We start from the raw sequence: 70,234 nt of genomic DNA, 5'->3' as shown, positions 1-70,234 counted from the left end.
AAAGAGCAGGAGGAGCCTAGGCAGGTCCGGGTATAGCTTTTTAGAAATGATGTCACAATCTTTTCTTGTTTAATTCGACTGTATGGCTCTGTTCATAGTAACAAAGTACACCGTTCCAACTAGCCCTGACCTTGTCCCAGACGGGTCCAGTCTGCCTCTCAAAGTGGGGAGTTACTGAATAACCTGACATTTTGGTCTTGATTTTCACCACAGCAAACAGCAGCCAGCATGTGGCATCGAGCGTACATTTAACAGCTTGTTTTCAATTTTCCTCTGACATTGTGTTAAAGCCATACCCACCAAGGCCTGTTTACCAAAACAAACAACTGGCGTCCGTGTGAAGCACCTTTTAATTAAAGCATGTTGTGCAAATTATGAACAGGATTTTGTTTTTTGTTTTTTTGTTTTTTATTTTTTAAGCCATGCTACAGTTTGTGTTTTTTAATGGGAACATGAGTCCTGGCACAGTCACTGTTTATGAGTCAATGTTTGTGTTTTTTCCTTTTTAAAACCCCAATACGACTCTGGGTTTCTCTCTCTCTCTCTCTCTTTCACTCTCTCTCTCCCTCTCTTTATTTTTCACTCTGTCTTACACAAATTCTCTGCTCATGTGTTCAAAGGGCAGAATGAGTAAGTGTCTGCTATGGTATACGCATGGCCTTGGCTTATGCTCTTTCCAAGACTTCACTCCGTAACTGGAAATGAGCGTTGTTTGCGTCTGTATTTTGGAAGAGAAGACAATGAAGCACAGAGGAAGTAGAGTGTGCAAAGTCTCATACGCCCCACACACGTCGTCATTACAAGATCACGAGTGCGGCCTATCAAAGGACACTTGTAACTTTTTTAACTGCATAATATCCCTTTAGGCATAAGCAGATGAGTGGAAAAATGGAAAAAATTGGGATGTATTGTGAATAACAACCCAGAAATACACCCTGAATAACAATAATAATGATAGTTGGCTAACACAGTCTGATTGACATTACGAATGCACATACCATGTATGGTATATTAAATTTGTAAAGACACTCTAGGCTACCATTATACTGATAATATGTCAGAAATATGTTATTTTTGGCATGTAGCACGCTAAGAACACATAGCTCGCATTAAATGTATGCAATTCTTTTTCAGTCTGGGCGACTGCCATGCAATGCAGACAAAAATATAATGTGCACCCCCTGCTTGACCTTATATTCCCTCAGCACAGGCACAAGTTATGTGCAGTCCTGACTGAAATGGCAGTAGATATTTTACATTTTAACAAGTGAAGCATCCACTAAATTCACAGAGAGATAAAGAAGTCACCCCATTATCTTCATCCTTATCGAGACATGTCAGAAATCATGCCCCTAATCTATAGATCTCCAGACTTGGCACCCCGTGTTGCGGCGGGAGATTTTTTTTATGAACGCCACAGCCCGTGGTGAAATTTGCCACATATTGTGCATTGTATAGAGCGTGGAGGTCCAGCTTGCTTCAATTAACCATCAGAGGAGGCTGTTTCTGATTAAGTCTTGGCAAGGCCAAGGTGATTCCTTCCTTAATGAAAAGCACTAGGGAGGCCAAACTCAAAACACTGGTTATCAAAGAATAATAGCCTCACTTGAAAAGGTCTCCTGCTCTCATCACACTTCCCAAGGAGTTTCCTTCCATGCGGCCGAAATAGCCACTGTGCCAAGTATGTGCACATCAAATGGATGAGAGGGGTTCGTTCTGGGATAGGCCAAGGCTGTCGTCTCTGTTTACCTCACGTAGGTTACATGGTTACCAAATACAGGGCCTCTTCTTCTAAACCTCAGCGTCCCCCGTCTGCGGGTTAAAGAGTTCTTCCCCGACTTACGGCCTGCTAATCTCCCTGGCCATCTTCTGCCACGTTCCGCTGTTTCCACGTAACATGAGACTTCAAGATGACGCCGTGCAGGGCAGACAGCACACTTGTTTTTCTCCTCTTGCCGTGTGATCAGGGCAGGATGTGCTGGTGGCTTGCGTGCAGCCGGCAGGACCTCACCCTGCAGATGAGCAGGGAAACAATAGGCTGCAGAGGAAGAGGATGGTGGCCCGTGCCAGAGCTGGGCCTTCGCCTGACCAACCACTTCAGCTGAACCCCAGTCAGGAGCAGAGTTCAACCTCACAAACACATCAGAGGAAAACAGGCCAGATAAGCTGGCTATTAAAGAAGGGGCTCTATTTTTAAAAAGCAGCGGAAACAAAAGAGACATGACAGCAAAATCCAAATCGGGGCAGTTTTTACATATCTGGGCACACCTATGTTTTGTCAGTGACTTTCATGAAAATGGACATTTGTTAGAGCAAACCCATGCATATTAAAGATGTACCGAATTTTAACCATGTTTAAATTCATGGTGAACCGACCAATAGAAATGCTCCAAAATGAATTTGGGCGAATAGTTTCCATTAACTTTGAATCAAAATCTAAAATTAAGGTTTTAATTCCCTCTCTGGGTTAGCACAGCACACGATATTAATAAAAGTCTGCCAAATGTCATGTTGTTGGTCACTAAATTTAAATATTCGCAATCTGCGCAGGTGGCTTGACTTTGGCTTGACAGGGTCCTGGGTTTGTAGGTCCAGTCCCTGCTCTGGTTCCCTTCCACAGTCCAAAACCTCCTTTGCAAAATGTATACAGGTGTGGGTGTGTGGTGCCCTGTGATGGACTGGAGCCCTGACCCGAATGTTTTCTTGCCTTGCCCACGGGGAAAAAGAAAAAATAGAATAAATGGAATAATCAGTGCAGCAGTGTGTTCAGGTTGGATTGATTTTCTTGTGTATGAAGAGCTCAAATCATCAATGTATCAGACCAAAAAGCTGGATGATGGCACTGTGTGATATTAATACAAGTGCAGCGTGTTTATGGGCACACAAGTGCATCATCTAAAAACTATGAGTTGAATCAGAGAGAACACCGAAGCCCTCCAGGCCTAGAGTTCGGCACCTGGCCTTTAAAGTCTGGGGCATGAGATAAACCCTAGGATATTTGGCTTTGAGTATGATTGGAAAGCTAGAACTTCTTGCTCAAATAAAAAAAAAAGAGGTAAGTAAATAGGTACAGATTTTATTTCCAAGTGTAATTCTTTTGAGTCATAAGTACATGTTTTTTTCTGATTAAAGCATTCTTCCAGTCAGTGGACACAACAAATACACTGGGAAGCATTTGCATGCAAATAGCGGGAAAAGCCATTCGCTATAATTAAATGACCATTTGTTTTCCACATCCTCTGCTCCACACATGCGCATGCAATGCAGAGGCAAACTTGAGGACATGAGAACTAAAATGGCCTTTTCGTCCACTAGCACTTCCTAATGAACCCTGTTCTGTCAGAGCTCGGCAGACACAGAGCCAAAACTTTTGAATGGGATGTAATTGCAGTGCTGAAAGCCTCAGATTGCTGTGCAAGAATGGCTGCCCACAAGCTTGCACTGAGTCAAAGGTCTTGGCTTATTGACCCTGCTAGACACCAGGTTTTGTGTACACAGACACTGACATTGCAGAGAACAATTAAAGTGGCAAGCAACAAGGATTTGATGGTCTGCGTGGGGCTGCTAAACCATGCAAAACCTGTAACAACAGACCTACTCTCAGCAACGTTAATTACTTCATTTAGTAAAGAGACAGTTGCAACCAATGATATTCTCCTGCCTCTTCTGGAATAAAATGTTCACTGGGAGCTTTTTCTGAGGCGCCCTCGGACCCTAAAATACTGCAACCTGGCTAATATTTTTGGTCATTTTTGGTCGCTCTAAAGGTAGCCATGTAGCAAACAACTAAAGCTAATAGTATAATAACTAAAGCAACTAAGGCTAATAATATCTGGCTAAGTTTGTTTTTTGCATGTTAAAGGAGGAACAAAGTGACCAGACGTCACTCTTTTTGGGACCTCTTTGCTCTATAATATTTTACAAAAATGAAAGCCATCTTGTCTGTCCCTATAACGATGCAAATACCTGGACACATCTGACCATTACTGGCTTTCTGACGAGTTCATCTGCTCAGCTTTTGGGTTAACTTAACTTTACATAGAAACAGGTGAAATCCATGGATTATTAAAGCCACAGCACCAGAGAGTGAGGGATGAGGCTCTGTTTGTTGCTTATACGTTTTTTCTTTCCTTTTGGCTAATGCCTCCAAACTTTGTAAGTGTACAGGGTTAAAATTCACCTGAAGGACCTCTGAATGAAAAGACATTACTGCTAATTCCTCAGATTGTGAATTCTTTTCTCATGTTTCTCTGTCATTTTCTAATTCAGATAAATGGATGTTTCGCCAAGTAGATTTTTACCCTCATTCAGTGTGACCGCTGCCTAAGTTTCCCTCAACCCCCTCTCCCTTTGAAAATGATCATACTTCTGTAAAGCAAGCTTTCCTCATATCTATTTTGAAGTCTAACCACCACAGGAAAACACCACCAGTTTAACAGCAACAGTGCTGAGGTTTTCCCTTCAGTTCTCACTGGAGCTCAGAATACCCCTGAGGTTAGGATGAATTTGCTCCAGTCACACAAGCGCCGAGCAAAAGAGATTTTAACCTGAATATAAACCCGCTTCCACACACAGCACAGGCCCGACAGCTGGATTTCTTAATACAGTTATGGTAAACAGTGGGCTGGCATTCATGGGAAAAGCCATGGGGCTGTTTTGTTGTGAGAATTTATTTAGTCTCAGAAGACGTCCATAGCCATGTTGTGGAGTGCAGCTGTCCTGTTGTTTTCAGAGCTGCATAAGCGTGTTGCTCTGCTGTCCAACCACAATCAGACCTTCAAGGAAGTGGATAACAACTCCTCCAAACTGAAAGCAATGAACCTAGATGTAATAAGCCATAGTACAAATTACAATCTGAGGCCGCATGGCCGTGGCCTTGTCACCCTCAGCTATTTGATGATAAATAATAGCTGTAGTGCTTCTCAAAACACCATTGTTATTTTCTACACTTTGCACGATTTGTTGCAGTAATGAGAGTTGGCTTTCACTACAAAGCAATAGCAGGAAGTTTTGGCATCTGACAGATTCCCGAGAATAGAGTCATGACCCCAGATGTTGATCAGAATCCTTTCATGAGTTATTAGCCACTGCACTCCACACGGATGCCTGAGGATTTATCATCGCAGGATTCTCTGGAGATTCCTGCACATGTGCAAGTGCTTGTTCTTACTTTGTCCTGTAGGTGGTAATTGCTAACATCCAGTCAGCTAATAATCACCATCCATCACATGGTTCCACTTCACAAAGAATCATCTGTATCAGCTTTAGAAAAATGACAGTGATTTCTGGCAAAAAATGTTTTGGAAGCAACTGAGAATGGAGAAAACGTGAATCAAGGATGAAAAGCTTTCAAATGAACCGTCATGAGGTTGTTTGATCTGCACATGCTGCACAAAGTGATGTCATGGACCAATGCCTGAAGTGATTTCTTTAATCTCACCGAATAACACCAATGATTTCTGATATACACATTAAAATAAGGGCCCAAGAAGAGTCTTAGAGGTCTATCCAAAAGTTAGAGACCACTGGAAATTAATTTCATTTCCAGTCAAAAATATCTGTTACGTTTGTTATACATTTTACAGGCTCTGGAACATATTTGTTTGGTCTTTAATGTGTCCACACTTGTCCATTTTCTGCCTGATCCAAGTCATCCCCAACATATTCAGTGATGTTCTCTGGAGGCCAATCAGGGATTCTGAGATCGATAGTAAATTAGTTGTTTGATTTGAATGTTATCTTTAAGATATCTTTATCCAACGGGGAGAGATTTGGTGGGCTACATTTTCTCCAGTTTTGAAATTCATGTTCTTCCTTCCTCATTCAAATATATTTTTGTATTGGTTTCCACACCAATAAAAGGTTCCAGTTCCAAGCCAAAACCTAGCCCACAAACCTAGGTCAATCCTGTCTGTTTTATATTTATAGCTCCTGAATCGCAAAACAAATTGTTAACAAAATGGACGTCATCCATCTTCACTTGCACATTATATGACCTTAGGTTAATCTGGACCCTTAAACTCAACATGATTTCTAACCTTGACCCTAACGCAATCACTCTTACCTCCAAAGGGTCCATTACACCAGTACAAACGTTCTGCTTCAATCTGTGTCTTTGTTCCTGCCACCTCATTAACTTCACTCCATCACAGAATTTGAAGGGTCTTGCTTGTCTCCCCGATTGACTGTCTCTCAGGGATGCTGGTCTCTATATTCTCTTACTTCATCAAAGGCCCCTTGATACAAACCTGTGCCATATGCCACATTTCATCCTGCTGTTATTTTCTTCATGAACTGGGGCCAGGGCCACAAACAATCGGCTTAAGCCAAGAAAGAGGTTGGAGTGCAGTGTTGTTTTCCTCCCGGCTCAGATCACATTTCTGGGACGGATGCTTCCATTTCCAACTATCCGCTCTAGAGGTGAAGAGGTTTCACTTACCCTCTGGGTGGCTTCCAGTCAGATTGATGTTCTTTTGTAACACTTACAATAGGAGCAATTATCAATACTCATTTATAGGTTATGCACCACGTGCTATTATTATGCATAACTGTCTAAGTGTCGTATGTGTTGTCATGCCTAAAGTGAAGTTATCTTATGAAGCATAGTAGCATAGGAAGCAGGGTATTATGTTTTTACCATCTATAGAGTGGACGTAAGGCAAATGAAAGTGTCAGGTTGGTGAAAACCCAGCAGGTCTTCCCTTTAAGGCAATGGCAATAGAATGGAAAGCAGTTTCCCCCTGCTGTGGCGATGTGGAGGGAGGCAGAGGGGAACACTTTCAACACAATGATGTCATGTATCAAGCATCCAGACAACAAACCTCAAACTGCATCCCCTACTATCGCTCGCTACACCAGCATCTCACTGACCTCATCCAATGCTGTTTTTATGGAAAGAGAGAAAATAGCTCAACTGGGTCAGGCCAGCCGACTTGTTATTGCTCACAGAGCTCAGAGAGAGGTCGGGAGAAGCCTATCTGTTTACTCTGTGCCTCTCTCTCTATCTCGAACTCAGTCTCTGTGGTCACAGAGCTAATATGAATGGCAGAGTGGTTAGATTTGAATTATCATTCTCAAAAGCCTGCAAAGGTACTGTTACGACACAAAGCAAATATTTGCTTTCCATTCAAATGTGTGTTATATGATGTAAGGCCAAGATTTTGTCTTCATGCTTCAAAGACTGAACAAAGAGCATGGAGTGTTAAACTCGTTTACCACAAACTTGTGTCATTCTTGTCATTTTTTGAAACAGAACAAAAATAAAATCAAAAATGAAAACCACTCAAGGCTATTACTTACAGATTTTGTTTTGAATTGTTGCATTTATAAATCCCACTGTGGGATCACTGTAAGAAAAAAAAACCTAATGAAAAATAAAAACCAAATAAAGGTGGGGGGAAACATGAATAGTGGTGAGAAAAATAAACTGAACCATGGGGAAAGAAACCCAAGCCACAGTGGGGAAACAACCCGAAATGCGGTGAGAAAAACATAAATGGCAGTGGGAAACAAATGAAAAGCGTGGTGGGAAATATGTGGGTAAACTGTGTAGAAACATGTAAAAAAATGTGAGCCATGATTGAAAAACAACAGCAAGATGAGTCGAGCGCAGAGAATCCAGTAATATCATGATTATTCATTATCACTATAAAACAATATAATATAAAAATTCAGGGCGGCACTGTGGTGCAGCAGGTAGCGTCGCAGTCACACAGCTCCAGGGTCCTGGAGGTTGTGGGTTCGAGTCCCGCTCCGTGTGACTGTCTGTGAGGACTTGGTGTGTTCTCCTTGTGTCTGCGTGGGTTTCCTCCAGGTGACTGTCTGTGAGGAGTGTGGTGTGTTCTCCCTGTGTCTGCGTGGGTTTCCTCCGGGTGACTGTCTGTGAGGAGAGTGGTGTGTTTTCCCTGTGTCTGCGTGGGTTTCCTCCAGGTGACTATCTGTGAGGAGTGTGGTGTGTTTTCCCTGTGTCTGCGTGGGTTTCCTCCAGGTGACTTTCTGTGAGAAGTGTAGTGTGTTTTCCCTGTGTCTGCGTGGGTTTCCTCCGGGTGACTGTCTGTGAGGAGAGTGGTGTGTTTTCCCTGTGTCTGCGTGGGTTTCCTCCGGGTGACTGTCTGTGAGGAGAGTGGTGTGTTTTCCCTGTGTCTGCGTGGGTTTCCTCCGGGTGACTGTCTGTGAGGAGTGTGGTGTGTTCTCCCTGTGTCTGCGTGGGTTTCCTCCGGGTGACTGTCTGTGAGGACTTGGTGTGTTCTCCTTGTGTCTGCGTGGGTTTCCTCCAGGTGACTGTCTGTGAGGAGTGTGGTGTGTTCTCCCTGTGTCTGCGTGGGTTTCCTCCGGGTGACTGTCTGTGAGGAGAGTGGTGTGTTTTTACTGTGTCTGCGTGGGTTTCCTCCAGGTGACTATCTGTGAGGAGTGTGGTGTGTTTTCCCTGTGTCTGCGTGGGTTTCCTCCAGGTGACTTTCTGTGAGAAGTGTAGTGTGTTTTCCCTGTGTCTGCGTGGGTTTCCTCCGGGTGACTGTCTGTGAGGAGAGTGGTGTGTTTTCCCTGTGTCTGCGTGGGTTTCCTCCGGGTGACTGTCTGTGAGGAGAGTGGTGTGTTTTCCCTGTGTCTGCGTGGGTTTCCTCCGGGTGACTGTCTGTGAGGAGTGTGGTGTGTTCTCCCTGTGTCTGCGTGGGTTTCCTCCGGGTGACTGTCTGTGAGGAGTGTGGTGTGTTCTCCCTGTGTCTGCGTGGGTTTCCTCCGGGTGCTCCGGTTTCAGTCTGTAATTTGTCTGTCACTCTGTAACTTGTGTTCTGTCCCCCTATGTATCCTTTCCTAGTTTTTTGGGTCCTAGGTCACTTGGTCAGTCCCTGGTCCCATATCTGCTCCAGTGATCTGAGAAGCAGGTGATGGCCACACCTCCTCCAGTCTGCATTAAACCTATTTTACTACTGGCCCTGATGCCCCCAATTTATATATAAATATAAACACTCTATAAATTTTGAAAATTGCCTGTGGCACTAGCAACATAGTCCAGATGATGACAACTCCTAGATGCTTGGCTGAGTTGATGGTTGGTTGGGGCCTGTGGGCCATAAACATTCTATTGTGTTTTTATTAGGGACACCTAGGCCTCATTTTCACCTGTCTCAGGCATCCTGTATAGAAACACTATATCTGTGCATGGATGATAAACATTTAAATGCAGATATGAACGCACCCAAAGAGAATTCAAAGCAGATTTATATCTACTTACTCAACCATTCCAGGAGGCGGAACAACCAAAACATTCCTAGTGCATTACATCATAACGTGGCTTACGACCACAATGGTGAAAACAGCCATGCAACTGTAAACATTGACTGCCAACACTGACAGCTTCCTTCAGGCACAGCTTGGTAATGAATTATTTCAAATCAGTTCAATACATTTAATATACCTCCACAAACTGTTGCTTTTCTTTCGGCAGGTAACATTATGTATTTAAAGTATTACGTGTACAAATAAGTTTCAGCGTGTGTGTAATGTATAATTTTAATTTAATTTTTAAACATTCTCCAGCTCTTCTGACGTTGTGTGGTAACTGCTGATGGTGATTTCAATGTTAGCAACTGTGAATATTAGTTCTTAGAAGAAGCCAAATACACTGACTTATATTTTGGTTAAGACAATATCGTTGGATGAAATCACTCAAAATATTTATGCAGCAGGGAGTGTCGCAGTCACAGAGGATCCTGGGGGTCATGGGTTCAAGTCCCGCTCCGGGTGACTGTCTGTGAGGAGTTTGGTGTGTTCTCCCTGTGTTTGTGTGGGTTTCCTCCGGGTGCTCTAGTTTCTTCCCATGGTCCAAAAACACACGTTGGTTAGTGGATTGGCGACTCAAAAAGTGTCTATAGGTGTGAGTGTGTGTGTCACCCTGTAAAGGACTGGTGCCTCCTCCAGGGTGTGTTCCTGTCTTGTGCCAGACAATGAATGAATGAACGAATGAATGAATGAATGAATGAATGAATGAATGAATGCACATGGACCAAATCTGCAAACATATTTAGCACAGAACAGGAAATACAGCAAATGGTATTTGGTAATGAGCAGATATGCGTATAGATATAGCAAAATACTATCGTCGTTGTCCAATTAAAAACATGTATCTCCAAAATAGTAACTCTACAGTAAAAGGAAAAAACGATAACTTCATTCATTCATTCATTCATTATCTGTAAGCGCTTATCCAATTCAGGGTCGCGGTGGGTCCAGAGCCTACCTGGAATCATTGGGCGCAAGGCGGGAACACACCCTGGAGGGGGCGCCAGTCCTTTACAGGGAAAAAACCTTAACTTTCAAAGTAAAAACATTTTATTCCAAGTAAATTTGGAGCATTCATCATGAACATCATGAAAACAGCGGCTGTGTTCAAATAATGTTGTCAACTAAAAATAGACACACATGGAGATACATGGTTTTAATTGGACAACGATGATAGTATTTTACATATATCGTAGAGCCAAAGCCATACAGCTTTTTCTAATTCTATTTAATTGTACTGAAGCAGATACACATTAAGAAGAAGACAGCCAAATACAAGTTAGCAACAGCTCAGGGACCTTGTCACTATCATCAGGTGGCACAGCTGACACTTTATCTTTCTGCAGTTGGACTCAATGTACAATTTCCACCAGTCATTCTGACCGGACGTGAACCTACGACCGAAGCCTCTAGCCGCACTTTTGAAGCTATAGTTACCCTCAGCTACAAATGCAAAACACATCCATTCTCATGTGCCCACAACCAGCAGGACAACATTCATTAATGCCAAAAAATACAAGTGGGTTAGAACGCTTTCAATGCATAAATCATTTCACAGATAGTGACATCACTAAAGTATTGTTTTCCCACGTGACTTCTGTTTCTGCACTGGCCGACAGGTCCCTGCACCACATGATCAAACAGGCCTTTATCTTTTCAAGGGCAGTTTCAGAGCAAAGTTCTTAATGTGCTCTCTCTCTCTCTCTCTCTCTCTCTCTCTCTCTCTCTCTCTCTCTCTCTCTCTCTCTCTCTCTCTCTCTCTCTCTCATATGCATGTTACCCAGAAGCATGTTTCCAGGAATGGCTGAAACACAGCACAAGAATTTGTATGAATGGATGGTGACTCATGAAAGAATCTGTGTACACTGATACAACACTTTCTAAACGGTGTACTTTTGGCCTACGTGCAATAGCCCTACATGGCCCTCTTGAAGGATTGCTATACATTGATATGCTATAGAAGGTTTGGCAATATATTCAGACACTGAAACAGCTGTACAACAGCCCAAGGTCACTATTCCCAATGCAAAGCAATGAGTATTGAGCCGTGAAGAAGAGTAACTGCATTCTGTGGAGAGTTGGAGTGGCATTCCTAATCTAGAATTTGGTCATCACTACACGACCACACTGATATACACCTACCAAGTCTCTCCAGAAGAGCAAAGGCTATCAATACACCAGTAGATCACATTTCTATTAATGATGTTCTTTTAAATAAGCAGGTGTTTGTATCATAAATTCATTTTTGGTAAAAGCTCAGTTTTGGTGTGAAAGATACCAGTACTTTATGCAGTGGAGAAACACAATGTTCCGCAATAACGGTCCTGATTTATGAACTGCACTGTGTCACAGCCTGTTGATGTTAATGTCCTGTGATTCACTACATCACGAAGCAGCCGTTTTATAACAAAACATCACAAAGAAGCAAGTGTAAATTACTCTTCCTTTTTTGGGCAGGACGGAGTACATTTAACCTATTTTTATCTTCAAAATTGACAGCACATTAAACTGGTCCATTTCATAGAAATTCAGTGTTCTGACTGTGGTATTATACTCAGAAATACTCGGGCCTGTGCGGCACTGCTCAGTTCTGTGTACTGCAGTGTTCCCAGAAAGATATCCTGATTAATCTGCCCATTAAAATTGCGAAATTTGTCTTTTTCCACCATGGCCAATCTCTCTAATGTGAACTGGTGTCAAAGTTCTTATGAATGATCAATGCTCTTCAGCTGACTGCTACGACAGGGCTGCTAGCATGTATCCCAGCCATTTACCTAGAAAAGGTCATGATAGTTCTCATTACAGATTTCATTGCTTTATTTGTACAATTCAAGACAATATTCCGTATTATACTTGTCATTCAGTGAGGTACCCAGATAAACCCAGTACCAATCCAAACAAGTACATTTTCACCTTCAGAGTCAACATGACCTGTGTCTGATATGTATTTTTAGCATAAACTGAAAAAAAAACCCAATAGGCAACCCTTATAAGCAGCGATTTCTGCTACTTTAATGTGCATCAATTGCTGAACCTAACATTTCTCTTTGCACACACAGTTTGTTCAATCTCCACAGGAACATATGACATTAAATGCATGTCCTGGAGCCAGAAGCATCTAAAGCACCCAGGCACAGAGCTGCAAAGCAGTGTTCTCTGTAAAAACTGACCAATTTTCAGTTCCTTTGTGATGAGTTGATGTGGTTTATAACTTATCTAATGCTCTCATGGCTGAAAACCATTAGATACCAATAGGAAATAAAAAGCAGAATAGAGGTTCAACTACCTATTAATAGATTTCATTTCAGAAATGCTGGATAAACAAACATTCACAAACTTTGGCCGTAGTATGTTGCATACTATTTTGACTTGAATATATTAAATTACAGAGGATATTTTGTTTAATATAAGAAATTCAGGACCAGGGCGGCACGGTGGCGCAGCAGGTTAGTGTCGCAGTCACACAGCTCCAGGGGCCTGGAGGTTGTGGGTTTGATTCCCACTCCGGGTGACTGTCTGTGAGGAGTTGGTGTGTTCTCCCTGTGTCAGCGTGGGTTTCCTCCGGGTGACTGTCTGTGAGGAGTGTGGTGTGTTCTCCCTGTGTCCACGTGGGTTTCCTCCGGGTGACTGTCTGTGAGGAGTTGGTGTGTTCTCCCTGTGTCCACGTGGGTTTCCTCCGGGTGCTCCGGTTTCCTCCCACAGTCCAAAAACACACGTTGGTAGGTGGATTGGTGACTCAAAAGTGTCCATAGGTGTGAGTGTGTGAGTGAATGTGTGTGTGTGTGTGTTGCTCTGTGAAGGACTGGCGCCCCCTCCAGGGTGTATTCCCGCCTTGCGCCCAATGATTCCAGGTAGGCTCTGGACCCACCGCGACCCTGAACTGGATAAGCGCTTACAGATAATGAATGAATTAATGAATGAATTCAGGACCTAGTCCAATAATACTGCAGTGTGTAAACTGATATAAAGTATTTACGAAACACGACTAACATATAGATGCGTAGGAGTAAAAGTAAAAGTAAAAGTAGAAAATAATGATACCCACTAGATCATTTCTCCAGAAGAGTGTGACCTTCCAGTTCACCGTTGGTGGAGTCTGACAGTTCTGTCTGATTCTGTTGCTATTGGCAGGGATGAAGAACGGCAGATAGTTCTCTAATGTACTATTGATTACTCTGTTTTGTAACTGTTATAAATTTAGCCCTCAGAAGTGAGCCTTCTCAAAGTGGATGCCTGAAATGTTTTGGGTCTATCTGGCCAAAATCTATATTCACTAGATCCGCTTGGGAACAACTTGTCAATTATCTCTGGTGAGTATGGCAGGAGACCAGTGACCTCATACAATTTCCTTCATCAAAGTTCCCAATTCATATAAACGTATGTCAGAAAATGAAGAGTTTCTTGACAAGATTTTGCTTGGTTGAAGACACCTGAAATGAAATAAAGAAACAAAGGAATCCACAGTATGGCAGACAGTTTTGGGTTTAGCTTAATAAGTTGGAAAGTATTTGAGTAATATTAAATGAAAACTGAACTGGTGTCATGAACTGGTTTCGCGCAGCTGACTGAAACACCAGAGAACTCGTTTCTTGCACAAGATAATGAAATCAGGTTTCATATCACCATTAGTGTCATTGGTCTTATACTGTTTAAATTGCGTGTCTTATCTTTGGCTCTAATCGCAGACTATTTAGCCTGAGTTAAACTTTGACTAACGCAGGACAGGGGTTGAGGGACCAACCAAAGAACGTTAGGGTTATTGCTTGGGAAGCCTGCCAAAACGTCGAAGGGGAAATAGCCTGAGAATTGGGATGTTTAAAGTGTCTAGGTCAATATTAGCATTTGTTTTGTTAGCTTATGCTTCAAAACTTGGGAAGATCAAACTGTGAGGAGGACAACTCATATTTCAGCTCTGTTTTTTAAAGACCGGGAGTAAGACTTCCACTAAGGCTTTTCAGACATTCCTCTGCAGATGACTGGGGTTTAATAGACTCCATTTCTTTTCTTCATTGTTCTGTGTACTTCTTATAGACTGCACATTTTGTCATCATTACCTCATATACTACGCACTCAGTGCAAATACAATGAGTTCTTTTCTGCTGGGATTTGGCGATGTCATTTCCTTGATAATATTTGAACAATTCAGTATTTTAGTCAGCATCAGAAATAACGAGTGACAAAGGGTCAAAACACCAGCAGGTATCTACTCATTAAACATGTTCTATGAAATTATGGCTATTAAGGCATTCTCTGTAGTTATAGCCTATACCCCTTTGGAAAGGCTTCAGTGCTCAGGTACTGTTGATGATTAGTTGTTGATCACAGATGAGACTCTAAATCCTTGTTACCATTGGTGGATATGGGAAGGATATCTGACACATTTAATACCTCTTAAAAAGCCGCAATTGGAATAGTGACCATTCATTCGTTCACTGTCTGTAACCACTTATCCAGTTCAAGGTCGGGTGGGTCCAGAGCCTATAGATTCACTGGGCACAAGGCAGGAGCACACCTTGAAAGGGGGTTACACAAACTCACACCTATAGACACTTTTGAGTAGGCAATCCACCAACCAATGTATGTTTTGGAGGAAACATCTGGAGAACACCCACATGAACACAGGGAGAAACACACCAAACTCCTCACAGACAGTCACCTGAAGCAGGGTTCGAACCCACAAAGCCAGAACCCTGGAGCAGTGTGACTGCGATACTACCGGTTGTGCCCCATTGCTTCCCACTAAATAATAATGAAATGAAATAATCTGAGAGGTTTAGCTTAAATGGTACGATTGGAAAAGCACATGCATCTTGCTGTAAGTCCAAGTATTCAGAAATATATTTGTATGACGCTCATCAAATACGTGGGTGGATAATTTTGTATAGTAAATAAAATGGCTGTATATATCATGTAGAGATATAACATACCAAGAGTCAAATACCAATCACTCATGCTTTTGCCGTCTAAAATCACTGACACCATTGTGGATATACAACAATGGGATTACATATTTATTGATTAGAAATGTTTTAACATTTGCCCCCATGCCAAGGGGAAGACAACAGCCATGAGACCTTTCATTAGCATCTCTTGTGGAGGCATTTTTCAGGACCATGGACAGCACGTAAGTTGTTTTCTGAGGAATAAGGAGGGAAATGCCAAACGGGCAACAACACAGTTTAAACAAGGTGTGGGAGAAGGGAACACTCTGTTATTTTAATATAGCACAATTATTGGGAGTTACAAGCTATCCGGAACATTTTTTTTGCCTACTAAATCAGTCATCTTTTTACAAGCAGTTTTTACTGCAAAATACACCCAGTTCCCATTTTGGAGTGTTCATTATGTTTTGTGTGATCATGAAAGTCATAGACATAGAAGTGTGAAGCATGTGTAAAAATGGGGCACAGCATTGGGTTTCACAATCTCTACTGTTCCCCAAAATTGTGAAGAGAAAAAAAACATATTCAGTGCATTAGCACTTTAATTTGGAGATCACTGTAAGATAAAATAACTCAGTTTCTGCCTAAGTCAGAAAACCATAGGATAAAATGAGTCCTTATGATATTGTGCTGCATCTTTCACAGAAGGCACACACTTCAGATTTGTTCCTCCTTCTAATCAAAGTCTCTCCATTCACAGCACTAGAGGTTAGAGGTTAAATAACAAAGAACAACGACAACAAAGAACAAATAAGAAAGATAACCAAACAAAAATACCAAACTAGCATTTCTGCTCCACACAACAGAATGCTAGTTGTCTAGCGATGAAAATAAGAGCATCTAAAAGATAGGATCAGAATGAATGATGTAGAGAAACTTTTAGCCCTCTTAAAGTGCTCATCTTGATTAAGAACCCAGCCAAATGTAAAAAAAAAAGTAAATGCACCAGAATATAGAGTACATACTATGGCTTGTGCTAATGGCAGAGAGCCTAGGGAAACATAACAGAGAGGAAGGATATTTGCGTCTTGGCCAGGCTTTCTCTTTAATTGTTTTTTTAATAACAATTTTCTACCTTTTTCCATGTGTCCTGAACCAATGTTCCCCTGTTACAGCTGTATTTATTAAAGATAGTTTTTATGGAGTACAACCACAATTCCAATAAAAGTGGGATGTTGTGTAAAACATAAGTAAAAACAGAATACGATGATTTGCAAATCCTTTTCAACCTATATTCAATTGAATACACTACAAATACAAGATTATTCATTCATTTTGAATGTGAAGCCTGCAACACGTTCCAAAAGAGTTGTGACAGGGGCAACATAAACACCTGTTTGGAACATTCCACAGGTGAACAGGTTAACTGGAAACAGGTGAGTTCATGCAGGAAGCGGCACTGCATTAAAAGCCGACATCTTTCTGTAACGGATATTACCCCATGGGCTCAGGAACACTTCAGAAAACCATTGTCAGGGAACACGGTTCGTCGCTCCATCTAGTGCAAGTTAAAACTCTAACATGCAAAGCGAAAGCCATATACCAACAACACAAGCTCATCTGAGATGGACTGACATAAAGTGGAAAAGTGTCCTGTGGTCTGACGAGTCCATATTTCACATTGTTTTTGGAAATCATAGAGGCTGTGTCCTCTGGGTCAAAGGTCTGGATTGTTATCAGCGTGAAGTTCAAAAGCCAGCATCTCTGATGTTATGGGGATTTGTTAGTGCCCATGGCATGGGTAAGTTGCACATCTATGAAGGCATCATTAATGCTGAAAAGTACATACAGGTTTTGGAGCAACATATGCTGCCATCCAAGCAACGTCTTTTTTCAGGGACATCCCTGCTTATTCCAGCAAGACAATGCCAAGTCACATTCTGCATGTATTATTACAGCGTGGCTTCGTAGTATAAAAGTGCGGGTACTAGACTGGCCTGCCTGCAGTCCAGACCTGGCTCGCATTGAAAATGTGTGGAGCATTATGAAAAAGCACAAAATACGACAATGGAGACGCCGGGCTGTTAAGCTTCTGAAATTGTACATCAAGCAAGAATGGGAAAGAATTCCACCTACAACCTTCAACAATTAGTGTCCTCTGTTCCCAAACGCTTACTCAGTGTTGTTAAAAGGAAGGGTGCTATAACACAGTGGTAAACCTTCCCCTGTCTCAACTTTTTTGGAACGTGTTGTAGGCCTCAAATTCTAAATGAGTGAATATTTGGGGAAAAAAAACAACAAATAAACAATAAAGTTTATCAGTTTGAACATTAAATGTCTTTGTAGTATATTCAATTGAACATAGGTTGAAAAGGATTTGCAAATCATTCTGTTTTTATTTATGTTTTACACAATGTACCAACTTTATTAGAATTGGGGTTGTACAAGGGTACATTTTAAAATGTCTGCATTGTCAGATTATTCAAATAAATTAATGCAATAAGTCCATTTTAGGTGATCTTACTAAACACAAAAATGTTAAGGACAATATGGCTACAGCTCCACCACTTCCAGCACTATTACTACTTTTTTAGAATTTTTTAAAAAATTGTATGCACTTAAAATATATATATTTATATGATATGTAGTCCCAAGTATTAGAGTTTAACACCCTTGGGGAAGAGACTTTTAATTTCTTTTTATATACCAGCTGGGATTGCCAAATTTTGGGTGCAGGTGGAGTAGTGTGCATGTATTTGGCTTATGTCACTCTTGTTAAAGCCTGCTGTTGGGTACTGTTTTCTAGTAAAGTAATTTACAAGATTGTTCTCATGAAAAAGTCCAGCATTTATGTTGAAATTAACCCAATCTTCTGTGTCTTTATCCCTTCATGTGTACAACAAAGACCTGCAGATATAGCTAATTGCTAGTTAGCTAGCTACCTTCTGTTACTAGGTCATATTTCCTTTAAAAAATGGGTCAGAAGTAGCCTTTCCTTTGTTTGCACTCCCCATCATAGAAAACAAATAATGAATGAATGTAATAAATTAAGACAAATATTTGTATAAATCTTACCTCTGTCCACCGCAACTCTGCCGCTTTCTTCTGATGAGTACTGCTGACCATGCTGACACACGGAATTATGGAAGATATAAGGGAGTGAAGGACACAGACATTGTAAAATATTGAGGACTGAACGACTTTTACTTATTGAGGAGGGTATAAATGAAACAACTGGAAGTAGAATGTATCATGGAAGATGCAACTGCATTTTATTTATTTCTATTAAAGCAGAAATTAGAAACCAAATCCAGTTCATTTCCAGGGAACCCACCCTTGCAGAGAGCTGGTGAATAAGAATCACAACCTGTTAAACAAGCAAACATGATATGGTGCTTACCTACTTACATGCTTTCACTTATATAGCCTAGTGTGTTTCTAGACACATTCTTAGGAACACAGTTAACCATTCCAAACATGGCATTTGGTTTTCCAGGTCAGTCATTATCCTGGATTACTACACAGTTCACAGGGTTATACCACAAAGCAGAACTTGAGGGTTAGCTTAAGCCTAACGCGTGAGTCGTCCAATTGAAAAAAACCTGTCCCTCTCCTACTACTGTTTAAGCTCGACTTCAAGAGAGATTCAGATTTGTGGAAAACCTTTGAGATCCAAATAAACTAGAGCAGTGGTCCTGCACATTTTGCTCCAAAAAAGTGAGAACACATATCTTCACTCTAATAATCCACTTATATTTCAGCTCATGAATTTAACACGTTGCTTGAAAAATAAAACACAAAATGCAGTGTGTGCAACGTTATGGCTTATTATATATTTTACATTTGCTTGTTCCCCAGTATAAAATATTGAACCTCCCAGAGTTAATCTAGCAACATTTTCACAGCCTCACAGGCTGTTTTTATAAATCTCAATCTTCTTAGCTCTCACACACTTTTCGTACTGAAAAGCAACAATGACAGCATGCCTCGCGACCTGCTTGAGTAGCTGGCCCTGTCACAACAAGTGTCCTGCTGCAGAAACGCATGTGCTAAAGCAAATTTGGCCATTTGCGTAATAGGGTTATGCAAGCTGCTGACAGGGGTAAATAAACCTGCCCTGGTGTAGTAATAAAGAGATCTATGTCTCAGCCTGACAATGGCCTTCATTATGGAATCTGGCACCCCCTCTAGGGTGTATTCCTGCCCTGTGCCAAACGATTCCGGGTAGGCTCCGGACCCACTGCGACCCTGCACTGGATAAGCGCTTACAGACACTGACCTGTAAAAGGCAGAACAGAGCCTCTGTCATTACAGCTCTGGGATCAGCATTTCAGAAATGGAAAACCCTTCCCCTCCCCTTGATTTCAGGAGGGTGCAGTGAAAATGAAATACACTCATCAACTGGAGGGGGAGCCCAGAAACGGAATTAACAAATCAGCTGTTCTCAGATTGCTGAGATAATTACACTCATGTTTACCTGAAAGAGAACTAAGAACAAGAATCCATCACTCTATTTGGACTATCACTTCTTTTCTCTACTGTAGTTTCACTTAAGGAATTATGGGAGAATCAGCATAATGAGTCATCAATGTGCCCATTTTGAGCAATGGACTGTCCCTCCAGTTGTACCCTATTGTTCCCATAGCTGAAATGTCACCGGAGACACACATTTTCTTCTTTAGCTTTGTACTGGAGCCACAGGTAGCTAGTTAGCAGTAGTACCTCATAGCTGCCAAGTTAGCATTGTGCAAGCTACATACCTAAATCGTTATGCATTTGCCTCCAGCCGTGTTTGGCTGTTAAGTTATTTCAGATATTTCCATGTGGGCTTTGGCACTGTATGACATACCCTTATCTATAAAAAAACTCAAAACCGATAAAACTCATGTTTTATGAGGACTACTACTACTGCCCATAGACAACAAATATTGCCAGGGCCTGCTTTCATAGAACTTCAAATAAAACAAAAGCCTGACACACACTGTCAATCACTCTGCAATCCATACTTCATGACATTTTCTGTTCAGAAACACGTTTTCTGAGTGGAATCACAAAGTGAACTGGATCGCAGAGAAATAGTACAGTGATGCTAACAGACAACATCTTGTCACGACCCATCACCAGATGGTGAGGAGTGCTGATCCAATCTTTCTGACTAATACTCCTCACTACATTCCTGCACAAGCCTTATTCATGATCTCATCAAACATTTGTGCATGTGCTTTAAGGGTGTAAAGTAATATTTTTGTTCTATATTATTGTAATATTCACTTGTACACTATGAATATGTGCAGTATACAAATGCACACACACACACAAACACACACACACATGAAATTCAATGGTTTTTCTTTGTTTCTTTGTTTTCAATCAGCCTGAGGTCGTCACCTGGAATGGTTTTCAGTGAACAACTGTGGCCTCGTCAAGGGTTAATTTGCGACCATAACTTGTGTTGTGCAGAGGTAGGGGCTGGTACACAGTTCTACACAGTTCTATACATATTCCACCAATGACTAATAAGACTGTACAGAATTGTAACATGTTTGATAATTGATATTAAAATTGTTGGCATTTTCCCTAATGCCTTTGTTGAATGGGCTATGATTCAGGCTTTACCTGATCCAACAGGTTTAAATAACCTCAGGAAAACTAATGAAGGCATGTCTTTCATTTTGTCATCAGCCTTCGTTCCTCTCTAAATGCATCCTTTCCGTTGCTATAGTGGTAAGTAGCTACACTGGGGAGTTGTTTATCAGTGGTACTTTTTGTTGTTTGTAACTACTGCAAAATATGTAAAATATAGCCATCATTATCGTTAAACCATAATGTGCATATTATTTCAAGCCATTACTTGTTGGCTTGTGAGCATGTTTTTAGTCCCAGCCCACATATCGGGTGACAGATATCTTTCTCAGTGGGGCATCAGTAGTTGCGGTCGTCGCTTCTCACAATAGAGTGACTAACAGTTACAGTGTGTCAGTGTGAATCTGTACTTCAGGGCTTGGATTGTTCTTCTTTAACTCTTTCCTGATCAGAAGTGGCATCATTTCAAGTGCAGAAAAGCCAAAGAACAGTAGATTTGAGGTCAGTCAGAATGACTTGTCTCCAGTCAGGAGCTTGGCCTTATGCCACTGAACAGATCCAAGAAGTCACTCCAGACTCGCGAACAGAAGCTATAAAGCAGTTACTTTAATAATTTTCCTAATGTAAACAGGAACATACGTCAACGCCGCAGAACAACTTGCGGGCAAGAAGGAAGCAAAGCCGATGAAAGACGATGCCAACAACAATCTGCAATGAGAGATGCTTCTAACTAAGAAAGACACCCTTGTTTGTCTGTTCCTTTCATCCAGTGCCTTCAGGTATCATTCTGGGGTTTTTTCTTTAGTTTTTTTTTTCCCCACAATGCTGACAGTTCCTAAAGCCTCAGAAATCGGCCTGTCCTTAAATCACATCAAAACATCTCCAAGTCTTATATAAACACCCAGGAGTCAAGAACACAGATAAATTAATATCTGGCATTGGGACTTTTCAAGTATTCATAAGGTATGAAGACAACCAGTGAGTGCAGGTTTGGGCCCGTAGAATTGCCAGAGCCAGGAGGGGTGGGGTAAAACAAGGTAAAGTGGAAATGAACAGGCCACTTTATATTTGTAAACCATTATAACTTAGAGGATAAGCTTTTCTGCATGTTCATTATCCCGTTCACTACAGCTACATACAATTTATATCCACTGATTGCCTCAAATATAGCGATTAACTGATCAATTTCTTGCATGGGCAGGAGTAACAAACATCCACAAGGCACACCGCTAATATGAAGGCTGCATGCCTCTGAGTTGACCTATTGACCCTTTGTTAAAAGTAGTCTGTAAAAGATGAACGGCAACTGTTCTCCATCATTTACCCTTCCCCTGGGGGAGGCCAGGTCCATGCCTGTTTGAAATGATCAGCATTGCAGCGACAAAAATGCACAAAACATCTGCTGCCATCCAAACAACGTCTTTTTCAGGGACATCTCTGCTTATTCCAGCAAGACAATGCTAAGCCACATTACTACAACGTGGCTTCGTAGTAATACATACAGGTACATAAAAGTACATACAGGTTTTGGAGCAACATATGCTGCCATCCAAGCAACGTCTTTTTCAGGGACATCCCTGCTTATTCCAGCAAAACAATGCCAAGCCACATTCATGTATGCACATATTACTACAGCGTGGCTTCGTAGTAAAAGAGTGTGGGTACTAGACTGGCCTGCCTGCAGTCCAGACCTGGCTCAAATTGAAAATGTGTGGAGCATTATGAAAAAGCACAAAATATGACAACGGAGACCCGGGACTGTTGAGCATATGAAGTTGTGCATCAAGCAAGAATGGAAAACAATTCCACCTACAAAGCTTCAACAATTAGTGTGCTCAGTTCCCAAACGCTTACTGAGTGTTGCTAAAAGGAAAGGTGATGTAACACAGTGGTACAGTGGACACAAAACATCACAATGCCTATGCATCGTATTATGCAAAGCAATTTTGGACCTCTTTTAAAAAAAAAAGACCAAGACACTTGTAAGATTCCATTGACTTTACTTACAAAAAGAGAAGACTTTTTGGTACAAAGCATCTACATACATAAGCAGTACAAACAAAACAATAGTGTAACACAAATCTGCCAGTTATGGATGTGTGCTATCATTGGGATCATTTTTCATATGCTTATATCAAAATAAATAATGCCTTTATACAGTGCCATTATTGTATTTGAACCAAGGAAAATGCTTGGCGGCTCATTTTTGCAAGAAAACTGCTCAAACAGACTACTCATAAAGGTCAATGACATGGTGTCCCTGGAGACTACTTATACATATTCAAGTATTTCATTTCAAGCAAAAGCACTGTAATACTACTGTTGTACATTGAAGATATGCAAGAAGACGTTATTGCTGTTCCTGCTGAAATGATTGTTCCTTTTTTGTACTGAATGCATGCGGCAAAGGCAGGGAATAATTGATACAATGAAAAAAATAGATTTAGACTGGAATGTTATGGTACATGTATGTGGCATCTTAAAACTGCTCTCGTTCAAAGTCCAAAACTCGACTCGGTCACAAATGTCATTATCAATGGTACGTATTCCTTGATGTCTTCCTCCTATTTTGAAGCTATCTCATGTGACAGCCCTTCTCTTCACCTTCATTCTCCATGGCCCACATGTTGGAGCACAGCTTGAGTTTAGCTCATTCCTCAATCAAGCTACTCTTACATTGTTTTGTTCATGTTTTCTTTTCCTAAAACGGAAAGTTAAACAAGATGACAAGAGTAAATTGCTTTCAGTCTCTTCTTTGAGTCCATTCCCAAAGGTAGCACCATAAAATTATCATATAGAGCAGTTTGTAGAAAAACAAATAGTGCCAATATCATTGTCCGTGGCATTGTGCAACCTGCCGATGTTTTTTTTTTTCTTCATTATTGCACCGCAAGTGGGGGCTGGCTGAAAAGGTGCATATAAAGAAATCTAATTTTGATTTTAAAAAATGTTCCCTATAGTGTAAGCTTTGAATCACAGGTGCAAACGAGACATAGTCAAGTCTTTGTCTCGGAGTTGGATTTTGTGGAATGAAGAATTGCATACTTGACTCTTCAGTATCAGTTCTGTACGTCCACTCGTTTGTAAGTCATTCATCTCTCCAGTCGCCTGATCCATCGTTCTCACATTCAGCTCTATCATCTCTTCTGTTGGGTTTGGTGGGTGATAACACAGAATGTCCACATCTGGATGCTTGATGGCAGGGTTCATGAAGAATGCCTCTGGTGACCAATTCCAGGGCTTATAATCCCTTTCATTTTTCTGAAGTCTAGGCCTTACTGATCAGTTGTGGCTGACGTGGCTGTGAGAGCGTGGCAGCATTGGTGGGTGTCTGTTGGGCACGGTCATCAGAGGCTGATGTAGGTCAGTTTCCTCCTGGGCTTGGACATTCTCGGCCTGCCACCTGAACTGTCGCGCACGGAGGATGTTAGGGAGCCCTCTCCTCAGCCTTTGAGCCTTCTGTTGCCACACCTCGTATTTGGAGAACCTCACATTAATAGATTTCTTTGGGTTTTCCTGAAAAATTAAACAGATTTATAGATTTAGTGAACATTGTGTATACATGGTCTTCAGACTGGTGCTGTGGCCAACTGGAGGGTCATTTATCCGATACAAAATAGTTGGACTGGTTTAAAAGCCACTGTTCAATAACAAGCTACAACCAGAAAATCCATCTCGTTCTTCAGCTTACTTTCATCCTTTCCTTCGATCTCCATCTCTTAGTCTTGATCTAGACCATTCTAAGACCATTTTCTAGAACATTTCAGCAAGCTCACGTCATTTTAATTGTCCTTCACTTTTTTCAGCCTTAATCACTCCTCCAAACCACTTAAGCTTTCATGGGTCAACAGAATCATGCTCTTACTCATGGAGTAGCTTTAGCTCAAATGTGGCATGTAGCATTTAGCGATGCTAGTGTTTTGACCCATGTCTCAAACATAAGCTGCTTTTTGTTCTGTCCCAACAGGCACCAGTACAGCCAACACATTCCAGTTATTACTGACTATAATGGACCAACAACAATCTCTGAAAATCTGCAAGAATAGCTCTCCTGTGTCTGGGGCACACTGACCTGAAGGTGCACTGAGTGCGTGACTCCGCACGCCCACTCAGTGTGAATGTACTGTTCTGAAGCGTAGCTCGATTGTTTTGCTGTTGAGTTATTTGTTTTTGTTGTTTTGAAATTCAGGGCCTGGCCAGCTGGCCTACAGTCTTGCCAGCGCTTAACATATTTTCATGCCAAGACCACATGGCATAACCACTCACCAGTGTGGCACGGCACTTGTTTTGGTGCTTTGAATAATGACATCATTCCAAATGCTATCCAATAGACTGGCATTGTGTTACCACGGCCATGTGTTTGTTGAGCTGTCTGTCTCTATGCTGTCAGAACACCATCTTTGAAATGCTCAAACATTGTTGGTTTCTGTTGTTTTATACAGTTCTCAGTTGTTTTTTAGCTGGAGTACTTGCTTAGTATAGATCACTTCATATTGTTGTTGTTGTAGCAAAACCATGCATCCCTAGAACAGTACATTTACAGGAAAATGAAAAATAATTCAATATAATTTATAGGAAATATTTTTCTAAGTATTTTGGGATAGTTTTAATTATGCAAAATAAATTATAATAACAACTGTAGTGTTTTGTTGTGACAGTGAAAATACTGTGTGTCCTATTCTCCTGTACTTGTTTAATGTTGTAATGAAATCACAGTGACAGGCAGGGGATCAGAGGGCGAGAAGCTACAGTTCTCACCTTGTGAAGAGTTTGTAACACTGGGATGACCTGCGGTGAATTTGTAGAGAGATCTCGCTGTGACTTAGCCGGCTTCGCACAATACTGCTGCAGCAAACTCAGATCACAGCTCCGAAAGCAGCATTCCTCCACTATCCCTTTGTGAGGTCGGCGGCTGTTTGATCTGTAGGGCCGGCCTGAGGGAAGAGAGAGAGAGGGGAAGAGTGTCAACACTGGGGTGCCCCTGGACTACACACACTCAGCTAAATTCACCTTCTAACCTCTCTGACTGTCACTGAGATTATTTATAGCGGAAAGAAAATGCAAAAACCAAAAACACCTTTTTTTGCTACTGAATATTATTTTTCTCAGTAGTAGTATTAGTAGAGATACTTGAAATAAAAATATTCTTACATTTTAAAAACCTCTTTAAAATGTCCACAGAGAGAGAGAGGGAAAGAGAGCGAGAACATTTCTGGATGTGTAACTAGCTAAGCTAAACGGATCTTTTAACCTTGCCCTTTGCCTGCTGAACAGAGATAAAAGCAAAAGAACAACAGGAGAAGCACAAGAGGGGGAAGTCCATCGTCAATTCATAGAAATGAGAGCAAGAGAGAGAGAGAGAGAGAGAGAGAGAGAGAGAGAGAGAGAGAGAGAGAGAGGTGGGGGGTAGTGGTTAATGGGTGGAAGCTAATCTGATTAGAACTTTGGTGCCAAACGCCATCAAACAACCCAAAACAAACTGAGGAAAACTCTTGCTCCATAAAACATGTCATAGGATCAGAGTGAGTGAGAGAGGGGGGGGGGGGGGGGGATCAATAATAAACCTTGAAATCCTATTTATTATAGTAAGCGCATTTCTATCAGCATTCTCCTAGAATTTTGATAAAGAGGGACCCAGGTAAATGGAAGATGTTTACACTACACTGTGCTGCTAAATACTATGAAATAAGAACCCAGACAAATAAGATCACATGGAAAGACACACAAGATTTGTTTTTTTCCAAATGAACCATAAACATCTACTCTCTAAAACATTTTTGAATGCATATTTACTAAAACTAGCTCTCCACAACTTAGGCACAGGCTCAGTCTAAAGTGCAATGCTGTAAATGACTATAATTTCATGCCCACTGATTTTTATCTCTACCTTTCCCAAGGAATGTAGAAAAATCCTCAAATCAAGCTGTTAGCCTACACTTTACAGTGCCCTTGTAAGCACTTGTTTTAAAATGCAGTAGCCTGTGGGTTAATGCTGTGGAAAACATTGCTTTGTGTGTGGAATGTCCAGTCCCCCATTCAGCACGCAACGCTGCTAACACTTACTGAAATAAAAGCCACTTTCTTCACACACGAACTGCAGAGTGTCCACCAGTTCTCCTCCACACAGCGTCTCCGCAGAGGCTGGTGACGAACTCAGTGCCACTGCCACCGCAAAGAGCCAAACACAGCTCCATGAAGGCATCTGCGAAAAGAAGAACAAGCCAGAACAGGGTTTTGAGGGTCAGAATGTGGTTCACTGCTGTGGAGAAGCTGAACTTGGTGCACTGAAGATCTGTCGTTCACCAAGCATACAGTAACATGCACAACTGATGATGCAGGAAAGGCATTTATCTTTATCCAGTATCGTTCATTAAGTGTTGTCAGACTGCAGTAGGGCATTTGATCTGTTTTGTAATCATTTTTATCACAGTGAAGAACTATATCTTTACTATATAAAGACAACTAAGTGACTACAAGCTTTATTTAGAGAATATAGGTAGGTGCCAAACTTGTTAAGGCAGTTTTTGAAGGTGGCACCTTTACTGGTGCCTCTATATCAGTTTCTGCTTTGTTATTTCAGTTTCAGTCAAGTAAATGCTATTGAAATCATGTACGTTTTTCTGTATGCACTGTGACACTATGTAGGTATAGATAAATGGTACAAACGTCCATATATATATATATATAAGAAAACAAGTAAATTCACATACAATCGGAGAGTTCAAACTTTTGCTTACAACTGCGTAAACAACTAGAACGACCGGAGGGGACAAAGCGACCGCTGCATGCACATTTTTGGCTCGCATAATTAGAATTAATTAAAAGCTAAGCCAATGAAACCACTGCACCCAAGCACGCGGTGTGTAGCTACGGAATGCATGCTCTCTTCTTTTCAGCAAACATTGTTTATTAAACCTGTAAATCTCGTACTGTACGAGCAGTTCACGCGCGCGGCGTGCAATATATCACCGAGTGTAGCAAACTATCTTCAAGCAGCAATGCACAACTTAACTAATGCACGGGAATGCTATTGAAATGATATATAAACGGTCTACTACTCAGTCAGTATCATTAGTTAAAGGCAATGCAGGGTCACGGAAACGAGCCCTTAATTAATCACGCGTGCGAGACGAGCGATGCACCGCGGAACTTGAGGGACGTGTATCTCACTGGAGTGATGCACCCCTGGGGTAAGGCGCTGCGGTGTCAATGCGTGCAGGGTAGACTTCTATCGTTCATTCAATGCCGTACAAGATGACAAACAAACAGAAGTAACGGCACGTGCACGATCATTTCAACGCGTCGTTGAACTTACGCTGAAATGTAAGAAACATTGGTGCTTCAATAAAGCAAACTAAATACTCGCACGTTTGGTTAGTGTCGTCAAAAAAGATGCAAAACACGAAGGAAATGACGACATGACACGAATCAGCTAACTTTTCACGTTGTTTCTATGATTCGTTAAAGTCTATCAGTGGAGCCACCACATCAAAGCCCCCACCAAACTAAAGAGTGCGCGCGGCCGATCTCGGTTACCGTTGCTTTCTGCTTGTTGATCCTCCTGCACGCGCTGCAGAGCGAGAGCTGGGCTCGGGGCTGTTCCTCCATCGCTGGTTCAGTAAGTGAAGAGAGTGAGAGTAACTCCGGGACTGCAGCGCTTTAAGGCTGGGCTTAGTCTCCGCGCTGCTGCTGCATTTGAATGAAGGTGGGATGGAGCTGTAGCGCTGGTAATGATGGTGACGATGATGATGCTGAGGGCTGTCTCAGAGTTCAGAGGACAGTCAGGGGGACTGAAAGAAGAGAGGCACTTTTATACGCCCACCCCCCACACTCATCGCACTGGCCGATGGTTTGCACCCCCCACCACCGCGCATGTCTTTGTGTGTGTGTGTGTTTGTGAGAGAAAGAGAGAGAGAGAGAGAGAGAGAGAGAGAGAGAGAGAGTTGGCTTTGGGAAAAACTTTTCAATCCAGCTGTCAGATTTTCCTAGTATGCGCTCTGAACAGAACAGGGCTTCACATGATTATACTTCACTCTAACTGTACTTTACTTTTACTGCCTTGAAGCCACCCCATCATAAAACAGTGCTGTGAAAAGGAAGAGAACCCCCCCCCTCCCCCATCCACCCCTTTTTTTTTTAAATACATGTTACTTCTTCTTTCACAGAAGATATTAGAAGATACTCAGAACAAGTCCCCAGAAAATATGGAATTGGAAAAAGCAGTGAAACAATAATGGGACTCCTACCAACCCTGTAAGACCACACAGTTAAGATCTAATCAAGCCTTAGATTGAGAAGAAGCAATCCACGGGTGCTTCTGTTCAGATTTATAAGACAACTATGGGTCTGAAAGGACAATGAACTATCAAGAAGCCATGACTGGGAGAAGTAAATACACACAAAACAGTAGCATTTGCAAATCATACAAAGGAACTGCTGGTGTTTTTATAACCGTGGACTTGCCACCTCAGAGCCCACACCTCAACATCACTGAGTGTGTTTGTGTTTACTTGTTTTATAGGAAGCAGAAAATGTCACCACCTTCTAAGACTGAACTTTGGAGTTGTGGGAAAACATTCCTGTTGATACCTTTGAGTACTTTCCTATATACATGCTATAACCATGTTTAAAGGGAAATATGTGTTTAGCATTCTTACTATCGGTTGTTTACAGATAGGAGCAGGACACATTCTTATGTCCTTAAACCCCCAGGGGCTTGTGTTGTAGAGAGAGTAGCCACTGGAAGCGCAGTGGTCAGTGCTAGTTTTAATATGAAAGCACAGGCTGCGTCTCCGTAGGCACAGCATCACTATGAATTCAAAGGATCAATAGCGTAACTGTTCTGGCAACAACAAAAACTACATCACATAAGTGTTCTGCATTCTTAGTCAAACGGCTTCTGCTTTAGACTACCTTTGGGCAAGAGGTCAACAAAAGGAATTTTAATTGAGGGTAAACTGCATTCTTGCTTCTCACCATAACAAAAGGGGGTTGCAGACGCATTCCAACGTATGCAAACACACACAAGACTGAAATTTCACTGTCACAGGCACTGACTGACGATGGCTCTCTGTGTGAGTGATCGTGTTTTTTAGGTCTCTGTGGGAATATCGTGTCCCCAGGATGACAGACGTTCTAGCATTGTTTCTAATAAAAAAAAGGAATATTTGGTTCTTAAAGGTAGCTTAGGGTTAACGTTTTGATTGAGCATTTTTCAGCTACAACATCATTTTTAATAAAAAAAAAGAGCCCCAAAGATAGAAATACTTATTTCGTCTGTGTATGTGTATGACCTGCGTGTATTCGACACGATTCTCGTGTTTTGTAGCCTATGGCTAGCTGGGTCCATTTCAGCCCCCTGCCTCTGGCACGAAATGAATTTTAAAGAACATTTCATGGTATTTGGAAAGTGGGAAAGGTGTAGGTAAAAGAGTGGTACATTGAATTCTATCCTTGTTGGAGATCTTTATTTTGCCTTGTTGGAAAATACCAGTTTCATAATTGACTTTTCTAAACAAACATATGATTGTGTAACTCTCTGTAACCTACATTAACCCCTTAATCTTCACAGACCTGTAATGCCTCATATTCCTAAGGATTATTGCTATTTCCTCAAAATGTTGGTGTAATTCAATTATTAAGGTAAATAAAATAATAAAGAACGGTTTCATGGGAAATGCTTAGTTCTGGAGATACATATCAAATTGTAAACAAAGATGGGGCATTGATTGCCCTTAAAAGCTATGTCAAGGCTAATTATTGTTAAAGATATAGTCATGTGGGCATTGCCTGATTCCTGTGAAAATGTATTATGATACACTTAAGAGACACATTCTAAGGATCAGTCGTCCTGTGTAGCGATCTCTGGTTCCATTGACCATGGCATTAAGTCATTTAGACCTGTGTTGCTGTACTGCACTGTTTTCAGTGCTAAAATAAGGCCAGTGTGTACTGTGCCTAAGAATGCCCATGTCTGTGAAGCCGAAAGGGTTAAAAATCAATGACCTCCAAAGCAAATTCTTCCTGTTAACGAATATGTATTATCTGTGTAATTACATGTAAAGGCTTGACGTGTATATTCGATACCGGGACTGGTTTGATTCTGTGAAATACGATTCAATATGAACACTCCTATAATTAACTGAGCGAGGAACATGTCTCAACATGCTCCTCACTGAAGCTCCAGAGTGAGGCTGTGGGATGCAGCTAAAGCCAGACTCTCCCATTCCACACCACCACTCACTACCCAAGCCCATCCCACTCCCCCTTCCACCACCCACTGTCCACAACCCTGGGCCCTGCCGGTGGCAACCAGACTGCACTGGCCCTTCCTATTTGGCAGAAGTGTTTGCACTGTCAATATCTTAGTGTCGCATGATCGTTCATCATAGAAGAATGCATGTGATTAGGAGTAATGTGATGCAGGTGATATTATACATGCTAAATTAAAATGGCATATTTCTTTGGCATGAGGTTCATCCCTGTGGCAGTTGCACTCTGTCACTCTCTAGTGCTTAAATTGTGAATTGCACTACAATACAATTCCCCATTCGTGTCCATTTACCATTATATGGTGCTTACTTTACTGCTTCTTTCTTTATATATTGCCCTCATTGACCAGTTACCCCTAAAACATGCCTTTCAATATAAGATTAATATCTGTTGTTAATGAGACAAGGGGAAACTAAGAAAAGTGGCCGTATTGATAGGAGGAATTTTCTCAATTCTCTGTAATGAAAGCTTCATTGTAAATCCAAAGGATTACAAGAATCTTGACCCTGTATTACACAGAAATATTTTGCCTAAAACATCTCTTTCTCAAGTCACACACCTCCAATTCACTTCCCTAGCAGTCTGTTTATAAAACACTGCAGTATTCGCCTGGGTGTTCACTGCACGCACCTGTTCTTTTATATAAATTGCAGATTCCCTGAAGAATCTGTGCTCAGCAGAAATACATACTAAGCCATGTCATATTCAGGTCATTCATGCACACGCCCAGAACTGTGTTTATATCAAAGAAGATCTGGCTTTAATTTTGTGCGCTGAGTGTGGAGTGTCAGTTGTGGTTGTTATCCTGCTGCTACCATGACCCTGAAATGGATTAATGGTGAAAAGAATATGATGTTGAGGTTGTGCTGTACACAGAGCAGTTTTTTGTTGCCTCTACTGGGTCTTACTGTGTTGTTCGTTCATTGTCTGTAACATTGTATCCAGTTTACTGTTATACAGATGCTAAATTCAGGGTCACGGTGGGTCCAGAGCCTACCTGGAATCATTGGGCGCAAGGCGGGAATACACCCTGGAGGGGGCGCCAGTACTTCACAGGGCAACACACACACTCACACATTCACTCACACACTCACACTTATGGACACTTTGTGTCGCCAATCCACCTACCAACATGTGTTTTTGGACTTTGGGGGGAAACCGGAGCACCCAGAGGAAACTCAAAGCGGACACAGGGAGAACACACCAACTCCTCACAGACAGTCACTTGGAGGAAACCCATGCGGACACAGAGAGAACACACCACACTCCTCACAGACAGTCACCCGGAGGAAACCCACGCAGACACAGGGAGAACACACCACACTCCTCACAGACAGTCACCCGGAGGAAAGCCACACAGACACAGGGAGAACACACCACACTCCTCACAGACAGTCACCTGGAGGAAACCCACGCAGACACAGGGAGAACACACCACACTCCTCACAGACAGTCACCTGGAGGAAAGCCACACAGACACAGGGAGAACACACCACACTCCTCACAGACAGTCACCTGGAGGAAACCCACGCAGACACGGAGAACACACCACACTCCTCACAGACAGTCACCCGGAGCGGGACGGGAACCCACAACCTCCAGGTCCCTGGAGCTGTGTGACTGCGACACTAACCTGCTGCGCCACCGTTCCGCCCCAGATGCTAAATTAAAAGTTATTAAGGCATTGTTGCTGATAACGTTCTAGAAATAAAAATTCAGCTCTAGCGATAACCTCAATCGTTGAAACTGTGGCATACGTATAAAAGTAATTACAGCCCCAGTGTATTGTGAAGTTTTTGACGTATCCTGCCTTTCCGATCACACGTTAAATTGCTAGCATCTGTAGGTGCAGATAAGTGTAAACCGAATAAATCATTAGGAAAGATTTGTACAATGTCAAGAACGAGCAGCAGAACGACAGAGATCTTTTCTTATGTTGTGTTCTGTTTTATGTTCCCAAGGTCTACGACTCTGCTGCAGGCCAGAAAGCAGTCAGGTGGTTATTTATAGAGTGGAATGACAGCCAGTTTAACACTCTGTAAATGAAGACCTTCCTTTCCATATGGCCCACTACCACTCAATCTTTCACAGAATTTTACAACACTGACAATAACATTAGGTCAGTATTAGGCCAGAAACAGCTTGCTTAGTTTACTCATAGGAAAAGTAAACAGAAAAGCACAATTCGGTGTCAGTCCCACAACTCACCTACGCTATATGACCAAAGGTCACATGAACAGGGAGGGCCTATGAATAGGGCGTTTGTCCCCCTTTTGCCGCACTAACAGCCTCTGCTCATTTGGGAAGTTCTTATACCAGACGTAGGCAGCTGTGAAGATTTGATTGCCATCAGCCCAAAAAACTGAGGTCAGGTCATGTTAGATGATTTGTTGTAGATCACAAAAAAACACTCCATTCCAGAGAATGAGCTTTCACTGCTCTGAAGCCCAACACTAGGGGGCCTTACCCCAACATTAATTATTGTGCAAGGTGTTTCTAAGCTCAGTTGTAAATGTTTCAGTGTTTCTCATTTCATTTAGTGTTCTGTGGAGGTTTTAAAGTGGACACAGGTGTTCAATTATGCGCACACATATATAAGTGTCTGAAATTACTAATTCAACCTCTTTTAAATCACAAAAAAGAATTAAAAGTCTTCTGATGACTCCTCGGCCATTAGATACATGATCTCTGTGGTTGATTAGAGGAGGCGCTGAGAGGGGGAATTCCTAGAAGCTGATCCCATGTCCCTGTTCCTGGCAAGGGCTGTAGGTCTCCAGCAGGCTAAGGTAGAGCTCGAGGAGGGGAAGGTATGTGTGAGTGTGTGTGTGTGTGAGAGAGAGAGATCTGGGTGGTCTCATATAGCCTCTTTCTTCCTGCACCATTCCTTGGTCAGGTGTTTGCTTTGGCCTAGGCATCGGGCCTGGAGGTTTTCCTTATGGGCAGGTGCACCAGACTGGTTTTACGCAAATCAAGTATAATTTATTACATGGCTTTGGATCTTCTCCTATCCCACATCATTCGAAAAGTTGAAAACAATGTTCATCAACCACCTTTTGAATCACATTTCAGCATGTAGCTGATAAATGTCATCAGAGTTGACTATAACCAAACATCAACGTCTTTTATTTGACTGGCTAACTGTCTTCTATATTGTATGCAAACATTAGGGAATGCTCCACAACAGGTGCTATTCAGGGGTTTGCATCATTTACAATGTGTGTCCTTGTTCCAGTAACAGCTTACTGACAGTTACACATACTTTTAGACCCATAGTTTATGAGTTGTTTGGTAGTCTACCAGTTCTTGTGTGGTTTTCAGGAGTCCTGTATTGTAGGTAGTAAAACTACCTAGTACTAATGATATGTGCAAGAGTTCACACTCAATCTTTCTTGTCGTGATTGGTTAGCAGATGGAAAAAGGGCTTCTGAGGTCACGTGGCTTCTGGGTCAGTGCCAGCTTGCAGGGTCATTGCCTGTCACGATGTGGGCCTTCAGCCTCAGAGTAAAGCAGCAGATCCGCATGCCTCTCGTGGGAAGAGCCTAGAATACAGTCTATTCATCAGTGCGCACAGATCCCTGCAGCATGTGGTGAGTCTCTTTTTACATCAAATGCTATTTAAAAAAAAAAATGTTGTTGCAGCAAACACAGCAACGGCAGTAATGGTTTTGTTCCTTGTCTTTTCCAACCATGTGATTAATGCCTGGGCCAGGAAGCCATGCCCTTACCCCGGAGTGTCCTGGGACACGGAGGTCAGAACAGAATCCGACCAGTGGAAGGGAACAGCCGCCTGCATTGCTATTGGACTCTTGTTGGTTATGGCCATTGGTTTAATCTACTGGCAGGTGGCGGATCAGCCCCACAAGCACTGGGTTCTCCAGGGCCGCTTCACTGGCCTTTTCTGGGAGTCCAAGAAGCATTCGCTATTTTTCCAGACTCTTTCTGAGAACAAAACTGTGGTGGAAGTTTCTGTTGGACACATAGGAGACCCTGATCTGCAGGTACATTTTGTGAGGAATCGCTGCTGGCTCAACTCGAGCACTTTCTGCTCTGAATGGAATGGACAGCTGGAAGTGATGATCTCTTTGGAGCTGGATGAGACGTCCCACCTAGAGTGCTACAACATAACATGGACGCCCCTGCACTGTCATGTTGATTTGAGGGTAAGTTTTGGAATTTGACGAAGTGTATCGCTGACATGCCTCTCAGCCAATCGTAATCAAGTCAAGGACACTTCAAAACAACCTGCAGTGAGAATGTCAGGGCTAGTAAATCAGTCAAAAGTATTAGGCAAAGCTATAGTGGAAATGGTTTAGCGATTGGAGTATAGCAAATTATCTTCATCCTTAAAATAGCACCAGCCTCCTTAATTTCATCCCTGAAATATCAGAAATGATAGTCAGTATTGGGCGGCACGGTGGTGCAGCAGGTAGGTGTCGCAGTCACACAGCTCCAGGGACCTGGAGGTTGTGGGTTTCGATTCCCGCTTCGGGTGACTGTCTGTGAGGAGTGTGGTGTGTTCTCTCTGTGTCTGTGTGGGTTTCCTCCGGGTGACTGTCTGTGAGGAGTGTGGTGTGTTCTCTCTGTGTCTGTGTGGGTTACCTCCGGGTGACTGTCTGTGAGGAGTGTGGTGTGTTCTCTCTGTGCCTGCATGAGTTTCCTCCGGGCGACTGTCTGTGAGGAGTGTGATGTGTTCTCCCCGTGTCTGCGTGGGTTTCCTCCGAGTGACTGTCTGTGAGGAGTGTGGTGTGTTCTCCCTGTGTCTGCGTGGGTTTCCTCCGGGTGACTGTCTGTGAGGAGTGTGGTGTGTTCTCCCTGTGTCTGCGTGGGTTTCCTCCGGGTGACTGTCTGTGAGGAGTGTGGTGTGTTCTTCCTGTGTCTGCGTGGGTTTCCTCCGGGTGACTGTCTGTGAGGAGTGTGGTGTATTCTCTGTGTCTGCGTGGGTTTCCTCCGGGTGACTGTCTGTGAGGAGTGTGGTGTGTACTCCGTGTCCGCGTGGGTTTCCTCTGGGTGCTCCGGTTTCCTCCCACAGTCCAAAAACACATGTTGGTAGGTTGATTGGTGACTCAAAAGGTGTGAGTGTGTGAATGAATGTGTGTGTGTGTGTGTGTTTGTGTGTGTGTTGCCCTGTGAAGGACTGCCTTGTGCCCAATGATTCCATGTAGGCTCTGGACCCACCGTGACCCTGAAATGGATAAGCGGTTACAGATAATGGATGGATGGATGGATTATCGGTATTGAAGTGTTGAAAACCTGATATATGTAGTTTCTAAAACACCTTCCATATAAAACAGAGTCCTCAGTATCTAACATATAAACATATCATTTTTTTCAGCATTGTTTTTCGATGGAGAATATCTTCTGGTATGGTGGAGCAAGTGTTCAGGCACAAAAATGGCCTGTAAACACTGTGAATATTCCACTGCAGCCCTTCTCTCCTGGTGACCTGAGATACAATCCCTCTGGGTTTGGCTCTGTTTTGGATCACCAATTTTTTGGATCAACAGGTTAGAATCATTCAGACATGTAAATAAATAAATAAATAATTGCACACACAGGATCGCATGCATACACATAGCAGGCTTAAAAAAGCCTCCCCACACAGACATGAGACAAGCTATTTGAATAATGATTTATTTATGGCGCTCCATTGTTGGGGGTTGCTGGCATGGCATAGTAACACATGCCATTCACTTATTCAGCCGAGATGATATTTTAATGGCTTTCTAAGCCCAAGTTAACTTGCAAAACATTTGAGTACCCTGGGCTGTGAGCATGTGTGTTCACTCATACATACATTTTATTATGTATATTTTAAGCATATATTTACAGTATAAACAATGGACAAGATGTGTGCTCTGTATAATGAGTGTATGAAGACATAAGTGCATAAGCTCTGCTATCGGAACAGAATTTAGTATTGAAAGCTTTGTATTTGACAGGTGTTGCTGTGCTACTGTCTCCAGATGTGCCCCTGAATGTTGGCATAAACAGCAACGCACACCTGTGCGTCCAGCCACAGCGCACACGAGCCGCTCAGCCTCTAAAATACAGGGTGTGTGTGGGTCAAAATCTTAGAGCTGTTCATCACAAAATAGCCCAAGGACGCAGCCCTCACCCACCACAGCTGCCCAACATGGCCATCCTAAGGTATACACAGTTCTTTGAGAAAGATGCATCTCTACCATGCAGGTTTAATGTGATATTAATTTGCACTACACTGACATGAGCAAACACACCTGCTTTTTGATATGTAATATCTCACACCGGCTGTTCAGTCTCTTTTTACATATCTGATACATAAGGAGGATGTGAGCTACTTGCTGAAACTAGAGACACACAATATCAACAAAGCTGCCGTGCAGATATTTCACCAGACTGGTTTATACTCAGAAATGGAACATAATGTGAAAATAAAAACATATTAATATGTACCTTTATTCTTAGCTGCCTGTTAGTGATGAGTCAAACTCGATTAAGCTCTGATCATTTCAGATCCCCCCTATGGAAGCTGGTTGTGAATGTGAAGTCTGGGGAAAAGCTGGAGAAAGAGCTGAGGACGTTCGCCAACCGGCTAAAGAGGCACCGCCTCAATGAGGGCATAATCATGCTGAATGAACATTCCACCTCTCTGCTCCTGAATGTGGTCAGTTATTGTCCAAATTGCAGTGTAAAGATGTCCATCTACTACCATTGCAATACATGCTTTACATATCGGATTCATAGAAGTTACTCATTCAGAGTTCATGGAGAGTAAGCCATAATTAATATTCATCATCTGTAACCCTTATCCAATTCAGGGTCGCGGTGGGTCCAGAGCCTACCTGGAATCTTTGGGCGCAAGGCAGGAATACACCCTGGAGGGGGCGCCAGTCCTTCACAGGACAACACAGACACACACTCACATTCACACCTACGGACACTTTTGAGTCGCCAATCCACCTACCAACGTGTGTTTTTGGACTGTGGGAGGAAACCGGAGCACCCGGAGGAAACCCACGCAGACACAGGGAGAACACACCAACTCCTCACAGACAGTCACCCGGAGGAAACCCACGCAGACACAGGGAGAACACACCACACTCCTCACAGACAGTCACCCGGAGCAGGAATCGAACCCTGGAGCTGTGTGACTGCGACACTACCTGCTGTGCCACCGTGCTGCCCATAAGCCATAAAGTTCATAACTTAATATTGAAGGGGATATTTATTTAGTCATAGAGTGGACTGAGAAGAGTGGGAAGTTGTGGCTCTCTGCTTCTCGAAATACCCAAGGCCTGCCTTACTCTCGGCGTTACTTAGCTCCAGTGTGACCCCATGAATCTTACACTGTTCAGGACAGCAGCCAGAACTGGGCAGCTGTTACACAACACTCACCCACATCATCGCTTTTCCGTGCCATCTCTGAAGTCACTCGTTCAGATTTCAAACAGATTCACTTCTCAAGACTTAGTCCAAAGATTGTAAAGTTTTACTTGAACTGGTTTCTTGTGTTTGTGTAAATCACAGATTCATTTATCATTTGCATATAAGCAATCTAAACAAACCTATACCTATACATATGTCTCCTCAGGGTCAACACCATGCCCTTGGAAAGAACGGGAACCTTCCACTCATTAGACACCTCAACATATCTGTCACTTTTACGCCATACGTCAGTGTGAATAACCAGCAGTTTCAGGTGTCTCTGCAGGAAGGAAATGAGGCCTTCTGGCTCAGCCGGCTAACCACCACACAGGGGCATGTGGTAAGCGGATAGAAATGAAGGTGGTCATATTTCATAATTTAATATTATTTTTGGACAGTCTGGATTAGCGAGTTTTCCTAGTATTTGGTCCTTGCTAGCCACCAGAAGCTGACAGTGCATACAGCTGTAAATACATATGTCTGTAACATTATAGGTATAAATGTAGACATATATACTGTACACTGTCAATCATTCAGTTCTCCTGGCTGTATGCACTTGAGCCAGGTCTGCTGTCTGCTGGCCTCCTGCCTAGGTTCCTTTAATGAGTCCATGGAAAGGAGATATCTGTGTGAAGCTGAATATCTCCAACCCCGCAGTGGTCAACTTGTTCTTGGAGCAAGTGGGCAACTGGTCTGCCCAGCTGGATGCAGAGTACGTCATTCTGGAGGGAGGAGAGTGGAGCTTCTCTGATGGTATTCCAGAGGTTCAGGTTAGGCAAGAGTACATCAGACTTTTGGCTGGCCTTGCTATGAGGATTGGAAGGACAGCCATATTGACCTCAGGGTCGAGGTACGAAGACATTGAGGACTGCTCTTGTAAATCTGGCGGCCTTTGAAACTCACGATGTATGTTTCTGCTTTGTCAGGACCAGTGATGTACCATTGTTTGTAATGATGTCACCACTTCAAGGCAGCTGGAGCTACACAGGAATTAAAGGCATCATTCCGTCGATCCTCCACTACAGTATTCTTGGATTTAATTTCTTCATTTCTGATGCCATTGGCAAGTCTCAGAGTTGATGGCGTTTTTATAACCCTACCGGTTAAATTTATAGGCTGCTTTTAACATTTGGTCTTTTTATTGTATGCAGGCGGTTCACAGGGGGACGACCCGATCAATGATAAAGAACTATTTATCCGCTGGCTAGAAATTGCCTCTTTTCTTCCAGTCGTATCCTTTCAGACACCGCCATGGAGTTTTAGTGAATACTGGGTACGTATAATAGAAATCAAAGTCAAAATTAAGAAAACCCTTCATGGAATACTTAACGTCCTAATAAACGTGATACAAATAACGCATTTCCTGTCTTCTTTCTTTTATCTGTTAGATTTTGAACCTCACAAAGTCTTACCTCTCACTGCACCATGACTTTGTGGTTCCTCATATACTGCAGTATGCTCATGAATGGAAAGAAACAAGAAATCCAATTTACAGGCCACTTTGGTGGATCAGTCCAGAAGACCCCATCACATTTACTATCGATGATGAATTCCTTATTGGATCTGAGGTACGTAGCAGATAGTGCCTTCCAAAGAAGGCTGTTACCACGACACTGGAGTTTGAACGCCCCCTAAAAGATATGCTTACATAGGTACCATATAGGCACCACTTTCATGGTTTTCACCCTCTGTAGGAACTGGAAGGAAAAAATGATCACAGGAATTGGAAGCTAGAGTTACAACTCTTAAGTCCTGACTATATTTCTTAAAATGGTCTAGGTCCTGGTGGCACCTGTAACTGACCAGGGAGCAGTTAAACGGAACATTTACTTGCCAGGATCTGGAATACAGTGGAGAGACTGGTGGAATGGCCAGGTTTTTGATGGTGGGACCCTTCTACACAATTATCCTGTTGAACTGGAAAAAGTGGCAGTCTTCCTACAGATACAGTCCTGATGTTTTAGCCACTACTTAAGCGTTTAGCATAAGATCTTCCTCAAGATCCACTTCCTTGAAGATGGGTAATGCAAACACAATGCTTTTGTTTTATGCATCGTATGTACATAAATTAGATTGTATTTTTTATATCTTGAAAAAGTTGTAAATAATTCAGTTTTGCACAATAATCAGGGAAAATGTTTCGGTTTAATTTAGGTATTTGAGCATTACGATCATTCACCGTTGTAATACATAATCATAATCTTTGAACTGGCAACAGGCACAACATACAAACGAACGAACTGCATGATGGGAATAGAAAATAAATAGTCTGACTGGATTAAACCTTTTCAAAGTTAAAATTATTTTCTAAGAAAAATGTCATAAAATAAAATGTACACCAACATTTGGAGCCTGTAGTTAACAGGTCAGAGACAAAAACAAACAAACAAACAAACTATTAATTCTTCTTATTAATAATTCTTCGAAGCAACACTGCTGTCATTCCTTACGGCAAAGCTGAAAAAAAAAATTCATCATGTCTGTTTCAATCAAAAACGAAAATAATAATGCTTAGTCATTCAAAGCACTGTACACTACATCATCCACCACTGGAGTTACAGCGCATGATGTGTACACTAGAGCAGTAGATCCGTAAGCCAGTAAGGCTAGCAAGGTTTCAGCTGGAATCACACCAGTGCTGGGTAACACTTCAAACAAGCTTCACCACAAAGATGGCATCAACCACATTAAGACTGTAGCTGTGTAAAGGCTGGGTAAAATGAATACATTAGCTTACTTTTTCACTCAGGCATGGTCAGAAGGTAATTTCAACCTGAAATGTAAGCTAGAATATCAGATGAGTATTCGGTGTTGTTTTAAATATATACTCAGTATCATTCTAAGTTAAATACATCTACAACTAAGTACGGAGAATCATGTTTAAGCACTCTGGCTGATTCGGTTCCTTTACACAAGCTCTGTGCTTTCCTTTCCGTTTCAGCTGGTCAATGCAGACTCTCCTTAAGGCAACAGCATGTTTAACAAGTTCTCAGAGAGAATTCATGCTTCCATCATTAAATATTTCAAATCCTTCAACTAGAAATACTTATATTTCAGTCTAAATCTTAACAACAACAGAAATCAAAATGAAATGAAAGTAGATGAGAGCAGTTGCCTTTTCACTTCAGAGTCTTCAGGTCCAGCTGAAACAAGCCCAACATGTCGAGCATTGCCTGTCTGATGTGGTTGCCAAAGCGATGAGAGTCCTGAGGAAAGAGAGAGAGAGAGAGGAAAAAGGATAAACATAAAAGAGATTTTTCACCAGTCAAATATTTCCCTTCTGATAGTATGAATATGTATAGATGTGTGTATACTCACAGTTTCTGGACTGGAGTGCTTGCAGGAGATGTGAAAGTTAATGAGGTTCTCGCCCACAATAATGTAGGCCACACCATACCCATCATCAGCCACCTGTTCAAAAAATAAATAAAAAATCTAATACACTGCTGACAACAGAAATACAGAAATTTCTTATGGCTTTGGCTGTTCAAATAAATAAAAAACAGGTTTTCTAAGCTGTGGTTGAATTAAACACAGTAAAATATATAACCTAAGCTTAAGCATTTTCCCCACATTGACATAAAACCCAATGGCAGCCAATTTAAATGCATTCTACTTCTACATTGGGAAATTAAAAACGGTCTCAGTGTGCAATTTTTGAGGTCAAAACCAGCCCCAGTTGAACATAAATTTGTCTGGTATCTTGAACTCACCGGCCCAAAGCCTCCACCACTGGAGACGAGCTCAGGGTGCTTCACCAGGTCAAAAAGCTCCATCTGCTGCAGTGGAGTCTGACTGGTGGACAGCCTCCACGGCTCTGACAGAACCTGTACAAACATGTTACACGTCTCCTGCTTTACTACGTTATATCACCAATGTCCTAAATGTTCTTGTCGCTGGGATACAGCCTTTCATTGGTAGACATTCTACTGCATTTACAAACCTAGATGAAACAATCTTTTCAATGTTTTACTGCTAACGCTGGCAAATACAGTCCCACTTTCTATATTTGATAAATATTGATGTATTTGCCTTGTCAGGATTCTTAAACTGACACATCCTTATTTCGTAAAACTCATATTTGGTCATCTCCAGTATTAGCCTACCTCTTGAAGGAAGGGGGAATCCTGTCCCAAGTACTTCGAAACCACATAGAGGCAGAAGAGGTGGCGGTCGATTCCTTTCCCCGTCATAGCTAAACGGTATAACTGCTGGTGTTTCTCAGCTGCCTGCTTCAGCAGCATCAGTTTCTTTTCTCTCTGAGGAATAAGAATCAAGAGAGAGGGGTCAGTGATTTGTGGATTATACAAGAATGCCACCTTGACAGGTAAATGTTTGATAAGTCATTGCAAAAGAAAATCAGTTATCACTCACTGTCTAAACAAAGTTTTAAAAGGGGACAATTGGGCCCAGAATAATCTCTTTCCAATACCTAAACGTAGATATATTTTACTATTGTTTTAATCAAAGATGGCGTTCTGCTGTTACTCCTTTCTCTTTCTACTGCTTTGTATTATGACTGATTCCTAGCTTCCATCGCAAACCTATTCACAGCATCAGGAACAATTTCTGAATCCCATAAATCCATGATTCCCATCTGGACGCCACAGAGGTGGGCAGCTGTTACAATATAATACACTTTATCTTGTACAATAACTCACTCCCTACATTGGATGATATGTAATGATTAAAGTCCTTGTGGCTGACGTTTTGCCAAAAAAGTCTTTATGTGTTTGTAAATTTGCTCTCAGAGTGCCAAAGAACAGTCTGTTCATCTGTAAATCCAGAGCGTTGTCAGAATGCAGGTTCAGACACTCAGTGCACTGAGCTTGAGGCACTCCGCGTGCACTCTTGATGTATGCTCTGGCTGAAAAGCTGAAGCCAGAATGTTCCAAAATGTTAGCCTTTTCAAATGGTTAGCATGGTAACCAACCCAATACAAGACAGCAAATTCCACTCACACTGGCAGAGTTTTCCAATTCACTCAGGTGTACAACAGGAGTATACACGAAGAAAAAAAGCTTTGTGGTAGTGCTATGGACTTGAGCATGTTTCATTAATTTCAAGCTAATGACACAGGGTCTATACAGTAATGCATGACTGGACACACACCGTTTGCTCTGCTGTTTATAGGTTTTGTCATACTGCTTAGTGATGGACAGACTTAAGTGATCAATCATGGTGTTATAAGCTTCAGTCTAAAAAGTTTGGGAATCAGTGTATTGCAAAATGCATATGTCCGTGTGAATGTTAGAAGAGTTTCAGAGAAAATTAAGTAGTGGGAGCACAAAGAGGAAAAAATACTAAAAAAAAAAAAAAGCAAGGACCTACTCTTGCTGTCAGAGCAGTGTGAGTTTGTTAAAAAGGGGTTTTTATAAATAAATCACACAGCTTAACAACCTTCCAAAGCACAGGAACAGATCATGTGTCGTGAAAGGGTGAAAGGTGTTGTGAGTGTTAGTAGAGTGTGTGCTTGCCAAAAAGTGCACGAAGTGTGAATGTCACCATGTGCTTGGCAAAAAATTGCAGGGTTTCTTTGTGCTACCACATGCTCACAAGAACAGTGAGAATGGAATAAAAGGCTTGTTTATCTTTTCAGTTCAATCCAGAAAAAACCTGATATATCCACATTTGTCCTACACACACACGTTCAAAATGTCATGGTGTACATTAAAAATGCTCCAAAATGACTTGGAAATAAAATCTTGTTCTATTAAATTCCATTCAAATTTAAGAACGTCTTGTCCTTCTCCTAAAAAGTTACCACTTTATAAACACTGGGAACAACAAGGTTCTTTCATGCCAGAATATTTAAACTAGTACTAAAACATAAAAAGGGCCTACACCAAAAATAACTTTGCTTAATATACCTCTCTGTCGATGTATTTATACAGAGATCAAACCAAAATGATTCCAACGGCCCAAACGACACGTACCGGCTCATTGTTGACCATGGCCTTAACAAAAGCACAGGTCTCACTGGTGCAGGAGCGCACAGTCTCTGTCCGGCCCTCTCTGAAAAGACGAGTCATGGATGCCTCATACGTCAAGCAGAACATTCCTTTGTCCTGTAAAATGCAAATAAACATTTCTGCATGAATTATGATTTATGTATTATACACAGAAGCTTCATTGAGAATACTGATACAGCAAGAGTGTAATAACGCTGAAAGCCCACCTTGAAGTGGGCAAGCTGCAGGGCGATCTGTATGAAGGCGTCCGGGCTGGTTTTGCACTTCTTGATCAGGCCTTTCCCGAAATCCTGGAAGGGGATGATGTGGGAGTCCACATCATCAGCCAAAGCCTGGGCCACGGCCAGGGAGTTGGCGATCATGCTCTGGCACTAACAAAAATATGCACAGAGACAAGAGAGCATGTCAGTCCCAGCCAAAAAGTCAGGTTTTGGTCTACTGTGTTTACAATAAAGGGCAGTCAGGAGAAACATGTGGGGCTGTGGCTTTTAGCCTGTTTCCAGAGACTGACCTCAGATGGGATATTCCACTGTAGCCTTTGAGGTCCAGGGAGGTTGCGGTGAGGCTGTCCTTTGCAGTGGCCATCAGCTGTGTAGCTCAGCTTAGTGTCCATGGACAGCACATGCTTTTGATACAACACAAGCATTTAGAGTTAGTCTAAAAGATGAAGAATCGTCATAGTCATATATAGCTAAACTATACTGATTGCATTTGGTTTTCCATTAAGGGTATGTTTGATTTCAAAATGTCTTATCTACGTTTATAAAGACTCCAGAATTTCAAGTATCAATGTAGCTTCTCTGTAGTGTGTCCTCCTGCATATCTTTACCTCCCAGAGGTGGCCAATGATTGGTGCATCAGCCCAGCTGTGTTCTGCATTCAGGCCCATGGTTCCATTTTTGTATATGATCATGTTGAAAGATTTATCAAACCATCTGAAAATGTACAATTCTAAATTAAGCTGACAGATCTGCCGCCAATAAAGCTACAAAACAAGACAGCCAGAACGTTCTTATGATTTTCACACTTGCGTTACCTGTCGTAGCACTTGCCGTGCAGCAGAGACTTGGCGTAGCTTCGAAGAGACTCCACTTGTTTGTCTGGGTCATGGCGCTGTTCAGTGTCATCCAAGGAGACGAAAAAAGCAGCTTTCTCCACAGCATCTAGCGACTGCCTATTCTTACCCTGTCTGAGATAGGCATCACGGGCACACGCCCAGGGCACTCTGATAGACACAGAAGGATAAAGTAATGAAGCTTCTAAACAAGTGAGTCTGCAGTCATTTTTATAGAAAACTAATCCAATTCTTTCAATATCTTTTAACCAGATTAGGCTATGTTTATTTGTCTGTTATGTTCTGTAAATGTATGTAGAGAACCATTCAAAATGTAGTTACAGTTCTGAAGAAAATGCATTTCTTGGCCCCAGAAATGAATTCAAATAATTCCAATATCTGAATTGTGTGATCCGAATAATTAGTAAGGACTACATTGCTGAGAAACACAGCTTCCTTATTTATTATAAGGATTCAAGTGTCCGTTTCCAAAATACTTCAACTAACCCTCAGAATGCTAAAATAATTGTTGATGTTCATTTTGGAATATTACTCATTTGTTACTTCATACACAATATGACAAGTTACTGCACACTTTTCGGACGGCGCTGTATAAAGCCCCTGTGTATAAGCCTGCTGTAAGGAATGTGAGGAGCACCTGTTTCCTGCAGTGAGGGCAGCAAGTTTCTCCTCTCCTGGCTGGGGCTCCGAGGTGTCTGCTAGGATCCTTTCCATCTGCTGCTCAATCTCCCGGGGCAAGAGCAGTCGGCCATCATAAAACATCCCCACCTTAAAATAGCGCCCCTTATGGTACACCACAATATGCCTGCTGTTCGACACGTGCTGCAGTGTGTCTACACTCAGAAAGAGGAGAGAGTGATGAAGGTGAACTAAAATTACAGGGCAATCTTCACCACTATTCCTACTATGAAAGAAGCAACAGAAAATGTATCACAGACAAAAACAGCAAATAATACAGGACAAAGCCAAGAATGAGGAACCCAGCATCAAAATAATTTTAAAGAGTGCAACTCCACAACATGCCACAAGAGGGAGTTAATGAGGATGAAATTAGGTCAAGACCTTTGTTTCATGTACATTGCAAAAGTCATTTTTCTACTTTATTCCTTCTTTCACAGTACGTATAAAATTTAAAAACACTCTGACGTGAAACAAATGTCTGACCTTGAGCAAAAGCCATGAATTTGAGACCGTTGAACAGTGATATATAGCTTGAGCTCCTCTCAGTAACACAATGCTCAAAATACAGCATATTGTCTTCACTCCATGTTCTCTGCATTATCCTAAGCCTATATTCTCTATTGCTTTAACAATCAACCAAAAAAAGCAGTTCAGAAAGTTACAATGCCTGCTAAATAGACTATCCTAAGAGGGCAAGGAATAATCATTAACCAAAAAGAGTAGAAGCCAAACCATTAGGTCTATGCCAGGTAGCTGTAAGACTAGCTAGACTGCTGGGAATTAGCGTGCGGGCTGTTGAGTGAGGTGTCTGGGTTCAGTACCTGATTCTATGCCTGGGATGCGACTGGTGTTGAACATGCGCTCGTATTGAGACGAGCACATTGGGATAGTGTTTTGAAGCAAAAGCTGAAAAGCAGAAAGGAAGAGGTCAAATAAAACGTGAAGGTAGGTGGGGCTTTAATGGGCCGTGTTGCTAAGACGGTCTTAGGGGAACACTCTGGAAGATAAAATGAGGTCAATAATAATTGCTGGGGAATTGAGAGGAGAGAGGAGTTGAGCTGAACTTAGTGGAACAAAATGGGAAGAGGAGGGTCCATGTAGCAATGCAAACAAAAAATTTAAATACGCACACGCAAACGATCAGGAAAAGTAAATACAATGCGATGAAGAGAACTGGAGTTAGAGAGAAGCCCTGTATTACCAGTTTTTAACAGTTAACAAATGTGTGTCTTTGGTTTCTTTATAGTGAAAGATTAATCTAAATTAATATGCGACTAATCAGATAGTCTGGTAGCACAGGACTTATGTGAGAGGTCACTGAGGGCTATAAAAGGGGCTTTTTATTGACTTGTCTTACCCCTCTCCTGGCCTGGGATACGGCTGGTATTGAACAGCCGTTCCCATTGGGCAGAACAGAACGGTACTCTCTTAGCTAGAGCATAGAGCTGCACCACCGCAAATACAATATCAGGAGGCATGAAACAAAAATCAGCAGAGAAGTTCAGTATAAATTATCCAAGAGCCTTAAATACTAAAGCAAAAAAAAAAAAAAAAACAATAACTAGAAAACAATATTAATGTAAATACGTAGCTGATAAAAATAATACATTAATACATTTAGTACAAAGAATCAATCGTTGTGTTACACAGCCATCAATTAATGAGAAACGACTGTTCTAAGCAAATGGCTTAAGAACATTATTTGATTTCTGCATTACAGCTACTGTTCATATTTGGTTGTAGTATATGTTTCTTTCTTTATTAACCAGTAATAACATTCTGACCGGTTTAATCTGAGCTCGGTCCAGTTTCCTCCTATACAGCATGATGGCGTGGATGGCATTACCAGCTCTTGCTGACTGAAGATGTGTGGGGAAAATATTGAGGAAGTCCTAGAGGAAGAGAGGGGTTAAAAAAAGAGGATGTTAAGAGAGGACAGGCTTTATATATTTCAGAAAAAAAAGTGTGGCATGTGGCTTAAATCCTACCATTGCATAATAGTTGCTATTGACCATAATTGGGCTTCTGCCTCTAAGGTAGATATACTCCTCCCACCAGTCACTGACCTGAAAGGAGCAACTAGTTCCAATAAATGTGACAAACACACTAAAGGAAATGGCTCAACATGCAAAAGTCATCAAACTTACATAATTAGTGGCCCATAGGGATTTCAGCTTCAGATACCACTGGAGTTTGGGGCCAAGATTTTTCTGGAAGTCTAAAGCAAGTTCTTCCATTCTTTTGTACTCTTTATCATCCAGGAGAGGGCGCACGGACTCCAGATACTGTGAGTACAGTGGAGATTATTCAACGGCCAAATGGAGTTCTAGAACAACTCCAACATTACAACAGAACATATACACAATAAACTGTGCACACATCTGGGCGACTCCTTTATGCAGGCTAAAGTTAGTTTCTCTCCAGATTTTTGTTTACAGTTCCCAACAGCGTGCATTTTAGTAAGTTATCACACATCACACGCTGTACCTCTTACTTCAGACAAATACCATGTTAACTCTGAAAGCACAAATATAAAGCAATATTGACCTCATAGAGATAAATCAAACTCATCAGGCTTAAATACATTTTTTACACTAGGAAAATTCAATAAAACATTGAGAATAAAACTTGAATGACAACTATATTTTTTTATGAAGCATTCAAAAATTCTCTCTCTTACTCTTCTCATTGTGTCCTTCACAGATGGTAGAGGCAAGGTCGGAAGTGATGTCTGGAAGCTATACAGTGTTGGTGTTTGCATCCCAGAGAAAACCTTCACAAGTACCTAAAAATATTATCTGGTCAAAAACTGAGGTATAGAAACCCAAGAGAAATATTATGCAGCATGATTTAAAGCCTATTCACAGAGTCCAAATTTTACAAAAGCACGTCTTCATGTAGTTGCTGTGTTTAAAGTAAAATTGTAAATTGTATTCACTACAATTTCATCTTCCTCTTCCTGCGATTTCAGAGAGGCGAGACAAAAGACATGTGACTCAGTGTGAATAGGCCTTTAATGATACAGCTAAATCACACCAACTGAAATACGCACCAACCAAACGCGTGTTTTCCATGACACACGTCTGTGGCGCTCACTCATCCAGCCATGCCAGGACAGCAAGCCCCTCAGGACATTCCTCATGGTAAATATGATGACAACCCAGAGCCCCATACCAACCAAGACACCACCTACTCTCCTTTGAGTGTCCAGAGACATGTACTTACTGAAAAAACAAGAGCAAAAGAAATATATCATCCATATCCAAATTATACACGATGAAAAAATACAATTAAAAATATTAAGGTTTATTAAAATTATGGTAATGTTTGGATTATAAAAGCCACAATCTGTTATGAAGGTTACCTCACTGGCATATATTTTCCAACTTTAAGGAAAAGACCCAAGGAGGGGTCCAGCTGAGCATATTTTGCCCGTCCCATGTACCCTGCTAATACCAGCATCAACCCAGGAGCACTGCCTGGGTATACTCCAGTCATAATACCATTCTGTGGACATATTTACATTAGAGAACATCAGTGTTACATTTTAGGGATGACTGATGATACCAGCATCATATCAAATCAACAGACAATTGTCTTTAAAAATCCTCTTTAGACAGATTTAGACATGAATTTAAAACCAATATTGCATACTTCAGAAGGGCTGAGATGAATGTCTAGGCACTGGTCTATTGTGCTACATGTTTAACATTTTAATAGGTTTACTGTATTTTATAGAAACTCCATTTAAATTTCTCCATAATGCTATAAATGTTGCAGTCTGCAGTGAGCATGGGTTGCAGATCTTTAGTGTGCCCACGCCAGGGTGTGTTTCCTTCTTGCGCCCAGTGGGTCAGCCCCAGACCCACCGCGACCCTGAACTGGATAAGCAGTTACACACAATTTGTTGTGTGCACTATGTAGGGAGTATGGCACTACATTGGGACAGAACCCAAGCTCCTCTACTGATTGACACAGAGAAACAGAGCTCTGTTTACAAATGTGATGCAGATAAATGGGTCAGGGATCCATACTTATATTTCTTTCATTTTAATGTCTAAATGAGGACTACAAGTGTTAACAGAAACAATAAAACTATTTAAATATCAAAACTGTATTTGAGTTATGTGTTTGAGCAATGAGTAGGTCCCCTATATGGCTGCTACTCTGTACTGTGAAATCAAATGCAACCTATGAATATACACAGGAAATTGGTATCACACTTCCCCTATTGGTGCACTGGTATTAAATATTTTTAATTCCTATAAAAATATATGTATATGTACAGGACATGCATGCTTATATTACGCTGTATAATACATTTATTTGGGAAATGCATATTTGTGAATTTATATGGATGATATAAGGAGGATATAAATTTCATACACCAAGAGAAATTACTGGCACATCCTAAGCTCCCCATTCTGGTGTACATGTCTCCAGGGATTGTACCTTAAAGCGGACGAATTTCTTCTTCCATGAGTGGACACCCGACAAATAGACCTGACGCAGGGCTTCATGGCTAAGCTGCAGGTCAATACCATCAGGAGAGACGGTAAACTGGAAGGCGACAGCCTGGTGAGCTTCTGCCATACTAAATGGGGCAAAGTGTCACCAAACGACAATGCTGAGTAAGAAAACAGAGAGAAAGTCAGCAGGGTTCAGAACAAAATAAATATGCTAAAGTTCATGAGTGTAAGGCCAGTGTAGGTTCAGCAAATAAGGGCCTGCATTTCCGGACAAAAGCAATTAAAAATAGTCCAAAAAAAAAACTTCAAATATTTACTCTTTAAGATTTAACACTGCTTTATATTTTTTTTATTTAAAGTCAAACGACATGTTGAGGTTTGTGTCCTTTGGTTATAAAGAATAGAATTTTCAGAAGATCAGCTAGAAGAATATATTTACCTCTGTTTCTACACTCATTGTCTATTTTACCATATAGGCATACTCTGCGAAACTACAATGGCCATCTGTCACTCTGCATACTTTGTTAGCCCACTTTCACCCTATTTTCAATGGTCAGGAACCCAGCAGAGCAAGTATGATTTGGCTGGTGGATGTTTTTTCAGCAATGCAGTGACACTGAAGTGGTGGTGTGTTATAGTGTGTTGCCTTGGTATAAGTAGATCAGACACAGCAGTAGTGCTGTTTTTAAACCCCCCTGTGTTACTCTGGTGTGTTACTCTCTCTGATTTTGCATTAATGTGGTAGGAAGATGTATTTAAATAAGTGGACAGTGAGTGTTTACATCTCCAGCTGCACTGCTGTGTCTGATCCACGGGTATCGGTGTAAAACAAACACTGACAACTCATCAACACCACGTCATTGTCATTAAGCAGTGTCTCAGTGAAGAGAATGACCCACCATTTAGAGACTAAATAACAGTGCAGAGCCATAGATACACTACAGTTGTAAGTTTATAAATTTATGGAAAAGAAGGTCATTATATTGTTATGGCTGATCAGTGTATACATGTCGTAAGATGCTATCGTCAGGAGCATCAGAACGAATGAGAGAAAAGCAGTAAGCCCTGCAGCTGGAAGGAAATAATGCAATGTCATTAACGTTAGTAATTGAAGCAGCTCCATTTTTAATATTTAGGTCGGACGACAGTTAACGGAAACTACTATACAAGGCTGAAATTTGCTTTACATAAATGTGAACGTTCTATTAGACCTACAGTTGTGCAGGTGATAAAACCTACAATGAATAAACTGCCAGTTTCAGTGTCGTGATATTAATAAACTTATAAACAAATATAACGCCTCTGGCTAACGTTAATGTTCACATTCCTGATGCCATTAGCTACGTGTCAATGTTTCTTTATGCATTTTGACCTGTCACTTACCTTCACTTTCTTCGCAGCAGACAACTGCACCAGGGTTATATTAATTTTGACCTGTAAAATATAAAATAAGTGTTAACTGTTTTAAAGCCGCCAGTTTTTCGTCCTCCTGGCTAACGTCTCCAAGTTCACCGAAGCTAATAGCGGTTTTGCCACATAATAAAGAGGCGGGTTCGTCACAGAGAGAAACAGCGCCATCTACATGCGCGGAGTAGAGCTGTTTACCAACAGCCATGTGTACAGCCGCCGTCCATTCAATTCGTTTTCTGGAACTACTTTACTGTTCAGGGTCGTGATGGGTCCGGAGCCTACTGCGCAGGGTCGCACTCATGTCTGTGGACAAACTGTCACTCCTCATACCCGTATGTGACAGGAAGAGCCTGACAGCCAAGTTGACAATCCTCCTCCCAGTTGACTGTGACTGGTTCACGGGGCATTTTATAAGATTCCTGAACATTTTCAACTGGTCCTTCACCTTAATGCCTAAAATGTTCAGCATCACACCATAATCCAAAATCTAATGCTTATGGAATCCACCGAGGCTGATTCTATAACTGTACAGACTAATCTGTATTAGTCCTCCTGGAAGCTTTACTGCCAGAAGGCGGCCTCATAAACTCACATCATCCACAAGTAGCTGAACACACGGCAGGAGTCGGTCACAAAAAGAATCGATTCTGTGATTTCAGATATTTGAGAGTCAAGAGCCGACTAGAAAGATTTGGATTCGATTCGTCACAGAAGTGGAAACCCGTTTCAAAACGCAATTTAAAAGGTTCTTGTGAGGAATATTAGTCTTTTTCAAAATATAATGTGCGTTGAGTATCAGAGGGGCACTAAAGGCACATAATAACGGCGGAAACACCATTCAATCTTCCTTGCGAGGATCTAATATCAATAAAGATAAATTATTATTTATCATCAGTGTTGATAGTGACATACGTAATTAATATAAAAGTTGTATTGTTTTAACCAGATCCATTTCTTTATATTATATATTATTTCCACAGAATAGTCTTGGATTATCGAATCGATTCTTGATATCAGATTCAGAATTGGAGTCGACTCTGAAAGTTCTGGATTCGAACTTGTTTCATGGGACATATTATTCAACAGTAGAAAAGAGTCTGAGCAGAAGGAGCCGCTCTGACGTCAGAAATCCTGGACAACTGAACATTAAGACGTTTGAGTGGAAAGAAACTGTCAGTAACAGTGAAGCAGAATGAGGTTCAGAAGTGTCCATCGCTCCTCTGCTTTCGTCCTCGCCTGTTTAATCATCTGCTGTGTTGCCGGTGTAAATGGTAAGTGATTTCATAGGCTATAAAAGAGTTTGATTTTATGGTCCATCTGTTAGTTTACAGTCTGTCAGGTAATACATTCTTTCTTCATAACTGTTTAAAAAGATATGTCTGGTAATCATTAATTTAACATGTTGTTCTGCTCAATTTCTTTCTGTTTCTTTGAGTACTTTTATAAATTCAATTAACACTAATATTCAATTATAACTTTCTGCCCTTGCAACACTAGAACCTGTGACCTTCTCTGTACTGTTATTGTTAATGTTATTAGCTCAGAAGTATAATATCCTCAGCAAATCCTTTCTAAATTTTCAGACCAGTTCTGTACATCTTGTTCATCTTTAAGCTTTTATATGTACACACTTAAAGGGGAACTCCACTGCATTCCCCCTGTATTGTATAATTCAAGTTGTGAGATATAATCAAAATAATTTAGAATGGTTTATTGTTCAGAGCCTGTTTTACCTTACAATGCTGCGAGAGTAAAAAGTGACCATAATGCAAAAGCGTCTCCTATTCTTGGTCATTGTTTGTACATTTTTACAGCAATTGTTTAGTGCCTGTGTTCATTGTCAGCGTTTTCGAATGCAACAGTCCCATTGACCATGCGGCTCACGGCTCAGACCCCTTTGTACTGTCCTGTGTGCCACTTCAATTGAGCAGTGTGAAAAGCATTCCCCTCCTGTTTGTCTCTCTTTATCTCACAAAATTAATATGCAGGACCAGTCAAACCCAAGCCTAACATGATTCAAATGACTGGCCTGGACCTGCATCAACCCTGGAATTAGTGGAATCCTTGTTTACCTTTTCTGTGCCTCATAGGAGAGTACTGCAAGGAGAATGTGTGCCATAACGGAGGCACATGTGTGACTGGTGTGGGAGAGGAACCCTTCATCTGCATCTGTGCAGAAGGTTTTGCAGGAAACACCTGCAATGCCACAGAAAATGGTAACAGTCTTGTGATGTTCATGTGATTAGTGAAGAGTTCATCGTTAAATTATATCTGATGGATTCAGTGGATCTCTTAGACATTGAATCTAACATTTGAAGTTATTATTTCAAGCAATGCACTCTTAGTATGGAGACCTTTGGAATCCAGCCAATGAGTATCCAAACCTGAGTTAAAACAGAACTTGTTAAGCTAGCTGAATTAGCTGAATGAATAAGTTAGCTTTGTAAGGCTGACATTACCCCCCACAGTCCCAAAACACACATTGGTAGGTGGATTGGCGACTCAAAAATGTCCGTAGGTGTGAGTGAATGTGTGAGTGTGTGTTGCCCTGTGAAGGACTGGCGCCCCCTCCAGGGTGTGTTCCTGTCTTGCGCCCAATGATTCCAGGTAGGCTCTGGACCCACCACGACCCTGAACTGGATTACAGATAATGAATGAATGAATGAATTAATGTTTCTTTTATGCTTCTTTTAAAATGACACCAAAAGAAACCTTAAGACCTTATTATCATCAGACACCCAGACACCTCATTGTAAAATGAATTTGTTATTTGTGTTTATATAATGCATTTGAGTATGAGTTATTACATACTTTTAAATAAGTTTACATTATTAATTATTACAGTATACAATATGAATAACATTCTAGACAGTGGAGAAGACCCTGGTTTTAAACGCTTGCCTGTATGAATTGCTCTGTCAGGTCCATGTAGCCCCAACCCTTGTAAAAACGATGGCGAATGTGAGATGATCTCAAGCTCCAGACGAGGAGATGTTTTTAATGGCTACGTCTGTAAGTGTGCTCCTGGCTTTGAGGGCACCCACTGCCATATCAGTGAGTACTGCACTACTTGTGATTATAACATTACACCTGTGTTTCTATGTGTTCTTGTCTTTCCAGTTGGGACCAGAATTTTTAAAACGTTTGCCCTGTGAGGGCAGCACTAAAGAAAAGTGAAATGTAGATGAAACAGAACGAAAATAGAAAGGTCTAGTTTCCTTTTAAAATATCCTGAAGCTTATTGCTAATTCATGTCCTTAATCATTTGAAGTGACACTTGTGTTATCTCTTATGCCGTCTGTGTTAAAGAATGGTGTCATGTCTCAGAAGGGGCTCAGAACTCAGTATTTAGGGCACACTGCTAAAATCAGCATTTCTCTCATGACACAGTATTTTCCATGAGATTTACAAGTGGGGCATTTCCACTACCGTGGAGGAGAAGGAATAAAGCCAGTCACTCAAACCATGAATCTTTTATTTTTGCTTTTTCAGCTCTTTACTTGTGTAGTGTCAGATTGAGATATTCAGCTGCCCATGTGGAGTCATAGCCTTAATCATACACATACAGCCACACCCAGGATGTAGAGGGTACACTTGTGGTTAGGGAAGACTATAACTACAGGGAGTTTTAAATAGGCTTTGTTATGATTACCCAGTCCTGGCTTGTTGCTGCCTGTTTATAATAATTTCCAGTGTGGATAGGATTTAAAAGGTGTGCAGCCATTTTAAAAGGGAATTACACACTGTATTATTCAATTGCTGAGATGTAAAACCACTGAGCGATCTGCATATGCCATGTCAGATATATTTATAGACAAGATAGGTTTTGGAGCACATCCTAATGTGTCTTGTGATGGCTCAGTCTCAGCAAGGAACAACCACAGAGGCACGTTCGGTGCAATTAGCCAAGCTCTAATCGACCTTTAAGAGGGTTTATACTAAAGTAGTCTAGTAGATCCCAGTCTGGGTGTTCCTGGCTGTCCTAAATGTTTCTCGATCAGACATAATCAGCAGCTTCAGTTGCTTTAAGTAAAGCTTTGTTCAGAAGCAGTTCTGAATTTTTTTTTTTGCTAAAAATTGCTGGGCCCAAGTGTAAAAACAGTGTTGTCACACTGAACTAAAACCACAAAACCTAACGGCCTGTCTGCTAGGATGAAGTGTTCTTTCTTCTGAACACCAGACGGAGCTCTCAGATTATTTTTGTTTCATAATGAGACTCCATGTTTAACTCTATACCCAAGTGGCACAGGAATAAGTTTACTGCTTTGTTTGTTTGCATTGTTATTCATGTTAGCAGTGTTTAGCAGTACCTCTGACCCAGATTGAGTGAATGTGAGAGGCTAGGATGAAGGCTTGATGCCAAGTTGTTTTGTGTTTCCATCAATCCTCTTAGCAGTTTAAAGAACAGTGCTCCATAACTGCCCTCTGCGCTGATCCGAAAGTGTCTGGCTTTTAGATTATGGTCTTGCTGTGTCTTGTTTGGGCTTCTGTTTGTGTTTCTGTTCCATGTTTGTGGCAAACACAATCTGCCATGTTCAGGGTGGAATGAATGTGGGGCATTACATATTTTTAATTCATTAATCTTCAGATTTTTAAAAAAAATTATGTATGCTGTAATTGTATTTATATATGTTTTGAGTTTTGTATTATAACTAATTTGTCATGATAGAAACTAGGGTTGATAATGTCTAAAGGGCAAGCCACATTTTCTACATTTTCATAATGTCAGCAATGATAGAGTAGTGGTAAATCTGGATGGAAAAGGTTCACTATGACTTCTTACAACTTTCTGTGAAGCACTAGAAAATACTCATGTTGGAGGCAGAGTACAGCTGGATCAGTAAAATAGAAGAGCAGGTTCAGAAATCATGATACATTCTAACCAATGTGAAAGAGCATTTAGTGACTTATTTTTTTACCATCCCGTTTTTATCCGTTAGCTAGCATATTAGCAGACCAATAGTCTGCCCCAAGTGGTGAATAAGGTGTACTGCATAACAAAAGAACGTTTAAAGGGAAGTTCATAATTCAGACATTATGAGTTATAAACCTTCATTCTGACTCAGCTTTCTATATAGTAGTGATATTAAGTGGTGATATGACATTTTCTAATTGTAGTATAATAATTTAGCGACAGTCTTTGGATGTCTATTGTTTATATTTGAATTTAGCAAAAGTTAGCAAAAGGTTTTCCTGTCACAAAAATACAGTGTTGAGTTGATCATCACTGAAAAAACATTTTTATGAGTCAAACTAATGTGAATTTAACTCTACAGGTCAACAAATTATATCTGTGTATTAAAATTACTTTGGCTTAATACAAATTAGTACCTTTTACATTATAATTTACATTTAGTCACCTACATGTTGACCAGTAAATGCCACACTAGACCTAATGTTAACTTCTTCAGAGATATCTTAATACCCTGCTCATCCTGTCCTCTGCATGTGTTGGATATCTTCAGAGTCTGTCCAGGGTTTTATCTTAGGTCATGACCCTTGAGTGAGATTCTGTCTGCCCTGTGCATTCCCAGGCTTTTCTTTTGTGCGTCACCACATTCCTACAGTGCCTTCTGTTTGAAAACAGTCATTAGGTGCCACAACATCTGCTGAGAGTAACGAGACAATGTTTGAAAGCCCCATGTCCATTGAGAGCCACTGATACACTTTACTTTCCCCCAGCCATGCTGCTTTTACAGCCTACTGTGATATTTTTGGGGGGGTTTCGAACCACTCCACCAAACTTACACAGTGTGTCCACTGTACAAACAGCCCAAAAGCTCCTTTAAAGGACATGAGTGCACCTGCAAAAGCACACAGTCTCTGCATTGTGTTGCTTTCTGTCTAACTCACTCAGCGCACACATTGATACCTTTATTAAGTCCTCATAGCAGCAAGGTCAATAATCCACTATTGATAACTGAGAACTAGAGATCACAGCCAATATCACTGATTTGCAGCTGATGATTTTTGCAGCTGATGATTTACAGATTGTATCTTCTTAGGAATATATGCTGACAAATTAAAATAAAAACAAACATTCATAATTAAATAAATGATGTGCTGTATTGGGGCGGCACGGTGGCGCAGCAGGTAGGTGTCGCAGTCACACAGCTCCAGGGACCTGGAGGTTGTGGGTTCGATTCCCGCTCCGGGTGACTGTCTGTGAGGAGTTGGTGTGTTCTCCTCGTGTCTGCGTGGGTTTCCTCCGGGTGCTCCAGTTTCCTCCCACAGTCCAAAAAACACACGTTGGTAGGTGGATTGGCGACTCAAAAAAGTGTCTGTAGGTGTGAGTGTGTGAGTGAATGTGTGTGTGTCTGCGTTGCCCTGTGATGGACAGGCGCCCCCTCCAGGGTGTATTCCTGCCTTGCGCCCAATGATTCCAGGTAGGCTCTGGACCCACCGCGACCCTGAATTGGATAAGGGTTACAGATAATGAATGAATGAATGAATGAATGTGCTGTATTGTGAGTTGTTAAGTATGTATTTCATTAACACTGCTTGATAATGCCTGTTGGATTAAGCCCTAAATAAACTGTCGAAAACCTGAATTTATTTGAAATTTAATGAGTCTTGTGTAATCTTCATAGATGTGAATGACTGTGCTAATCAGCCTTGTAAGAATGGGGGCAAATGTCGAGATCTGAATGGAGATTACACCTGCCAGTGTCCATCACCTTATGTAGGCAAGCAATGCCATCTAAGTAAGTATATGTTTTTAAAAATAATACATTCCTTTAATAATCTGTATGAATTTTAATCGGTTTGTAGTATTTTTATTCATGTTATTGCCGTTATTCTGAAGCACCCAAACAGTGATATGACATGATATATAGTTCATTAAAAAACAAAAACACCAAAAAAAGATTTGTGATTTGTCACAGTGTATTACTGAGACTGATCTATACCTGTCTGTGGCAGGCTGTATCTCTTTGTTAGGAATGGAGGCAGGGGGGATAGTGGAATCCCAGATTTCTTCCTCTTCTGTAGACTTTGGCATTCTGGGGCTTCAGCGCTGGGGTCCTGAACTTGCACGCCTCAACAACCAGGGCATGGTCAATGCTTGGAGCTCAGCCCCCCATGACAAAAACCCCTGGATCGAGGTTAGTCAGAAGTATCTGAGTATTAATAGAGAGTACTTTTCTGAGTATATCATGGTTATTGGCAAAACTAGAGCACTAAACAATAACAAGAACAACCACTGTATAGTAATGACGTGTACTGCCTGGTCATAACATGTAGCAAAATAGATGCCAGGCTATCATGGTATTATCTTACTTCTATAACTTTTTATTAAATTCAGTAGTTTGGCATCACTTTTTGGCTGGTATTTTTTGTTAGTTATAGATTGTTTACTGCTGGAGTGCAAGATATTTTAATATCATGAAAATGTCAGTTCAATGTATTTGCTGTACCTTAACAGGTTTTACAACAATTATAGAACACCAAACTGAAACACCGGAATGAGGATTTATGTTTATGTTGTAATACCTTGTCTACATTTTAGATCGACCTGCAGAAGAAGATGCGTCTCACTGGCATCATCACTCAGGGAGCCAGTCGCATGGGGATGGCTGAGTTTATCAAAGCCTTTAAGGTGGCATCCAGCTTCGATGGCAAATCCTACACAGTGCACCGAAGTGACGGTCAGAGGAAAGACAAGGTGACCACCTTAATTTTTATGAATGATTACATGGAAGGATGATTCGGTTTTTTTCCCCTCATTTTCTCCTAGTCCACAGTCTATTTTCTTCTATGTGCTGGTCACTGTAGGTGTTTGTTGGGAACACTGATAATGACAGCACCAAGACAAACCTGTTTGACCCCCCGATTGTGGCTCAGTTCATCCGCATCATCCCTGTGGTGTGTCGCAAAGCCTGCACTCTGCGTCTGGAGCTCATTGGCTGTGAGCTCAATGGTAATGTGCTTTAAATATGAAATAGAATCTTTTTATTTTCTCTCAATTTATATAGCGCCTTCCACAAACCAAGAGTGTAAAAAAAAACACATACACATTCACTCAGACACTCACACCTACGAACACTTTTGAGTCGTCAATCCACCTACCAACGTGTGTTTTTGGACTGTGGTAGGAAACCCGAGCACTCGGAGGAAACCCACGCGGACACTGGAAGTACACACCACACTCCTCACAGACATTCACCCGGAGGAAACCCACGCGGACACGGGGAGAACACACCAACTCCTCACAGACAGTCACCTGGAGGAAACCCACGCAGACACAGGGAGAACACACCAACTCCTCACAGACAGTCACCCGGAGGAAACCCACACAGACACAGGGGGAACACACCACACTCCTCACAGACAGTCACCTGGAGGAAACCCACGCAGACACAGAGAGAACACACCACACTCCTCACAGACAGTCACCCGGAAGAAACCCACGCAGACACAGAGAGAACACACCACACTCCTCACAGACAGTCACCCGGAACGGGAATCGAACCCACAACCTCCAGGCCCCTGGAGCTGTGTGACTACTGAATTTCAAATATATAAATTATATTAATGTAATATATCTTGTAACTACATATGTAATTAAGGCTTTACTCTTTTTGTCCCCTTTCACATGAAAGGCATCTTGGGTATGTGAAAGTTGCTATACAAGTGTAATTAATTATTATTATTATTGTTATTATTAGAACATACTGCCTGTTTCCCCCCCTATTTATTAAGGTAGTATTTCTTACGCTCATGCAGACTAATGTTGTCTCATTGGTTCATCTTATTAGCTTTAGGTCTGTTATTCCCTGAGTGTTTCAAACTCTCTCATTTCCTTTTCATTTAACTGTTTGTTTACAGTGCACTCCGGTGCAGTTGGTTGTGTTGAGCCTCAGGGTATGAAGTCTCGTCTTATCTCAGATGGCCAGCTATCAGCTTCCAGTGCTTTCCGCACCTGGGGCATAGATGCATTCACATGGCTGCCCCATTATGCTCGCCTGGACAAGCAAGGCAAGACCAATGCCTGGTCTGCAGCCACCAACAACCGCTCTGAGTGGCTTCAGGTGACAGAAATCTTTTTTGTTCCTTAAAACATTTCTGTAGAGAAATATTACTGCTGGTTTTGCCTAAACATAAGACAAACAAATAATGCACTAGTTTACTGAATTCCAATGTGGATATTAGTTTCAAACACAGCTTGGAAAACAATTTATTGCACTCACTTTTAATAGTTTGTGCTCTCTTAATTATTTATCTTAGTAAGCTAGCATCAGACTGATATTGTATTTTGCATTGCATTATTGATATTTACTTTTATAACCACTTCCTGGAAGTATTACCGTGTGAATCTTGCTTTGAATTCCTGTGATATATGATTAGGTCCAACCAGATGTTTGATATATATTTGTCCTGTGGTCTCTAGCTGGACTTGGAGAAGCCTAAAAGAATCACAGGGATCATCACTCAAGGAGCTAAAGACTTTGGCACTGTGCAGTTTGTGTCTGCCTTTCAAATTGCCTACAGTAATGACGGCCAGTCATGGACAGTTGTTAAAGATGACAACAACAAAACAGACAAGGTCAGTGAATGTTCCTTTTATTTGAAATAACCCTGAATATACATGAAGTGGGGCGGCACGGTGTCTAAGAGGAGTTTGGAGTATTCTCTCAGTGTCCATGTGGGTTTCCTCTGGGTGCTCCTGTTTTCTCTCACAGTCCAAAAACACGTTGGTGTTGGTAGGTGGATTGGTGACTCAAAAGTGTGTATATGTGAGTGTGTGTCTCCTCCAGGGTGTGTTCCTGGCTTGCACCCAGTGATTCCGGGTAGCCTCCAGACCTACTGAACTGGATAAGTGGTTACAATCTTGTGTTTAAGACTTCAGTGCTAGCTACGGTTATGTTCCTGATTTGAATTTGGCTCTGTTTTCAAAATGCCACGATAACTATAGCAGCCCCATCCATGCCAGTGGTTCTTTGTGTGGTATATCAATCTTCAGTTACCCATTTAGCTCTGGCTTGGACACACAGCGACAGTCGTGAGATGGTTATTGTGTTCTGTTGAACTCATGGTCAGTTTCCTGTCTGAAGAGCCTTTAGCTTGTGGGTTCCCTGAATAAAAGCTTAAGTTGAAAATTCCACCTTATGGATTGTTGTTGTGGACATAGACTGCTCACAGATTCGAAATTGTGCCCAGGGTTGGAATGTATTCATGGAACCAGCGTTGTTTAACCTAAAAGTTGTGTGTGATACCATCACTGCGCCCTCCAAAAGCTCATCATATGACAAATGCCATTTCTTTATTTATCTGCCTCAGATTTTCCAAGGCAACATTGACAACAACACTCACAAAAAGAACTTATTTGAGCCACCCTTCTTTGCCCGGTATGTGCGCTTCCTGCCCTGGGAGTGGCATGAACGGATCACCTTGAGGATGGAGCTCCTGGGCTGTGATGCTTAGTAACGCTGAGGAACACCAGAGGCTGTCTGACCTCTCTGTCTGGCTCCTCTGTTTGAACCCCAACGTGCTTCTCAGGCTGCTGCTGATCTGCGTACCCCAGGTGCTAGCACAGTCTTTGTGTTAATGATTGGGTTTAGCTTATAGAGTAAACTCTACTGACTTTGCCTAGTCTGGATGGCATTAGGCCTTGGAACGTCATTGTATCTTTCCTTCTGCGCTCCTGCTCCTGCTGTTAATTCGCTTATAATATTTATGCTTGCACTTTCTATACATTTTGTATTTTATGTTGTTGACATTGTTAAGTTACACCACAACTGAAGTAGTTCAAATGTTGTCTAATGAAAGACACATGTGACAGCTATAATACAACGCTTATTTGCAGATGTTGTTTCGGTCGCCCAATGTTTACACTTTTCTAAGAACGGTTTCCCTCTACTGCAGTCTTAAAATCATATTAGGACCACATTGGATAGTTTTTAAAAGTGAGATATTTGAAAGTGAGATGTGCAAGTCTGAAGGACTTAGGATAAAGTTAATGACAGTCCTCAAGGGACTGACACACACTTAAGAATAAATAGTACCACAGTGCTATAAAAGAACTGCTTACATTTCCCTACAGACAAGTGATGAACTTTTAATAAACTTTTTTAAAGGTTTCATTTAATATAAAAGAAATATCTCTGTGTAAGATTTCAAGACTTATTTTATGAGAATGTCCTTTTAACTTTGGAAAATATCCCTCCGTTTAAAAGTTTATTGGGGAACAAAAATTAGTTTTTCTGTGGCTTCATACAAGGAACCTTTTCTGACACCTTTATGTTTAAGAGTGTAGTGTTCTACTCCAGATACAGAGTTTCAGGCAGCAAAGCTTTGCATTTATGCTGCCTCTAGGCACATACTAATCTGACCCCCAGTAATCAGCATCGTGTCCAGTGACTCATGGTGTCCAGTGACTCACAGCCTGATTATTTTTACCTTCAGATTTCGAAGAGAGGAAGCCAAGCGGAAAACATGTTTTGACATTTTTGAAGCATGTTATTTTGTGATCAGCCTATAAATTGTCAGGGTTTGTGCAATAAATTGACAGAAATCAATATTTAAATCCTATGAAAAGAGTACGATAAAGAAAGGGAGACATTAAAGATTATTTTAGCAGCTACAAGCTGGTAGACCACAAAAATGTCCCAGTGTTACACTGAAACTGCAGTTCGCGTTCTCTCTCTTTTTTCATTCTGTTCTTTTTATTTATTTTGACAGTCTCAGCAACCAAATTCAGTCAGAAATGTAGAATGTTTGTGGATTTTTTTTTACCTTTTTGTAAAATACATTGTGTTTCTGTTTAACAGAATCATCATTAATAAATGATTGAATGCCTTTCCTCTTCTTGCTTCTCTTTCTGTTAGTTAATTATTCTATAGATTTACATTTTCCATGTGAACAATATATAACTCCGCACCAAATACCACATTGTCTTTCTGTCTGATGTATTTTTAAATGAAATCAATGAAAATAATTATATTTTTCAGTGTCTTCTATGAAATGCGTTATAGATTCACATCCAGAGACCAGTCTGCAGTTTACATTTTATTACCCAAATTACAGCCTCCTCCAGCAGTTCCCTGCTATTCACACCAGTGCAGCATTCCTTGCCTGAAGCTGGGGCTTTCATCTGCCCCACACACGCGCAGGCGTGCACACACACACACACACGCGTGCGCACACACACACACACACACACACACACACACACACATACGTAGTGGCCCTGTGTGTCTGAGGACAGAGGTTGGAGAGGGGTGGGATCAACAGGGTCTTCAAAACAGACGGCTGATGAAAACAGCCCCTTTTTTTCCACTCGGTTGAGATCTCTATCTGCCCAGGTGCTTCAGTATGCACTAGGGGACACTTGGTGGAGGACGCTATTCTACATCTGCCTTCAGACTTGGACCACAGACTTTGGACTATATTGATAAAGGGGGCAGGTAAGATTTAAAAAATCCAAATGTGCTTATTATATTGATAGTCCAGAGCACCTAAATACCAAAACATTCATGGATTAATGTTCGTGGATAAGTGCAGTGAACAGAGACGTGGCTGAGTCTTTTTCTCTGAGGCTGTTTGCTGATGAGCTCATCTGTTATGGTTTAGACTACAGTGATGAATGGACCACATAATGATCTCACATATGAAGAAACCCCCACCCAAAGAAAATAACCCCTCACCCAACATCTTTTAAATTGGTTTCTGAAGGTTATTTTAACATAAAACGGACATGGTGCATTCTAAAAGTAGATTTATGATAAAGAATGACACCTTGCAGACAATATTTGCAGATACTTGCTCATAGTGATTAAAAGTAACAGCTCCTGCTTTTTTGGGAAGAATTAACAATGTTCTGGAACATTTCTGAGAGGATTTGATTGCATGTATCCTCATAAACATTACTGAAGTCAGGTGCTGATGTTGAGTGGTCAGTTCTGGATAGGTGCACCTTAACATAACAGAGCTCTCTATAGTTGTCCACAGTATTTATAGTATGCATTTGCCTATTGACAAATTAAGATTCATGAAATTATGAATAGATTGAGGCCACATTTCCCATCTCCCTCTGAAGACCTGTGGTTGTAGAGTTTTTTTTCCCCCCATTTTCCTTCCATGTTCAAATAGCCTCCTCTGGTCAGTTGTCAGCTGTAGTGGAACTCCTCTCTCTCTCGTTCTCATTCTCTCACTTCTCAGTGTTGGAGCTGGTGTGTTGGTGCTGGGATTAACTCCAGGATCAGAGACTGGGGACGGTGTGAGGACAGTTCTTAGCTTCATGCTTTGCGTGATTTTCTACTGCAGGTGCCTTCTGAAGTAAATATAGCTCAGCAGAGGTCAGTGAATCTGTTTTCATGTTATTGTTCTTAAGTGACACGTTCTCATGATTTATGGAAAATGAAGCTGCACATTGTTCTATTTGCATTACACTACACTCACATAAAAATGGAATGGAAATAATGGTTGTGAGAGCTGGAAACTGAGATTTAGCCTACTGATTTTTTTTTTACTAAAATTATAACTGAATTTTTGAGGATGTTTTGGAAATTTTGACTGTGAATATATTTCTTTTCTTTTTTTTTATTCTCTTCCCACACTCTTAGCTCTTTTTCGCAGTGAGCTGACCCTAATGGATGAACTGCGCCTCCTGCTGGTCTTTGTTCTGCTGTATTCCACACCGGCAGCTTCACGTTCCTTCAACGGATTTTCCTACCAGGACATTTTTAACGGAAATGGCAATGGGGAAAGTAGGTACCTGAGAATGCACTGTATGAACTCATTAAATGGTTTATGAATAAAAATGATATCGGTTTATACCTTAACACAAAATGGAAGACTGTGGTTGATTTGGCTTAATTATTAATGCTAAAGTAGGGTGACCAGATCTGAGATGGTGAAAAAGAGGACACGTCTCGGATGAGCTCTCGCGAGAACTTACATTTACGTTTCGGCATAGCTGCTCGAGCTGAGGGTGGGTACATGAGCTTTGCCTGACGTAAACAAGGACTACTGACGTGCAGACTGACCAATTAAATGTTTACAGAGGAGGTTATCGACCAATAACGGTAGCTCTACAGGCAGACCGTCCAATCCGAAGATTTTAGGCTATTTCGCCACGCCCCCTTCTCACTCAAGCGAACCAATCGGAGTAGGGGAGGGCGGGACTAGTTTGTGAACGAAACGCTTCTCGAAATTCTATGTAAGCTCCAGAAAAACAAAATCCCGGACGTTTGTGAAATTCCGCCCGGACATTTTTTTAAGTCTAAAAAAGAGGACATGTCCGGGTAAAAGAGGACGTCTGGTCACCCTAGCTACAGTAAATCTTAAAATAATGTCACACAGCAGTGAATAATGTTGTTGGGGGTTGTGCACAGTTCTCTGCTGAATATATAATGCACCATTTTCACATTAGATTTATTATTTTATTTATTTTTTTATATATATTTTTACTTTAATGGTATAACAACATACTTGATTTTTCAAGAGTTAAAACATTCTGGCATTTAGACAAAAGAGGAACCTAACACCCAAAACAGTTTAATTTTTTAAAACACAGTCAGGTATTTTACAATGTGAATATGAAGGTATTATTTAAACTGATTGAACAAGTTTATGATAGAGCCAGCCCACCCACCATAAAGTCAGCCATGTTTAAGATTTGTTATAGTTTAAGGTATCTGATACAATAAGGCCTAGCTGTCAGTATGAAAGCTGTTTCATATCATGATGAAGATTTATTGGAGAAATAGGTTCAGCACTTTGTTAACCTCATTCAAACACCTGTTTTTTGTCTGCAGTTCATTTTAATGGAGTGAAGCTGCAAGTTGAGACTCAGTCACTCTCAGTGTTTGCTGTTGGGGGCAGCAATGTGACCTTGTCCTGCCACTTCTGGTATGATCCCCCACTCGACAGCCCCCGCAGAGTCCGGGTCAAGTGGGCCTGGTTACCTGTCTCTGGGGATAGAGAGTCTGATGTCCTGGTCACTATTGGACACCGCCACCGCAGCTTTGGAGATTTTAAAGACAGAGTGTACCTTCAGCAGAATTTTCCAGGAGACATTTCACTGGTCATCACAAATGTGACCCTGAATGACAGTGGACAGTACCGCTGTGAGGTTATTGATGGGTTGGAAGACGAGAGTGCAGCAGTGGATCTGGAGCTCAGAGGTGTGGACACTTATGAACAGCCTTTATCTTTCCTTTCTACCCACAGAAACCTTTACATATAACTTATATTCACAAACTCAATATAAACGTGGGCGGCAGGTAGTGTCGCAGTCACACAGCTCCAGGGACGTGGAGGTTGTGGGTTCAATTCCCGCTCGACTCCCGGGTGACTGTCTGTGAGGAGTTGGTGTGTTCTCCCTGTGTCTGCGTGGGTTTCCTCCGGGTGCTCCGGTTTCCTCCCACAGTCCAAAAACACACGTTGGTAGGTGGATTGGCGACTCAAAAGTGTCCGTAGGTGTGAGTGTGTGAGTGAATGTGTGTGTGTGTGTTGCCCTGTGAAGGACTGGCGCCCCCTCCAGGGTGTATTCCCGCCTTGCGCCCAATGATTCCAGGTAGGCTCTGGACCCACCACGTCCCTGAACTGGATAAGCGCTTACAGATAATGAATGAATATAAACATGTAATGTGCCTGAATGTAATTATACAGTGTCTTTATTTATTAATGGACATCTAATTTACATTCTTTATTTTCAAGTTTAAATTCTCAAGTCCTAAGGTCAATAAATGACCAAAATATGCAAATTATGTTTGTTTTTGTTTTTAAACATGTGTTTCAAGTAATTCAGGTGCGGAAAGTCAAAATACTCCCCATCATTTTGTTCAAAATGCATGTCCTTGTCTGTATACCTTTATCCAGCATTGGAGCTGTCCAGGCAGTTGGAAGGATATCCTTGGGAGGTTTTATAGTTTATGAATATGTATATGACCCACTACAGGCTACAGGTCAGAAATAATGAAACTCTAAGAAAAGGGTCAGTGGCTTTGGTCAGTGGTTTTGATTTGATCCTTGTGTTTCAGGTGTGGTGTTCCCATACCAGCCTCATAACGGTCGTTATCACCTGAGTTTCCAGGCTGCACAACGGACATGTGAAGAGCAGGACGCTGCAGTAGCTACCTTCGAGCAGCTGTACGCTGCTTGGCAGGAGGGTCTGGACTGGTGTAATGCTGGATGGCTGGCAGATGGTACAGTGCAGTACCCTATTACTCAGCCCCGGTTGCCCTGCGGGGGTCTAGGACTTGCTCCTGGACTCCGGAGCTATGGAACCAGACACAAACACATCCACAAATTTGATGTATTCTGCTTCTCCTCCTCTATCACAGGTAAGAATGTGCTTCTATTTCTTTGAACTGTATTGTATTTGACGGCCATTTCAAGACACAGTGTAGAAATGTGTTTCCCGCTGATTTAACTCTAAACTAATTAGAAGTGTTATTTTAATTATGCTACATGTTCTACTGATTTCATATCATTATATCATTATAATGACACATTCAGGATAAATTTTCCTTTTGTGATAGTGTCTTATTTATATAATAGTCGCTGTCCTATGTCCAGTCAATGTCCATCATTTGAACACAGCAGCTGTCCTTCACACTGTTTGAAAATTTCATGATGAATCATCCATTAGAAATGCTTCGGACTGACTTGGAATTAAATCTTTTTTCATTCACTTCCGTTGAAATATACAATATTCCTTCAGGGCCTTCACGGTGGTGCAGCAGGTAGGTGTCGCTGTCACACAATTCCAGAGACCTGGAGGCTGTGGGTTTGAGTCCAACTCCGGGTGACTGTCTGTGAGGAGTTTGGTGTGTTCTCCCTGTGTCTGTGTGGGTTTCCTCTGGGTGCTCCAGTTTCCTATCACAGTCCAAAAACACATGTTGACAGGTGGATTGGCGAAGTGTCCATAGGTGTGAGTGTGTGAGTATGTGTTGCCCTGTGAAGGACTTGCACCCAGTGATTCTGGCTCTGCTCAGAGACCGGAACTGGATAAGGGGTTAATGACAATGAATGAATGAATTTTCCCTTCACCCACTGTTGCATGTTGATGTAATGTAAGCTCAGAAGATGGGTAAAAATGTAATTAGTCTAAACCTAAGCACAAGTGATGACCTTTTACCGCCCATATTTTGTCTGGCTAATCCATTAAAAACTTTGTCCTGTTCCAGGCCAGGTATACTACCTTCAGCATCCAGAGAAGCTGAATTTCACAGAGGCGGTCCAAGCCTGTCTTGAGGATGGTAGTCAAAAAGCAAAAGTGGGTCAGATGTATGCAGCATGGAGGTTCCTGGGACTTGACCGCTGTGATGCTGGCTGGCTGGCTGATGGGAGTGTGCGCTACCCCATATCTAACCCCCGACAAAACTGTGGTCCTCAGGAGCCAGGTGTCCGCAGCTTTGGCTTCCCCTCTCCACACCACAAGCATGGGGTGTACTGCTATAGCTCTAGGTAATAGCTGACCGAAACCAATTGAGAGTCAGTCACTGTGTGTTGATAGTGAACTAAGGTGATTAACATAGTGCAGTGGTTAACGCCACTGCTCTCCATGCGACAGAGCAGGCTTCAAATCCCGCATGGTCCACTATACTGATAAAATTCCTTGGGCTAGACTCCTAATGATACATTAGTCTATATCACATGATAGCAATTGTAAGCCACTCTGGATAGGAAGAACCACCTTCCATCCAAAGTCTGATTAGTTGTAAAGCAGCTGAAGAGCTGGGAGCTGTAATAATAGATGACAGACTTGGCACCTTTCTGTGGAGATTCATACCCAGATTTCCACCTTAAAGCCAGTAGGAGTTTAATGGCAAGTTATTATGGCAAGAAAATGTGATTATTATGCCTATTCAAATACTAGTTAAGGCATATTAAACTAACAATCACCTTCCAGTATGTGTGCCACACTGGAGAATGCTAAATGCTAAATGCTAAAAACATGTATTGTGCAACTGTGACTCATAACTTAGCTCTGGTTTGTAGGGTCACTGCTTTCCTCATCATTTTTAGGAGATTCTTTGAAAAAACAGGAGCACAGTTGTATTTTTCTTAAACGTATGGTAATAAAGTGATAGTTCCTTAAGGGTATGTATGGTATCGTCTCATATTGTGTTTGGCTAGTATAAAATAATAGCTCCAGAACTATGAACAGAAAAGTATTTGTTGGACAGAAATCCTTATCTCATTAAATATGAATCCATTAAAGTTGTGGTGTAATTTTACAGCAGATAAAGAACATACCAC

At 41.5% G+C, this 70,234-nt stretch overlaps 5 protein-coding genes and 1 long non-coding RNA gene across 9 annotated transcripts; 4 read left to right on the top strand and 2 right to left on the bottom strand.

Annotated features, from left to right (window-relative positions):
- Positions 1-22,737: 22,737 nt before the first annotated feature.
- Positions 22,738-28,513, bottom strand: LOC136678199 (insulin-like growth factor II). The gene is made up of 4 exons (XM_066656148.1): positions 28,281-28,513; positions 26,808-26,946; positions 25,503-25,678; positions 22,738-24,260 (listed from the first exon to the last, which is right to left on the bottom strand). Exons 1-4 carry the CDS (start codon positions 28,350-28,352, stop codon positions 24,027-24,029), a joined length of 621 nt encoding a protein of 206 aa, XP_066512245.1. The 5' UTR covers positions 28,353-28,513; the 3' UTR covers positions 22,738-24,026.
- A 6,162-nt stretch (positions 28,514-34,675) lies between these two features.
- LOC136678459 (SITS-binding protein-like) lies at positions 34,676-40,376 on the top strand. Its single transcript, XM_066656512.1, has 10 exons — positions 34,676-35,176; positions 36,349-36,520; positions 36,956-37,163; positions 37,509-37,659; positions 38,587-38,760; positions 39,014-39,270; positions 39,347-39,483; positions 39,572-39,693; positions 39,809-39,988; positions 40,200-40,376. The coding sequence occupies exons 1-10, from the start codon at positions 34,676-34,678 to the stop codon at positions 40,374-40,376; spliced, it is 2,079 nt and encodes a 692-aa protein (XP_066512609.1).
- Positions 40,377-40,552: 176 nt separating this feature from the next.
- On the bottom strand, positions 40,553-52,139 carry LOC136677760 (carnitine O-palmitoyltransferase 1, liver isoform-like). Of its 3 annotated transcripts, XM_066655377.1 has the most exons (20): positions 52,001-52,139; positions 50,601-50,775; positions 49,513-49,655; positions 49,201-49,372; positions 48,829-48,933; positions 48,296-48,433; positions 48,137-48,214; positions 47,933-48,040; positions 47,506-47,593; positions 46,105-46,300; positions 45,429-45,617; positions 45,222-45,327; positions 44,904-45,017; positions 44,599-44,763; positions 44,357-44,488; positions 42,527-42,679; positions 42,134-42,247; positions 41,739-41,831; positions 41,536-41,626; positions 40,553-40,877 (listed from the first exon to the last, which is right to left on the bottom strand). In XM_066655377.1, the coding sequence occupies exons 2-19, from the start codon at positions 50,739-50,741 to the stop codon at positions 41,540-41,542; spliced, it is 2,322 nt and encodes a 773-aa protein (XP_066511474.1). In that variant the 5' UTR covers positions 50,742-50,775; positions 52,001-52,139; the 3' UTR covers positions 40,553-40,877; positions 41,536-41,539. The 3 variants fall into 3 exon arrangements, with proteins under 3 accessions (XP_066511474.1, XP_066511473.1, XP_066511475.1); XM_066655376.1 differs by having other exon boundaries at positions 40,553-41,626; XM_066655378.1 differs by lacking the exon at positions 47,506-47,593 and adding an exon at positions 46,970-47,054 and having other exon boundaries at positions 40,553-41,626.
- Positions 46,969-49,174, top strand: LOC136677761 (uncharacterized). Its single transcript, XR_010796423.1, has 3 exons — positions 46,969-47,093; positions 48,852-48,962; positions 49,120-49,174. It is a non-coding gene; the product is annotated as an uncharacterized lncRNA (long non-coding RNA).
- Positions 52,140-53,139: 1,000 nt separating the features above from the next.
- Positions 53,140-63,817, top strand: LOC136678204 (lactadherin-like). The gene is made up of 10 exons (XM_066656157.1): positions 53,140-53,298; positions 54,118-54,243; positions 54,950-55,081; positions 58,618-58,731; positions 58,949-59,130; positions 59,535-59,690; positions 59,801-59,945; positions 60,854-61,056; positions 61,416-61,571; positions 62,306-63,817. The coding sequence occupies exons 1-10, from the start codon at positions 53,220-53,222 to the stop codon at positions 62,447-62,449; spliced, it is 1,437 nt and encodes a 478-aa protein (XP_066512254.1). The 5' UTR covers positions 53,140-53,219; the 3' UTR covers positions 62,450-63,817.
- A 522-nt stretch (positions 63,818-64,339) lies between these two features.
- Positions 64,340-69,453, top strand: LOC136678743 (hyaluronan and proteoglycan link protein 3-like). Of its 2 annotated transcripts, XM_066656868.1 has the most exons (6): positions 64,340-64,431; positions 65,186-65,322; positions 65,590-65,733; positions 66,784-67,152; positions 68,011-68,313; positions 69,160-69,453. In XM_066656868.1, exons 3-6 carry the CDS (start codon positions 65,616-65,618, stop codon positions 69,441-69,443), a joined length of 1,074 nt encoding a protein of 357 aa, XP_066512965.1. In that variant the 5' UTR covers positions 64,340-64,431; positions 65,186-65,322; positions 65,590-65,615; the 3' UTR covers positions 69,444-69,453. The 2 variants fall into 2 exon arrangements, with proteins under 2 accessions (XP_066512965.1, XP_066512966.1); XM_066656869.1 differs by lacking the exon at positions 65,186-65,322 and having other exon boundaries at positions 64,354-64,431.
- The last annotated feature ends 781 nt before the right edge of the window (positions 69,454-70,234 follow it).

This window comes from Hoplias malabaricus, chromosome Y, assembly GCF_029633855.1.
Source record: "Hoplias malabaricus isolate fHopMal1 chromosome Y, fHopMal1.hap1, whole genome shotgun sequence".
NCBI lineage: Eukaryota > Metazoa > Chordata > Actinopteri > Characiformes > Erythrinidae > Hoplias > Hoplias malabaricus.
Note: the sequence above shows the minus strand (reverse complement) of the source record. Positions and strands in the feature narration are given on the sequence as shown.

Coding starts and splice junctions, on each gene's coding strand:
- LOC136678199 (XM_066656148.1), bottom strand. CDS start 28,352: ATGGAGGAACAGCCCCGAGCCCAGCTCTCGCTCTGCAGCGCGTGCAGG. Junction 26,947..28,280: donor TCAACAAGCAGAAAGCAACG/GTAACCGAGATC, acceptor TTCTTTTCGCAG/ATGCCTTCATGGAGCTGTGT. Junction 24,261..25,502: donor TGTTACAAACTCTTCACAAG/GTGAGAACTGTA, acceptor TTAATTTTTCAG/GAAAACCCAAAGAAATCTAT.
- LOC136678459 (XM_066656512.1), top strand. CDS start 34,676: ATGGTTTTGTTCCTTGTCTTTTCCAACCATGTGATTAATGCCTGGGCC. Junction 37,164..37,508: donor CCCAACATGGCCATCCTAAG/GTATACACAGTT, acceptor TGATCATTTCAG/ATCCCCCCTATGGAAGCTGG. Junction 39,484..39,571: donor CTTCATTTCTGATGCCATTG/GCAAGTCTCAGA, acceptor TATTGTATGCAG/GCGGTTCACAGGGGGACGAC.
- LOC136677760 (XM_066655376.1), bottom strand. CDS start 50,741: ATGGCAGAAGCTCACCAGGCTGTCGCCTTCCAGTTTACCGTCTCTCCT. Junction 49,656..50,600: donor AGAAATTCGTCCGCTTTAAG/GTACAATCCCTG, acceptor ATATGTCCACAG/AATGGTATTATGACTGGAGT. Junction 45,018..45,221: donor TCATTGGCCACCTCTGGGAG/GTAAAGATATGC, acceptor TTGTATCAAAAG/CATGTGCTGTCCATGGACAC.
- LOC136678204 (XM_066656157.1), top strand. CDS start 53,220: ATGAGGTTCAGAAGTGTCCATCGCTCCTCTGCTTTCGTCCTCGCCTGT. Junction 55,082..58,617: donor GGGCACCCACTGCCATATCA/GTGAGTACTGCA, acceptor TAATCTTCATAG/ATGTGAATGACTGTGCTAAT. Junction 59,691..59,800: donor ACGGTCAGAGGAAAGACAAG/GTGACCACCTTA, acceptor TGGTCACTGTAG/GTGTTTGTTGGGAACACTGA.
- LOC136678743 (XM_066656868.1), top strand. CDS start 65,616: ATGGATGAACTGCGCCTCCTGCTGGTCTTTGTTCTGCTGTATTCCACA. Junction 65,734..66,783: donor CGGAAATGGCAATGGGGAAA/GTAGGTACCTGA, acceptor TTTTGTCTGCAG/TTCATTTTAATGGAGTGAAG. Junction 67,153..68,010: donor AGTGGATCTGGAGCTCAGAG/GTGTGGACACTT, acceptor CTTGTGTTTCAG/GTGTGGTGTTCCCATACCAG.